We start from the raw sequence: 72089 nt of genomic DNA on the forward strand, positions 1-72089 counted from the left end.
TTGTCACTACTCGGTACTCGCACGAGTATCGCTGTACTCGGGCTGCTCGGCGGGGACCGAGTAATCTCGCGATACTCGTGCTGTACTCGTGGTCTTCATTTCTGCATGTTGGCGCTCTTTTGAGAGCCAGCCCTCATGCAGGGATTGGCTGGCAGACCACTGCAATGCCACAGCCCTGTTAGTTGTGGAATTGCAGTGATTGGTCGGCCTGCACAGCGTGACCGAGCCTTTATATCGGCCGGCGCGCTGTGCTCTGCTCACAACTATCCAGACAGTGAGTGCAGGGAGAGTGTCGCTGATTCAGGGAAAGCTTTGCGGCCCTTTATAGTTAGTTCCGGAGCAGGGCTGCAAACAGTGTGACCAGAAGTCCTTCTCAGGACTATTCTAGTTGTATACAGGCAGGCAGGGTATAGCCAGGTCGGAGTACAGTAGCAGAGTCCTTCTCAGGACTATTGTTGCTATATACAGGCAGGGTATAGCCAGGTCGGAATACAGGCTAGTGACCAGAAGAGTCCTTGTCAGGACTATTGTACCAGTATACAGGCAGGCAGGCAGGCAGGGTAGTGGTGACCGTATACCAGCCTTCATCATATCTGGGGCTGGTGTACACAGTGTAAAACAGTCCAGATAGTGTCAGACTTCTCAGTAATTGTCGCTCCTAAAAAAACCAGTTAGGTTCTTATTGCGTCCGTGCTTGCATTTAAAAACAGCACGTGTGTGGCAGTCGGTGGCAGCGTACAGGTGCGCGTTTTGCACAAACTATTATATAACGCACAAGTCTAGTGTATAATACACGTCAGTCAGCAGTGTCTGATAGTGTCAGACTTCTCAGTAATTGTCGCTCCTAAAAACCAGTTAGGTTCTTATTGCGTCCGTGCTTGCATTTAAAAACAGCACGTGTGTGGCAGTCAGTGGCAGCGTACAGGTGCGCGTTTTGCACAAACTATTATATAACGCACAAGTCTAGTGTATAATACACGTCAGTCAGCAGTGTCTGATAGTGTCAGACTTCTCAGTAATTGTCGCTCCTAAAAACCAGTTAGGTTCTTATTGCGTCCGTGCTTGCATTTAAAAACAGCACGTGTGTGGCAGTCGGTGGCAGGGTACAGGTGCGCGTTTTGCACAAACTATTATATAACGCACAAGTCTAGTGTATAATACACGTCAGTCAGCAGTGTCTGATAGAGTCAGACTTCTCAGTAATTGTCGCTCCTAAAAACCAGTTAGGTTCTTATTGCGTCCGTGCTTGCATTTAAAAACAGCACGTGTGTGGCAGTCGGTGGCAGCGTACAGGTGCGCGTTTTGCACAAACTATTATATAACGCACAAGTCTAGTGTATAATACACGTGAGTCAGCAGTGTCTGATAGTGTCAGACTTCTTAGTAATTGTCGCTCCTAAAAACCAGTTAGGTTCTTATTGCGTCCGTGCTTGCATTTAAAAACAGCACGTGTGTGGCAGTCGGTGGCAGCGTACAGGTGCGCGTTTTGCACAAACTATTATATAACGCACAAGTCTAGTGTATAATACACGTCAGTCAGCAGTGTCTGATAGTGTCAGACTTCTCAGTAATTGTCGCTCCGAAAAACCAGTTAGGTTCTTATTGCGTCCGTGCTTGCATTTAAAAACAGCATGTGTGTGGCAGTCGGTGGCAGCGTCAGGCTCCATATTGTCCCTGGATAGAGACGTGCATGATGGCCTGTAAACATGAAGTGCCCATTGTAAGGAAGTGGGTCTATTGTAGTATAGCCCTTAGGCAGGGCAGCCAAAAATTGGGAGGCTCCACGTTGTCCCTGGATAGAGACGTGCATGAGGGCCTGTAAACCTGAAGTGCCCATTGGAAGGAAGTGGGTCTATTGTAGTATAGCCCTTAGGCAGGGCAGCCAAAAATTGGGAGGCTCCACGTTGTCCCTGGGTAGAGACGTGCATGAGGGCCTGTAAACCTGAAGTGCCCATTGGAAGGAAGTGGGTCTATTGTAGTATAGCCCTTAGGCAGGGCAGCCAAAAATTGGGAGGCTCCACGTTGTCCCTGGGTAGAGACGTGCATGAGGGCCTCAAAACATTGTTCCCATTGCAAAGGAGCGGGTCTCCTGTCGTTGTAATGTCCATTCTGCAAAGAATGGGCGAAAAAATTTACCACTGGGGGTATACCTGAAACAAAGGCCTAAGTATTGCAATTTGTAACGGTCATCATCATGGTGGCGCATGAGGAGAAGGAGGAGCAGTCCAGCGATTATCCAAAGTCCAGAAGTGTGTACCCATGGGTGAGTGGAGGTACATGGCAAACTTTAAATTCCGCTCTCATTTGCTGGTGGTTTGGTGAAGTCTGGCCCAATCCAACCCTTGTTCATCTTGATCAGAGTCAGCCTGTCAGCATTTTCAGTTGACAGGCGGGTGCGTTTATCTGTAATGATTCCACCTGCGGCACTAAAAACACGCTCTGACAAAACGCTAGCAGCAGGGCAGGCCAGGACTTCCAAGGCGTAGAGAGCCAATTCATGCCACGTGTCCAGCTTGGATACCCAATAATTGTAAGGCACAGAGGAATGTCGGAGTACAGTTGTTCGATCTGCAAGGTACTCCTTCAGCATCTGGGCAAACTTAGGATTTCTTGTGGCACTACCCCGCACCTCAGGGGCTGTGGTACGTGAGGGGCTGAGAAAACTGTCCCACATCTTAAAGACTGTTCCCCTACCTCTGGCGGATTGGACTTGTGCCTCTCTCGGCTGTACGCCTCGGTTGTCCACTGATTCATGACCTATGCCGCTAGCGTTTTGTGAGGGGAATGCTTTGCCTACTTCCGTGACTATGGCCTTCTGGAACTGCTGCATTTTGCCTGACCTCTCCGCCTCGGGAATAAGAGACATAAAGTTCTCCTTTTAGCGTGGGTCTAACAGTGTTACCAACCAGTAATGATTGTCGGCCAAGATGTTCTTAACGCGAGGGTCACGAGACAGGCAGCTTACCATAAAGTCAGCCATGTGTGCCAGACTCTTAACAGCCATCACTTCAGTATCCTGACCAACACGATGACTGAACATGCTGTCCTCCTCCTCCTCCTCCTCATCATCTACCCTGTCCTCTGGCTAGCCACGCTGAACCGAGGATATGACTGCATGTCATATCCTCAATTTGGCCAGAGAGTTGCTCCATGTCTTCATCCTCCTCCTCGTCATAGTCCTCCACTGCACGTTGTGATGAGACGAGGTTGGGCTGTGTGTTATCATCACCCACACCCACTACTGTTTCTTGCTCAAACTCATCGCGCTCCGCCTGCAATGCATCATGGTTGTTTTTTGAGCAGAGACCATTTTAGAAGGCAGAGAAGCGGTATGGTGACGCTAATAATGTCGTCATCGCCGCTCACCATCTTGGTGGAGTCCTCAAAGTTTTGGCGGATGGTGCATAGGTCGGACATCCATCTCCACTCCTCAGGTGTTATGTGTGGAGTTTGACCCATTTCCCGACGGCTTAGGTGATGCAGGTACTCAACAACTGCCCTCTTCTGCTCACATATCCTGACCAACTTGTGCAGAGTTGAATTCCAACGCGTGGGGACATCACACACCAGTCTGTGTGCCGGAAGATGCAAACGGCGTCTTAAGCCGGCAAGGCCGGCTGAAGCAGTAGGTGACTTTCGAAAATGTGCAGACAGGCGGCGAACTTTTACCAGCAGATCAGACAGCTCTGAGTATGACTTTAGAAACCGCTGAACCACGAGGTTGAGCACATGGGCCACGCATGGAACATGTGTCAGCTGGCCTCGCCTCAAAGCCGCCACCAGGTTCCGGCCATTGTCACACACGACTTTTCCTGGCTTTAGGTTCAGAGTTGTGAGCCAGTGATCTGCCTGCTGTTTCAGAGCTGTCCACACCTCTTCTGCATTGTGGGGTTTGTCACCTATGCAGATTAGCTTCAGCACTGCCTGTTGCCGCTTCGCCGAGGCAGTGCTGCAGTGCTTCTGTGTCGCCCTGGACAAGCCAGGGGCCACAGAGCACAACACTTAAACACCCCACACTCCCTGCAGGCATAACATAGTCAAAACACAAAATCCTTGTTGCCTTCCCCAGGGGCTGTTGTCCACACCAGGGTGTGGAGCCAGGCGATTGGTCTCCACCCACCGAGGAGGAGGGAAAACACAGGCAGTGAGAGTTAAGCTAAGGAAGTGGAAGGAGGAAAGTAGTAGAGAGGAGAAAAGTGACAGCAAAGAGCCTGAAGTTGGTCCGGGTGTGTGGCCCGGACAGGACAGCAAGGTTGGCAGGATGTGGTGACCGTCTGCAGTGGAGGCCGATTGGAGTCTGCCGTAAGGACCGTGGACGGGTGGTGACCCGGCCGTACCGGACCGGTATACAAAGAGAAGCCAGCACCATTGGCAGAGGACTTTCGGATCCCGGCAAGGCTTGGTGTCGCCGTGAATTTGCCAAATCCGTTAGTGAAGGGAACCTCAGGGTTTCCAAACAGCCAAGTCCAGATAGAAGGCAACCGTACAACCGTGAAGGGGAGACACAGCCACCGCCAAGGGCAACCGTCTCCCAGGGCCAGCGCCTGTGGGCAAAAGGGGCTCCTCCGGCCCATATCCAGGTCGGGGAGCGGGTTACCGTTGGGAAACCATCACTACCAACACTTAACTTAGGTGCAGGGAGAGACAGTCATCACTAACCTGCAGGGAGGAACAACCGCAGCCGTCCGAGTGACCCGTCCATCCAGCCACTTGTTTAACCGTGAACTGTGTCATCATCATTGGGCTGAGTGAGTACCTCCGTGCCGTGCGGCACAGCGCTGCCCCTGCGACCCTGCACCTCATCAGGCCCCGCAACCCGCCTGTCATCCATGTCTACCCCATCACCAGGCCCCGGGACAACCAACCCCCCTACCCACGGAGGGGAGAAATAACAACAAAGCTGCTCCCTGTCACAGGCTCCCGGGATCCCCGTCCAGAGCAGCGGTGGTGTCCACACAATCACCACAACCGTGGGTGGCGTCACGGACAATATCCCCAAAACCCAAACCACCCCTTTTCACTCACGGGCGAGTAGCGCCGCTCGAGTCCCCGGGATCCGGCCATCGCTCGAGCCAACGAGCAGCAGCAGCCGTAGAGCAGCGTCAGCCGGACCCGAGCAGTGGGAGAGCGCACCGTCCCCTCCTCCGCCCGCGACACTTCCAGCTTGGGACTGGTGTGGAGGGTAAAGTGGATCAGGATGCGCAGGAGGAGGAGGAGGCTGAGGAGCATGACATTCCGGAGCTGTAGAGTGTGTGTGAAACCCTGACTGAGGTAGGGCCTGCAAAACTTGGTGTGTGAAGGACGTGTTCCGTCCCTCGCTCAGACTGGGTCCCAGCTTGCACAATATTAACCCAGTGTGACGTCAACGAGATGTAGCGGCCTTGCCCACATGCACTTGTCCACGTGTCTGTGGTTAGGTGGACTTTGGCTGAAACAGCGTTGTTCAGGGCACGTGTGATGTTTTGTGACACGTGGTTATGCAATGCGGGGACGGCACACCGGGAGAAATAGTGGCGGCTGTGGACCGAGTAACGTGGGACAGCTGCCACCATCAGGTCGCGGAATGCTTCTGTCTCAACCAGCCTAAAAGGCAACATTTCCAGCGCAAGCAGTCGCGAAATGTTAGCATTTAGAACTGTGGCATGTGGGGTGTTGGCAGTGTATTTGCGCCTGCGTTCAAAGGTTTGCTGAATGGATAACTGAACGTTGCGCTGGGACAAGGACGTGCTTGATGATGGTGTTCTTTCTGCGTAGGCAACTGCAGGTGCAGGAGTGGAGGAGGCTTGTTCGCAGGCAGCATGGACAGGGGATTGGCTCGCATGCACAACCAGCGAAGACGTAGCAGTGACATCAGCAAGCACTGCTCCTCGACTCTGTTGTACTTCCCACAAAGTCGGGTGCTTGGCTGACATGTGCCTGATCATGCTGGTGGTGGTCAGGCTGCTAGTTTTGGTACCCCTGCTGATGCTGGCATGGCAGGTGTTGCAAATGGCCTTTTTAGAATCATCTGGAGCCAACTTAAAAAACTGCCAGTGTCAGAGTTCCGGGTTTTCCAGTTTTCTTTTGAAAGAGCTTGCCCTTTGTTAACATGGAGTTTTCTGTTCTGTTGCCCTACTTCCTGTCCATCTGTTTAAAAGCCGCCCCTAAAGCTTAGTCCAGTGCCTGAGTATACTGCTTCCTGTGTGCTCCTGCCCTGCTGCTTTTGGTTCCTGATTGTTATTCGGATCCTCTTGGAAAACAACCGACACCGACTCTGGACTTCATCTGGTATCATCTAGCTGTGCCCGGACTCCGTTTGCCGTCTTTGGTCGGCACTTCTGCCCGGTTCCTTCCGTTTAATACCACTCTGGACTCACATCACGTACGGACATTTTTGGACTTACCTATTGCCCTTTTGTGTCCCGGCTGCTGCGCATTTAGGGCTTCTGGGGTGATTGCCAGACAGTCCCTGTATAGGGGTTCGCTCTTGGTGGTCTCCCTGGGGGAGTCCGGTGCGCGGTCCCGGGAATTTCCTTTCGCTCCGTCCCTGGAAGGTATTTCCTGTATTTATGTTCTACTGTGTTTTTGTTCCGTTTATGTACATATTTGCTGGTTGCATATTATAAACGTCTTGCACCAAGAACTCGTCTCTGGTTGTCATTGCCCTAACGCAATCGAAATCCTCAATACATACAATAGTATTACAGCCAGACTCGGGAAGACCTAACATTTGTACAGGCACCTTGTGTCGTGTTGTTCCGGGGAACAGTTGCCTGACGTCTGCCTGGGGCCACCACTCTGCTTCTTACTGCCTGTTGTGATGCTACGCCTCCCTCCCCCTGTGCACTGCTGTCCTCGCTCTGCATATCCTCCTGCCAGGTTGGGTCAGTTACTGGATCATCCACCACGTCGTCTTCCTCTTCCGCACCCTGCTCCTCCTCCTGACTTCCTGACAATTGTGTCTCATCATCGTCCACCCCTTGTTGAGACACGTTGCCAACTTCGTGAGAACATGGCTGCTCAAATATTTGGGCATCTGTACATACAATCTCGTCATGGCCCACTTCAACAGGAGCTGGCGAGAGGCCAGAATTTGTGAATGGAAACGTGAACGAACAGCTCTTCCGAGTGTCCAAGTGTGGGATCAGTAATGTCCGTGGACGTGTACTCGGCCTGGTGGTAGGAAGGAGGATCAGGTTCTGAAATGTGCGGTGCAGTATCACGGCTACTGACACTTGACCGTGTGGAAGACAGAGTGTTTGTGGTGGTGCCAATCTGACTGGAAGCATTATCCGCTATCCAACTAACAACCTGTTGACACTGGTCTTGGTTCAAGAGCGGTGTACTGCTGCGGTCCCCAAGAATTTGGGACAGGACGTGCGAGCGACTAGATGTGGCCCTTTGTTGTGGCGAAATTAGAGCTTGCACACAACCTCGGTCTCTGCCTGCACCACCATCACGTCCACTTCCTTGTTCGTTGACAACGCCCTTGCGCATTTTGCAATGCTGTGCTGATGTGTATTCACTAGACTTGTGCGTTATATCCAAGTTTTTGCAAAACTCACACAAATGCAGCGGAAAGCTGCCACCAACAGGCACACACGTGCGGTTTTTAAATGCAAGCACGGAGGCACTAAGAACCTAACAGGTCTCTATCCAGGGACAACGTGGAGCCTCCCAATTTTTGGCTGCCCTGCCTAAGGGCTATACTACAATAGACCCACTTCCTTACAATGGGCACTTCAGGTTTACAGGCCATCATGCACGTCTCTATCCAGGGACAATGTGGAGCCTCCCAATTTTTGGCTGCCCTGCCTAAGGGCTATACTATAATACACCCACTTCCTTACAATGGGCACTTCAGGTTTACAGGCCCTCATGCACGTCTCTATCCAGGGACAACGTGGAGCCTCCCAATTTTTGGCTGCCCTGCCTAAGGGCTATACTATAATACACCCACTTCCTTACAATGGGCACTTCAGGTTTACAGGCCCTCATGCACGTCTCTATCCAGGGACAACGTGGAGCCTCCCAATTTTTGGCTGCCCTGCCTAAGGGCTATACTACAATAGACCCACTTCCTTACAATGGGCACTTCAGGTTTACAGGCCATCATGCACGTCTCTATCCAGGGACAACGTGGAGCCTCCCAATTTTTGGCTGCCCTGCCTAAGGGCTATACTATAATACACCCACTTCCTTACAATGGGCACTTCAGGTTTACAGGCCCTCATGCACGTCTCTATCCAGGGACAACGTGGAGCCTCCCAATTTTTGGCTGCCCTGCCTAAGGGCTATACTACAATAGACCCACTTCCTTACAATGGGCACTTCAGGTTTACAGGCCCTCATGCACGTCTCTATCCAGGGACAACGTGGAGCCTCCCAATTTTTGGCTGCCCTGCCTAAGGGCTATACTACAATAGACCCACTTCCTTACAATGGGCACTTCAGGTTTACAGGCCATCATGCACGTCTCTATCCAGGGACAATGTGGAGCCTCCCAATTTTTGGCTGCCCTGCCTAAGGGCTATACTATAATACACCCACTTCCTTACAATGGGCACTTCAGGTTTACAGGCCCTCATGCACGTCTCTATCCAGGGACAACGTGGAGCCTCCCAATTTTTGGCTGCCCTGCCTAAGGGCTATACTACAATAGACCCACTTCCTTACAATGGGCACTTCAGGTTTACAGGCCCTCATGCACGTCTCTATCCAGGGACAACGTGGAGCCTCCCAATTTTTGGCTGCCCTGCCTAAGGGCTATACTACAATAGACCCACTTCCTTACAATGGGCACTTCAGGTTTACAGGCCCTCATGCACGTCTCTATCCAGGGAAAACGTGGAGCCTCCCAATTTTTGGCTGCCCTGCCTAAGGGCTATACTACAATAGACCCACTTCCTTACAATGGGCACTTCAGGTTTACAGGCCCTCATGCACGTCTCTATCCAGGGACAACGAGGAGCCTCCCAATTTTTGGCTGCCCTGCCTAAGGGCTATACTACAATAGACCCACTTCCTTACAATGGGCACTTCAGGTTTACAGGCCCTCATGCACGTCTCTATCCAGGGACAACGTGGAGCCTCCCAATTTTTGGCTGCCCTGCCTAAGGGCTATACTACAATAGACCCACTTCCTTACAATGGGCACTTCAGGTTTACAGGCCCTCATGCACGTCTCTATCCAGGGACAACGTGGAGCCTCCCAATTTTTGGCTGCCCTGCCTAAGGGCTATACTACAATAGACCCACTTCCTTACAATGGGCACTTCAGGTTTACAGGCCATCATGCACGTCTCTATCCAGGGACAATGTGGAGCCTCCCAATTTTTGGCTGCCCTGCCTAAGGGCTATACTATAATACACCCACTTCCTTACAATGGGCACTTCAGGTTTACAGGCCCTCATGCACGTCTCTATCCAGGGACAACGTGGAGCCTCCCAATTTTTGGCTGCCCTGCCTAAGGGCTATACTATAATACACCCACTTCCTTACAATGGGCACGTCAGGTTTACAGGCCCTCATGCACGTCTCTATCCAGGGACAACGTGGAGCCTCCCAATTTTTGGCTGCCCTGCCTAAGGGCTATACTACAATAGACCCACTTCCTTACAATGGGCACTTCAGGTTTACAGGCCCTCATGCACGTCTCTATCCAGGGACAACGTGGAGCCTCTCAATTTTTGGCTGCCCTGCCTAAGGGCTATACTACAATAGACCCACTTCCTTACAATGGGCACTTCAGGTTTACAGGCCATCATGCACGTCTCTATCCAGGGACAATGTGGAGCCTCCCAATTTTTGGCTGCCCTGCCTAAGGGCTATACTATAATACACCCACTTCCTGACAATGGACACTTAATGTTTTGAGGCCCTCATGCACGTCTGTATGCAGGGGCATTGGTGAACCTCACAATTTTGGACTGCCCTGGCAAAGGAAAATACTACAAAGACTCACTTCCTCAAAATGGGCACATTAGACTCAAGAGGCCTTCATGTACGTCTCTTCTCAGGGACATCGGAGTGCCACACAATGTTTTCACGTAAAATCTTTCATGTATTAATCTCAAAAAGTAACATACACCAGCTCTATCTCACTATTGGGTATGTGCCCTTAACATTTCCGCCATGAAAAATCATTTTGGGGTCATTTTGGAAGGTTTTCTGGTGAGTCCGTAAAAATGGCGTAAAACGCGGACAAAATTGTTCACAGCTGTGACTTTTCAGTGATAAATGCTTCAAGGGGTCTTCCCCATGCTGTTGCCATGTCATTTGAGCACTCTTCTGAGACTTTTGTGCCATTTTTAGGGTTTCTCCATGCTGCCGGGGGGTCATTTCACAAAAATACTCGGGTCTCCCATAGGATAACATTGGGCTCGTTGCTCGGCCTGAGTACACGAGTATCTTGGGAGGCTCGGCCCGAGCTTCGAGCACCCGAGCTTTTTAGTACTCGCTCATCACTAGAAATGACCATTAAGATTGGGAGAATAGAATTGCAGAATCAGGGTATTATCATTGTTGATGTTGACCGACGAGAACGTGAACCAACTATGCTGCTAGGCATGAATGTAATTGAAAATTGCTTTGCAGAGGTAATTACTGTCTTGCAGCAGATCGTCGAGACTGCCAAACCTGGGCAACAGAGACTCCTGCAGAAGGAAATTAAAGCCTTGATGCTGAAGCAGCAGGTAGAAATGTCAGGAGGTGAAATTGGCAGTGCAAGGGTAAGTGACCCAATACCTATTGTAATTCCTCCCAAAACAGAAATGCTGGTCTGGTGTAGAGCCGCAATAGGCATCAGAGGGCGAGACTATCAGGCCCTGGTAGAACCCGTGTACTCAGACAGTAGGCCCACTGTACTGACGGCCAGAGGAATAGTTGAGGTACACAGGGGGAGAGTGCCAATACACCTTCTAAATTGTGGGGAAGATGAGGTCACTCTACCAAAGTATGCTACCATGGCTAAGCTATATACGGTTGATAACAACGCCATCACCACCGTTGAGCCCTTGAAGCCGTCAAGTCAGGCGGAAGACAATGGCTCAGAGGGAAAGCTGGAGGATTGGTGCCAAAAGCTACATGTAGGCACCGATTCTACACCCTCCCATCAAAAGCATGGAGTATACAGGGTAGTGAAAGAATATGAACAAATATTCAGCAAACACCCATTAGACTTTGGGCAGATCAAAGGGGTAGAGCACACTATACCCACAGGTAACCATCCACCCATAAAGGAGAGGTATAGACCAGTACCACCGGCTCACTACCAATGCGCCAAAGACATGCTCAAAGAAATGAAAGAAGCAGGGGTAATAAGAGACAGTTGTAGCCCCTGGGCAGCCCCACTAGTGCTAGTTAAGAAAAAAGATGAGACCATGAGGATGTGTGTAGACTACAGACGGATCAACCGCATTACACACAAGGATGCATACCCATTACCTAGGATAGAAGAGTCATTGGCTGCATTAAAATCCGCTACTTACTTTTCCACCCTAGATCTGACTAGTGGGTATTGGCAAGTTCCTGTGGCAGAGGCTGATAAGGAGAAGACAGCATTCACCACGCCGATGGGCCTCTGTGAGTTCAATTGTATCCCGTTTTGGACTCTGCAACGCACCTGGAACCTTCCAGCGACTGATGGAGTGCTGCCTAGGACATAAGAACTTTGAAACTGTCCTCCTGTACCTGGATGATGTCATAGTCTACTCCAAGACCTATGAACAGCATCTACAAGTCCTGGCAGAAGTGTTTGAAGCCTTATCCGGATACGGCATGAAAATCAAGCCATCCAAGTGTCACCTTCTAAAGCCAAGGGTACAGTACCTGGGACATGTCGTGAGCTCAGAAGGGGTAGCACCAGATCCTGAAAAAGTTACCGTGATCAGAGATTGGCCGAGACCCACCAGCGTGAAAGAGGTGAGGCAATTCCTGGGACTGGTAGGCTACTATAGAAGATTTATAAAAGGGTTCACGAAGCTAGCAGCTCCCCTACAAGACATCCTGGTAGGACAGTCAAAGAAGTCTGCAGCCCGAAATCCTCCTTTCCAGTGGAGTGATGAGAGAGAAGAGTCCTTTAAGAAGTTGAAGTGGGCACTGACAGGAGAAGAGATCCTGGCATATCCAGATTACCATCAACCCTTCATTTTGTACACGGATGCCAGCAACGTAGGACTGGGAGCAGTATTGTCTCAAAGGCAGGAAGGCAAGGAGAAAGTTATTGCCTTTGCAAGCAGGAAGCTCCGGCCTACAGAAAGAAACCCAGAGAATTACAGCTCCTTCAAGTTAGAACTACTGGCAGTAGTTTGGGCTGTAACAGAGCGTTTCAAACACTACCTGGCAGCTGCAGAATTTACCATCTTTACTGACAACAATCTATTGACCCACCTGGACTCGGCAAAATTAGGTGCGCTGGAACAGCGATGGATAGCCCGACTGTCAAACTACAACTTTGTCATCAAGTACAGGGCAGGCCACAAGAATGGGAATGCAGATGCCTTATCCCAGATGCCACACTCGGGGAACGTGGAAGAGGAACCGGAGGGACTGGAAGAAATTGAGCTGCCGGCCTTTCACCGTCCTAAGGTGGGACAGTATCAACCGAGTGTCTACCAAAAACAACAGCAGGCAACTCTCAACCCATTAGCACACCACAGATGGGCTGACACACAAGACAGCGATCCAGCTGTGAAGCTAGTGAAAGAACTGCTTACACAACAAGGTGCATACCCTAATCAGAATGCCCCAGCTGAGACACAACATCTCTGGAAAGAGAGAGGTAAATTGTTCCTGTACCAAGGGAAGCTCTGTAGAAGACACACCAATCCAAAAACACATGAGTTGGTCTGGCAGATCATCGTGCCCAAGAGAGACGTCAAGATGGTTCTGGAAGCTTACCACGACGGTGCAGGTCATTTTGGTTGGAAAAAGTTGGAAGTGCTCTTAAGAGAAAGATTCTACTGGGTTGGCATGAGGAAATCAATTGAAGATTGGTGTAGAAAATGCGGACCGTGCAACCTCAGAAGAAAGGATCAACAGAACCAGAGAGCTCCACTCCAGTCCATAGTAACCAAGCAACCACTCGAGCTAGTCGCATTAGACCACGTCAAGTTGTCACCAAGCCGGTCCGGCTATGTCTATGCCTTAACCATCGTGGACCATTACTCACGCTTCTTAGTGGTGGTACCCGTGAAAGACCTTACAGCTAGAACAGCAGCTAAAGCATTCCAGACGTACTTTTGCAGACCCCATGGTTACCCAGAACAAGTCCTTGCAGATCAAGGTCCAGCTTTCGAATCACAGATCTTCCAAGAATTCTGCAACATGTATGGCTGTAAAAAGATCCGCACAACAGCATACCATCCCCAAACAAATGGCTTATGTGAGAAGATGAACCATATTGTGATTGACCTGTTGAAGACCTTACCAGAGTCAGAAAGAAATCAATGGCCAGAGAAATTGCCAAACTTGGTGGACTTGTACAATCATGTCCCGGTGAGTTCTACAAACTGCACCCCCGCTTACCTCATGCGTGCAAGGCCCGGTAAACTGCCAATTGATTTAGATATGGGAATTCTGAAGCCAGATGCGGAAGTTCAAGAATCCAATTGGGATACCCTACGTCAGCAGCAGTATCGCCAAGTACAAGAGTGCGTAGAGAAAAGTCTCCAACAAGCTAGGGGAAGACAGGAGAGATCCTTCAACCAGCATGCTCTAGCAACCCCATTGCAACCTGGTGACCAAGTTCTCAAGAGGAAACGGCGCACAAACAAATTGGATAATCAGTGGGAAACCACCCCATATACAGTCTTACCATCCAGTATGGATAATCCCAAAGTGTGTCTCATCAGTAAGGATGAAGGAAGGACATCAGCTGTCGTGTCAAGAGATCAACTCAAACCGTGTCCTGAAACCCTGAAGATACCAGAAGTCACCTTACCCATACAGGTACAACCTGTCAAGAAGGAAGAAGATGTATTCCATACAGTCTTAGGAGATTTCCCAAAAACATGGCCAAATTACTATGGAGCAGTAGTAGTCCCAATGATCGCCTTCCCTCAAGTGGCGGAACCAGCATCAGAACTCGTACCACAAGAAGTCTCAAGACAAGAAGAACTGGAAGTCGAAACCGTAGAGGAAGAACAGATTCCTGGTCCCAGTGAGCTTGCAAGTCCTACAGTCAGCCCCCCATCCTCACAAGTACCAGAAACACCAAATAGGTACACTTCCACTCACACCATTATGCTAAGTACACCCAGTACACCAGCAGTACGCAGGTCACAGCGTAGTACTCAGGGTCAGATGCCAGCAAGATATAAAGACTAATGTGGAATTGCATATAAAATGTACATATGTTATAATGTTTATATGAAAAACCGTAACAGTTTAGTGTACAGAAAAGGTGAAAGAAGAGTGGTGTAAGGTGGCAGCACGGAGAGTTACAACTTGATCACATGTTGGTGGCCCGAGGGCCGTGAGGCCTACTGCAGTTATGACCAGAGTAGAGACACCTTTAAGAAATGTTTGTTGATTGAAATGTTTATTTAATTGCAACATTAAGACCAAAAGCCCAGTACCTACAAAGACTATACTGTATGAACACTTACATATTCTTGAACATTTTGGACTCTTTTTGAACTTTAAGGTTTTTGTATTTTTTCCTTTTGAGACTCTGTATTTATATATACACTTGTTGTTCATAACTTGTTTGTTTCTTTCACAGTCCCGGAGTACTGTTCTTCACTAAGGGGGAATGTGGCACCCCAGGGTTGCCACAGTAACAACACAAAGGGTTAACTCCCACACAACACACCAAGACCTCCTGGCCAGAAGGGGGAGACCAAGCTGCTTCCCTGTATATTCTGGTGGGGGGGAGGAAATGGTCAGTAGTTTCAGTTTGGAAGTTCAGTGCAGAGCACTGAGGAGAAAGGATCTCTGCAGGTTGGAAGCTGGCTTTAGCTCACCTCAGGATCCACTTACCAATTCCAGGCCTAGCTGAGGCTCTGAGGGAAGGAGACAGAGTACACAGAGGAACATTCCTGGGAGACAGAGCATTGCAGAGCTCACCCCAGTGGAGCACACAGAACGGATGCTGGATCCGAGACTGCAGGTTACATACTGTACAGTTACCACCAGAGAAGTGAGGATTCCAGATCTTTCACCTGTACCACAGACACAAGCAACATAGGAGAGTTCAGGAACATACAAGGAAGGACTCGAGTTGCCTGTCAGGTCGGTACCTAGGAGCAGAGCAGAGCCGGCTGCATAGTTCACACAGCAGCAGGGCCACAGACACACAGTGCAGGCAAGGAAGCCAAAACGGCCCGGCTGGGTGGGAGAAACCCTGAACCCCTCACAGACTCCGTGGACAGTACTCTGCTGAATACCATCATCAGTAAAGGACAAAGAAACTGCAAAACCGTGAGTCTGCCTGTTTATTGTGCTCATGTCCTGCACCCCCCCCCATAGACTAACACACTGCCCCAGGGAAAAGGCTCTACCCGTGGGGAGCCGTCCCATCTCAAGCTGCCTTCCATCACCCCGGAGGTTCTGCAGCAGCGGTGGTCATCTCTGATCACATTCCACGGGTGGCATCACGAACATAACCCCCCTTTTTATTGTGGAACCAGGGAGCACAGACCGGGTCACGACACCGTGATCCCCTTTCCAGAAGCGACCCTTGGCCCGGTTCTGGGTATCCCCTTAACCCCTGGCAACACACAGTTATTTTTGAATAATTAATTGCTGTCATGATGCGGAGTAGTGGAGAGTCTGGCATGAGCCAAAATATGCAACAAGCATGGTTTTCACCATAACAAACAAGGGGTACACCGAGGACACCTTAACAGAGGGCCCGAGGACTAGTGAGAGGGAAAAATGGACACCTCCTCCACTTACCTGCCGCTCTACCCTATACTCTTAGCCAGTCCGTATACAGATTCTTTACCTGTCGATGAGCAGGAACCTGAAACCCTGAGATGACCCTACCATAGTCCCTGGCTAGGAAGTGGGCAGGTGAAGGACACTGCTGCACTAAAACAATACTCCGGGAAAGGGAGACAGACAGGGTGAAACACAACAACAGACTGCTGCAGTCAGCACCAAGACTGCAGCCACCACAACAACTTCAGCAGAGGGTTTCAAACAGCTCCTTAAAGCTCCAAGGTCAGAATCCCAATGCCAATGAGAATAACTGGCACCCTCTGCTAGAAGCAGAGAGCATATAAAGGGACTGGGTGTGGTTCCAAACCGTAAACACTAAACACCTTTGTAAGGTAACGGCATGTTTGCTGTCAAGGAATGCAGACATTAACCCTCTGACTCGAAAAATAGGATACATTTAATTCACAGAGTCTCACCAGAAAAAGTGAGACTCAGGCCCAGAACCTGTCACTCATCTCCTGTAGCAGAAAGACAACCATAAGAATTGCATAATCACACAAAAATATAAAAATGAGGCAGTAATACTTACTAAAGGTATATGTCGCCAGGAACCCTGAAGTCTGAGTGTCTACATCAGTTTTAAAATTTATGACCAGAGTATTAGTAGTAGAGGTAATGACAGGGATACTTCTTACGCCACAGAATTGACCATATTGTATGCTCCCATCCCAGACTATTACATAATCGTATATACACATATACGAATCCTCTAATTTGAAGTCATTAAAGGTCAGGGTTATCTGTGGAGATTAGAAGAAGACATTTAATGGGATAAAAACACAACAACCCCTCATAGGGTTATATTGAAGGAAAAAAAGATATGGCTCTTGAAAGAATGGGAGGAAAAAACAAATGTGCCAAATCATGAAAAATGCCCACTGAGGGAAGTGGTTACGACACACTAAATCAAATTACGAAAAAAAAAAATTTGCAATTTGGTGAATGTGGACTTTTGCAATATTCAAGTAGAATTCAATTTGGTTTGAATAAATTCACTAATCTCTAGTGTTTATCACTGATTGAGAGATGTACATTGTTTTTTTTTTCACTTCTTGCTTGTGTTTATTTAGTATATGCTCAAACTACAAACACGTCATTTCTGCTTTAATGGACTCTGGCTGCATGTGTAGGCACAGCACAAATTTCAAGATGGTGGGGGATGAGGTAGGGATTACCTGACATATACCAAATACTGTACTCAGCAGTGATTGCGTAGTGGAGTGAGAAATGCTCCAGTATCCCCTGACAAAGCAATATGCGAAATGTGCATCGGGATACTGTGCAGTGTGTGTCATGTGGCATGTATTACAATCAGTGGCTTCAGAATGTATTCTCTGCACAGCAGCTTTATTGATATGCAGGATTTTTATTGCTGGATAATTGGCATTAGTTATATTTTATATTACTAATTAGTGTGATTTCTGTGTACTTTTTTGCATTTTCTCACCCACTCAGTGACTGTAGAAAATACTATGATTTTATTATGCTATTGTTAGTATTATAATATAAATTGTACTTTATGAACATTATGTCTATTGTAGAATTAACATTTTGTATCATTGTAAAGAAAAAAAAGAAAACCTTACCCTCTGTCCGACAGGAGCTTTGATTGTATAGTTACATTTCAGATTTGAGTAATAATTACTAGGGTATCTGGGGGAAGTGATATTTCTTCCGGGTGTGTAGAACGTTCCTCCACAGCTAACTGTAGAAATCACATTTAATCAAATTAATAAAGTGCAAATTAAAAAATACAGTATATTTTGAAATTATCCATGGTTAGATGATGTATTCCTGAAGTGTACATTTAAAAATATTTGTTTTAAAGGAATTTTAAAGCAAACCTGTTACCAGATTTGCCTTTCTAAACTAAAGCTAGCACCTTAAGCATCTCCTTGGCTGCATTCTATGAAGGTGCCCATTACCCCCTGACCTCCTGTAGAACTCCAAAATACCTTTATAAAATCTCCCGCACTGTACATAAATTGTCCGGTTTTGTCCAATGGGCGTCCTAATCTGTGCCTCCTGTCCCTCCTTTCGCCCTCCTCCTTGGCTGATTGATGTGGTTGACACCTCGGATTCCATCCATATAGATGGGCAAAATCTTGCACCTGCGCAGACATTTTCCCGGCTTGGGCAGGTGCACTTTGCTCTGCCCTATTGCGGACAGGGCCGAAAACATAGGTACACCTGTGTGAACCGGTGAATTCTCTGCGCAGGCACGAGACTTGGCCCGGCAATGTGGATGACGTCACCCGTTTCAGCCACATTCCAAGGCAAAATCTCGCATCTGCGCAGAGAACTCGCTAGTTTGCGCAGGCGCATATATTTTTTCAGCTCTGCTCTCAACAGGCGAGAGCAATGTGTGTGTGTAAGGATCCAGAAATATGGAGATTATGCCTGCCTACGTGGTTGGCATTAGAGGCATCATCCATGTCAATCAGCACAGGAGAAATGTGAAAAGGATTAACAAGAGGCGTAGATTAGGATGCCATTCAGACCAGACCAGACAATTTACATACAGATTAGAAGATTTTAGAAAGTTATTTGTGGGGTAATGTGCTCTCCCCTGTTGAGACCAGAGCCGAAAAAATATGTGCGCCTGTGTGAACCAGCGAGTTCTCTGCACAGGCACGAAATTTTGCCTGGCAATGTGGATGATGCATGTAACCTGTTTCATCCACATCCCCGGGCAAAATCTCGTACCTGTGCAGAGAACCCACCGGTTCGTGCAGATGCACATATTTTTTTGGCTCGGCTCTCAACAGGGGAGAGCGAAGTGTTTACGCGAGCCGGGAATATGGAGAATATGCCTGCCTACGTGTTTGGCGCTAGAGGCTTCATCCATATCAATCAGCACAGGAGGAGTGCGGAAGGATTAACAGGAGGCATAGATTAGGATGCTCATCGGACCAGACCGGACAATTTACATACAGGATAGCAGATTTTAGAAAGTTATTTGTGGGGTAATGTGCTTAAGGTGCTAGAAGTTTAGAAGGCCAAAATCTGGTGACAGGTTCCCTTCAAAGAAAGAAAAGAATGATATGTTAGTAATTGTCAATTCATTACTAATGCAGTCATCTTTCCATATATACAATAGCAAGAATTTTGTTATATTACTATATACATATAGCCTATGGATTTATTTGTTTATTTATTTTTGAACAGTTAAACTCTAAAGATTTTAAAAATATATATTTTTTCTAATACTGGATATATCCTTAAATAAGTTATAGAATCTGTATTCTGAAGGTATGTAATGTCGTAAAATTGTCCCTTTTTATCTAGCATAGCATTGATGAAGCTATCAAGTTCTAGTAAAGATTTGGATCATTGAATTCTATTGATTGTATAGAAAATTATAATCCAATAATCTACATTTTAATACCAGAAATAGTATATCTTACTGTACCTGTGGCGTATGAAGCTTTGAAGCCCGTCCCAGTAATACTACCGTCACTGGAAAACTCAATCAGTAATTGGTTGCTGGATGAAATAATTGGAGGTACGACTCCAGATCCACAAGTTCTGTCTATCAACACGGGATGCCTCTTAGTAGGACCATCATAAATCTTAATGTAGTCAGATGCACAATTAGGAGATGACTGGACATCAAAGGCAACAAAAGTCAACGAAACCTAAAATAAAATATATTTGGTGATTTGAGTGAACCATTAACATTGTCTAAAAATGAAACCTCAGAGAGCTATCCAACACCATGGTAGAGTGGTAAGATGATCCAGATGTCTATTTAGATGAAATAATTGGAGGTACGACTCCAGATCCACAAGTTCTGTCTAACAACAATGGATGTCTCTTATTAGGACCATCATAAATCTTATTGTAGTCGGGTGCACAATTAGATGATTGGACTTCAAAGTCAACAAAATTCAACGAAATCTAAAATAATAAAACATAATTGGCAATTTAATTGAGCGAACCATCAATATTGTCTAATAATTAAACCTCACAAAGATATCCAACACCATTGTAGACTAGTAAGATTATCCAGATGAATATTTAGCTGTGAGAGAAATTAACAATAGAAATAATTGAAAAATAAAACAATTACTGTATATTGTAAGTTAGATGAGAAAGAAAATTATCGTGATGGTTACATTTGAAAATAAATTTATATATACTAACTGTCAAGATTCCTCTGTGCAGAGCATCTTGCCTTTGGAGATGCTCTGCTGCACTTTCCTTTGTTACTAGCTAGCAGTGTGTTTGACAGCGCAGGATCCCATGATGGTGCTGATTACTCAGGTGTTCCCTCTTCCTGGGAATTTCTCAGGCTTCTTTACTGAACATGCACACCCAGTTGTATTTTCTGGTTCTGCAGTTGTGCTTTTGGTTTGTATCTCTGTTCTGATCTTTATTGTCTGACCCCAGACTGTTATTTGACTCCTCTCTGCCCACTCCCTGTTCCAGTCATGACCTCCTGCCTGCTTGACCTCGGACCAATACCTGACTACGTGTCTGCTTTCTCCCTGAACTTATTACGTGATCTCCTGGGCTTCTGACCTTTCGGATATTGCCCTGGCTACACCTCTGTTTTCTCCTTGTGCTTATACGTGTCCTCCTGTTAACAGACCCCAGCTTTGCTGACTACGCTCCTGTCCACACTCCCCATAAGTAGTGGCTAGCATCACATTAACTCAGAATTAGGATGGATACAAGGACCATCAAAGGTAATCACAGTTGGGTAAACCAATCTACAAATGTAACAATGTTCCAATAGTTATTTTGAAATGTGGTAAACAATAAATCAGAATTGAGTGATACCACCATATATCATGAGGGATATCCTGTAAGGGTATGTGCAAACTTTGTCTTTTAGACACCATTGAATCTCGCTAGTTTTCTAGAGAATGTTGACCGTGGTATTTTTCCTGAAGTTTGTTTTATCATCCTTTATTCTTACTGTGATGGTGCAATATGGGAGTTGTGTATAATTTTGTGAAGGTTCGTATTTTAGGCATGGTGCTCTGTCCATTCTGTGTACATTGTCTTTTTAAGTTAGGTTAATCACCCCCTGCCGGGCTTTTGTCCCTAAGACTGTGGGAGGGGGGCCTGGCATCTACCACACTCTCTGCTTACCTGGGAGATAATTCATTCTGGCTGAGAAAGACAAGAGAGAAGGAGTAAAATTAATTCTTTGAGAAAGAAGCTGAGGCTCCTTAGAGAGTGTGTGGGAAACGCCAGATTTCCTTGAAAAGGACTGCTGGGGGATTGTGACTAACCTCCTGGGACATTTATACCATTACTGGACTACTTTACCCTCTGTGTGGTGGATTATTTGATGGACATTGTGGATTGCATGGAATAAAAATTCTTTGGAATGTTCAATCACTCTCACTCTGTTGATTGTGTGATATTGGAGAAGGACCCCATGACATTTACTTTTTTTCTGCCATTTTTTTATTTTTATTTATAAATAGTGAATGGTTTCCAACCCATGTCAAGTATAGTAAGTTCAGCTCTTTCAACCACTTTGACGCCTGATCCCATTACAAAAAAAGCTCAAAACACCTAAAAATATTCACAGCTAGTCGTTTTAACTCTGTAGTTCATATTTTCATTGATTTTAGCATTTTATGTTTTTTTCCAACGGGTTTTGGACAAGACCCAGCTGAAAAAGACGTCATGAACTTTGGTTCCTTGTCAATAATTCTGTTACTTCATTACTGTACCTGATATGATGGTATTCTAAACAGCCAAACACAGTTGTAATTAGTTGGGTACGCGGATGGGTAGTTAGCTGAGGTCAGACTTCCACTACTTTGAATTAGTAAATTAGAACAGACATCTAAAAGGGAAGAATGATTCAATCAATATTTGTATGAAAAATATATTTAATATCCCATTAATTTTCTAATGACTCGATCTGATTAATCTTGGATACAACTTTTTGAAAAATTTGGATGTTCAAGAACTTACTACACTGATAAAGTAGATTGATTTTAGAAACATCTAGAACACTCAGTCCATCTCTTTGTCCAATTGGGACATTGGGATCAGGTATGGGCACTATGGTGGGTTGTCCTGAAGTGTTACTGTATGCATATCTGTTAACAAAAAAATATTCCACATTTTATATTAATTTTGGTCTTGCTAGTAACCATATATAACTACTGATGTCCCTAACCAATAACTTACTTGTCGTAATGCATCACTGAGGAGTAGTCGTACTCGATACCAAGATTATTAGTGTTTTCTTTATTAAAGTTTCCAGTATCACCTATAAAACAAAAAATCTGTATTAGTCTGTATATGATGATAATAATAAGTACATCCAATGTACCACACAAAATTAATCTTTAAGGTGAGCCTTCAGTAGTTACACCGCACCATGATATCGTGTTAGCGCATCTGTGTTATAGAAATTCCAGTTGGAACTCCAAAATAATGGTTGTGGCACAATGAATGTTGGCTTTAAAAAAGTTACAACTGTATGAGAATGTATATAAGTACTCATGATAGTAGCATTACCTGGTGATATATACTGGTACATGATGGTGACGTAGCTGTCACGGTCGCTCCTCATATGCTCATGCACAAACCCCAGGACATGGTTTAGCTCATGTTGTATAATTCCTTTATACATGCAACCGGAGATGTCTACCCCAACTGCCTGACCGCCACCCGTTCGCCCAATAATTGAGTAACACCTGTATTTAAAGTGGAAACAAGACTTTATTATAATGCCACAATTAGTAATTAATACTATTGCATTTTAAAGCAATAAACCTGTTTTTTACAATAGCATAGTAGCACTAAAATTGTGTATTTGTATTGTTTTCACAACATGTTTTTCTCATAAATGAGAGGAAGTAAAACTAGGAGAGTCACTAGTAGAGGAGGATCTTTGTGTATTAATCTGTGCTGTATCTCAGGTTTACAGGATCCTCATTTGTTTTTTTCAACCATTCTTTGTACTTATATTATTTTTTGTAATGTAGGGAAGGCCAGTGAGCTACTACCGTGTTTTCTGTATTGTAAGACTCACTTTTTACCCCAAAACTGGTGGTAAAATGGGGGTGCGTCTAATAATCTGGATATGGCTTACTGGGGCAGCGGTGGTGGAGTAGAGTCATAGGAGGCAGGGTAGGTGATACTGAGGGCTTGGAGGAAAAGGTGTCACTGCAGTGGAGAGGCTCAGTTGGGCCACAAGACAGGGTGTCATGGCAGCGGGCACCATTGATCTTACTGCAGGCTCCAATGAATCACCGGCAGTTGACACAATGGACTTAAAAAAAATGGCCACTGAGGTGACGCATGCGCAGATTGACACAGTGGACTTCAAGAAAATGGCCGCGAGTCCTCTCTGCACATGTGTTGCACCCGTAACCATTTTCTTGAAGTTCTTCTTGTCAATGGCAGGCGATTCAATGGAGCCTGCAGCCCACCAGCAGATCAACGACACCCGCCGAGCCAGCAATATCGCTGACTCTCCATCCACTGACCCTCCTGAGTGGCAACATCCCCCCTCTGATCCCGGAGCATCGCCGACCCTGCCTTCTGTGACCTTCCTGAGCCGCTCCACCTCCGCCTCTCCTCCTAGTGAGCTAATATAAGCAGAATTAGGATTATATGACGAACCCTCATTTTAACATTAAAAAGGATTTTTTCCTATTTTCCACCTCTCAATTTGGGGTGCGTTTTATAATCCAGTGCATCTTATAAAATTAAAAATACTGTATTTCCTTTTTATCTCTTTCTTGACCTACTCTTCTGGGGAGGGTTTACAACCCCCACTCCTATTTTGTATCAATTTCAATGTCTTGTGCCCATACCATTAACACAACAGTATTTGATAAAATAAGATATATTCTGCACTTGAAGAAAGTTGTCCACATAATCAAAAAGTTTAGTCTGAGAAAAGTTATGGAAAATCTCAGTTTTCATTAAACCCAATTATGATTTTTTGAACTTTCGTTTTTTCCTCCTTTTATTCCTCCATAACATTTTCGTTTTTCTGTCCACATAACCTTATGAGTGCTTGAATATATGTGACAAGTTATACTTTTGAATAACTATATGGAGATAAGGTATGCACCAGTGACTATGTAAGGGGAATACATGAAATAGCAGAAACTGCTGTGTGAATACTGACTTGAAAAATCCAATAGCTATATGTAAGAGTGAAAATGTGAAAAATGGAATCTGCATTACTGCCATGAACATATGAATCAAGAGAAATTTAGCTACTGAATTGATCAATGCAATAGAGCCCCAACACTACGCCCAAGTATTTCTCTACGTTGGGGTCCCTAGCTTGTGTGTGTCCTCTCATGCAGTTTAAAAATCTTACCGTGTATGGGAAGCTGAGACCCAGGCTATTTATGCGTATGATATGGAGTGGCAATAGGTGTGGTTGGGGAGGGTTCACAAACGAAAAACTACTAACAAATAAGGACTAACGTTTGGAACTCCATTCTATGTCTGAACTGGGTGCAAAAACCTAAAAAAAATCACTATATGGAGATAAGGTATGCACACCAGTGACTATGCAAGGGGAATACAACTGCATGAGAGGACACACACAAGCTAGGGACCCCAACGTAGAGAAATACTTTGGCGTAGTGTTGGGGCTCTATTGCATTGATCAATCCAGTAGCTAAATTTCTCTTGATTCATATGTTCATGGCAGTAATGCAGGTTCCATTTTTCACATTTCACTCTTACATATAGCTATTGAATTTTTCATGTCAGTATTCACACAGCAGTTTCTGCTATTACATGTATTCCCCGTGCATAGTCACTGGTGTGCATACCTTATCTCCATATAGTGATGATTTTTTAGGTTTTTGCACCCAGTTCAGACATAGAATGGAGTTCCAAACGTTATTCCTTATACTTTTGAATAACACCATGTTTTTTACAATGTGATGTAGTGGAAACAAGACATTTTTTTTTAAGTGTGGTGAAATTGCAAAATCGCAACGCCGCAATTATTTTTTTAAATTCTTTTATTTGTAGTGTTCCTTTTAATAATCCAAGTCACTATAATTCTACCAAGTATGGAAAGTGTTTCTTTTAATTGTTGAAACAAAAATCAAAAGTTTGTATTAAAAAAAAAATTGCTTGTGACGCTAATTTCCGATAATCGTAATATTCTAATTTTCGCGATATGGAGCTATGTAAGAGCTGATGTTTATATTGATATCAGATTGGGGTAGACAGGGTACTTTCATTGACTGTTATTATATTTTATTGTATTGTGGCAATTCTTATTACACCTTTTGCCGATCAGAATTTATTTTATATTTTGATATTTTATTTTATTTTGATAGTTCGGACTTTTATGAAAGCAGAGATATCAAATATGTATTTTTTAATTTCTTAATTTTTAATGGAGTATTTGGGTGTTTTGATTTGCACATTTTTTTTATTCCATATGTTTTACATTATTTTTTCTACTTTTCACTGCATTTGTTAGGACTCTTATGGGACTGGATTCCGCGATCATCCGCTTGCTTGTGCTACGTACCAAAATACCACAGTAGAATTGTGGGTTTTTAGAGAAGTGCCATGATGACAGGCATGGAAGTCATCGGCAGACGCCTGGTTGCAATAACACCTCATTGGCTTCCTACGTTTGAGTTGCGGGAGCACCATTGAGAGTTTAGAATGGATCACCCTCCTGTTGATGTGTTGTAAATACTGCTGTCACTAATTGACAGCAGCATGTAACAGGTTAACAGCTGCAGGCAGAGTTTTTCTCCACCACTAGCTGTCAGTGGTAGATGTTGGTTGATTACTAGAGGCATCATCTGCAGTTAGTTGGATACCATGTGACATAACAGCACATCACATGTCATTAAAGTGCTAAACTTAAGATCATGAATTATGGAGAAATGGAAAGTCCAAAATTTTAATAAGAATTGTGTAAAGATACTTAAAATTCATATTGTGGTATACAATCTTGGTCAGTAGACAAAACACATATCTAAAGAATGCAAATACAGACAATTATTATGTTTGGCAATGGCAAAGTTCAACTCTTTTATCAAAATTTTTTAAAATATGCCTACAATAGGGGATTCATGTTTAAATTAGTGCTGTAGACCAATCTTTGTACACATACCGTAGTTTTTAGCTTATAAGACGCACTTTTCCTCGTAAAAATTTGGGAAGAAAATGAGGAGTGCATCTTATAATCCGAATGTAGTTTACCGGGGAGTAGTGGAGAGGGGTTGCAGGAGGCAGGCATGATGCTACGGCTGTGCACTGCTCTACACTGTGCACTGCTCTGTGCTGCGGAGCTGTGCACTGTTCTGTGCTGTGGGGCTGTGCGCTTCTCTGTTCTGCGGTTGATGAGGTAGGGGCCATCCTGAAGATGTCGGTAGTGCAGGTTTCAAATAATGGCACCCTGAGTCGGCGCTTGCGCACATGAAGCTCTTGGCTCAAGATCTCATCTGCACACATGCCGCCTATGGACCATTGATATCCCAGCAGCGAACGTAAGGAAAATGGCGCCTGGAGGGGATGCGTGCGCAGATGAGATCTTGGCTTGTCATTGAGACAAGAGCTCAATCTGTGAACATACCAACTCCAGGCACCATGTCTTTGAAGCCCAACAGTTACTGGATGTTTTCTCTGCTTAACAGCGCCACTCAGCATCCGGGACACCCGCCGCACTGCCCGCAGCATCGCCCTGCTCCAACACCGCCCCTGCCTCCTGTGACCTCTGCTCCACCACCGTTAAGACACTACCAGATTATAAGACGGACCCCATTTTTTTACCTTTTTTTTTAAATTTGGGGTGCGTATTATAATCCGGTGCATCTTATCAAATGAAAGATATGTTAATTCCCTCACACAACAATAGTAAAAGAATGAATTCCCATTGCTTTACCTAAATTTTACAGTATCTACAAAAATATATTGCTGTGCATGAACTTGCATAGCCTTTTACTCAACACAACTTGGTGAAATCTGGAAGTAGAACCTACCCTCCTCCAGACACAATGTTGGCATAACTGTTTTCTACTGTCTGAGGCACAAACCTCACACATGTAAGTGATTCAAACTCATCCATGGAATTCTGAAACAGCTTGCGATGATCATCATCTGGAGTTACAAGAATATTTTTTATAATAAATCCATTGTCTGACATGGTTACTTTTGGTATAAAATAAGTAAGAAAAACTCACTATAAGCAGCTGATAAAACGTAGGGCACAATGACTGTCCCGTCAGCAGATTTGGGCCACAAGCAGGATGTACAGATCACAGCGTTACGTCCACTTTTCACCAAAATGTCACCGTTTTGTATGGGCAAACTGTTAGCTAAATGGAGAAGATGTTTATGTTTAAGTCTATCTATATCTATCTATGATATAAAAACTGAAGTGACAAAAAGGTACAGATGGTGTCTTACCTGGCAGTACCAGAAAAAGAATATAGGAGATCCACTAACAGAATGTGGTTGTATGAAACACAACCAGAAAACAGCACGTAACCAATGATGACTGCTGCAGAATCCAAGATGAGCGGTGATAGTAGTGAAGATAGAAAGGGTTAATCCACACTGCCCGAGGACGGATAATCACTAAAGATTAGTAGACGTAAAACATGTGGTTTTGTTTATTGTTCTATACGTTTCAGAGTCCTCATAACTCCTTCTTCAGGAACAAAAACAATAATGCACATCAACCATACAATGGAGTTGATTCCTTATATAGGAGGCTAAAATGAAAAAAAAAAAGGTGCGTAGGTAACGGGTGGTCACCTGACACATCACAAAATAAGAAGATAAGTTGTGGGCTATGAGTTTCATCATTTGAGTCCATTTGGGTTTGGTGACTAATGATAGAACTCATAGCCCACAATTTATTATATATTTTTTTTCTCAGAGGTTCGATCTCACATTTCCTTTACACGCTTTCTTTATTCTAAATGAAATAAAAAGTAATTATTTTTGCAAATTTTCTTTTATACTATAAAGACCAAATATAATCCATACATTTCTTTTAAATTATAAAGTCTGTTTAATGACATTAAAAGTTTTATGTGATGTGTCAGGTGACTACCCGTTATCTACACACCTTTTTTTGAATGTTAGCGTCCTATTTAAGGAATCTGCTCCATTGAATGGATGATGTACATTATTGATTTTTTGTTCCTGAAGAAGGAGTGATGATGACTCCGAAATGTGTAGAACAATAAAAAGCACATGTTTTATCTTTAGTAATCTTCAGTGATTATCCTTCCTCTTGTAGCGCAGATTAATCTTTTCTATCTTCACTACTATCACCACTATCCATCCATCCATCTATCCATCTATCCATCTATCTATCATGGCCGCAAGTGTTGGCACACTTGAAATTGCTACAGTGGGTCTTTCAGAAAATCATTCCAATTTCACATTTTGTCATGCACATGTTAATTTCCTTTGTGTGTATTGGATGAACACAAAACAAAAAACAGACAAAAAAGGCAAATTGGAAATAATTTCACACAAAGCCCCCAAATTGACTGAACAAAATTGTTGACACCTTTCCAAAATTTTCCATTTGATTAAAATTAAACACTATGGAGGACACCCAGGAGGACCCCACTGCTGACAGACAGGAAAAAGCTAGACTGCAGTTTGCCAAAATATACATGAGTAACCAAAATCCTTCTGGGAAAGTGTCTTGAGGACAGATGACGCCAGATAGAGCTTTTTGGTAAAGCACATGTTACGGGGGGATCAGGATAAGGTGGTAAATATCCAAATCGCCAGTTGGGGCCCACCGTTCTTCAGATGACCAAGGAGCTGCTGGCAACCCAAAGGTAGGCAGAGAATACAGAGCTGGGTGGCTTTGAGATAACCCAGGAGACCTGGGAATTGGTTACATGTGTAGGGACACATCAGACCGGATGACAACCCAGCTAGCGTTTCGGTGTACCTGGCGCTACATCGACCACGTGTGCAGGGAACACGTCAGGCTGGGTGGTGACCAGGTAGCGTTGACCGGAACACCGTCGCGAAAGCGCCCTGTCGGCCACATGTGTAGGACATGTCAGACCGAGCGGTCAACCAATTAGCGTTTCTGGTCACCTCTCGACTGGCCACGTGTGTGAAGGATACGTCAGGCCAGGTGGTCACACCAGTAGCATTGACTGGGAAGCTGAAGAGGATAACAGGTGCCGCAGCTGCAGCCCAGTTGTTTGTTTCTAAGCAGCCGCAGCCCAGTTGACTCCACTGGGCTGCAATAGCAGGACAAGACTGTAGGAGGTGGAAGCCCGGTGCCTGACCCTAGCGTGCTGAGCCACGGGTGTCTTGGTGTGACAAGCATCGGACACCTAACCCTACCTTCCGCTTCCAATCTACACAGGCTGTTGCTGCAATGGGCTTTATACATGGAGGTGGGCTCTAGCCAAGCAAATTTGAAGACTGCACACCTCCATGTTGTCTCCAGCCACTTTTATAACCTGGGTCCGCCCCAAACCCAGGGTGGACCACAATGGCACCTCCAGGATCCAATAGCGGAGTTCCCTGTCATCAGCGACATCACCAGCGGCCTATCTAGAACTGCCACATCACTGATGACCTCATGGCTGCCACGCCCCAAACACCTCTCCAGTCATCATCTGATGACCAATGATGAGGTGCTGTGTCATAGGGGCGGGCCTCCGTGAGCCAGTCTGTAGTGGCCACATCATCAGGACCCCTGATGTATGTCGGCCTATCAGAGCCTGCCACCTCATAGACATGACCGGTGAGGTCCTTACCGTACCTAGCCTCTGATGCACTAAGTGCCTGAGCATGTTCAGTAGCCTGAACAACAGCCTCAGAAATCAGACTATCTGCCCGAGCATGCTCAGTAGGCACAACAAAGGGCTTAGACATGACACGATGTCCAAGTACCTGTACAAAGAGGCTTTTCACACTAAGTGTAGGAGCATGATCAGTAGCCTGAACTGAGGACTCAGCCTCAGGAATGACACATTCAGGCTGGGCATGCTGACTAGAGGAAACACTGGACTTAGGCTCTGGCTGGGATAAATGAGCACGCACATGTACACTAGCTGCATCTCCGCACTTAGACGGGGATGAGGAAGCAGCCAGCTGGACGACCCGAGGCACGGCAAAAAATGGCAGCCGGCACAACTGGAACCGCAGCAGGCTGCTTGTGACTATGGCGCCGCCGATTCGTAACAGTAGCCCCCTCTAGCGGCCCCCTAACTCGAATGGTTTGTAGTCGCCACAGGTACCACTGTGCAATGGGCAGGAGGTGGAGACAAGTAGTGGGAGCTAAAATACTTGCCCCACCGCAATATCTCGCCAGACGATCACCAGATATGTGGGGAATGCCGTTTCAGCCAAGGCAGACCCAGCAGAATATCATCTGCAACCTTAGGGAGAACCAGAAACAAAATGGTCTCCCTATGCCCAGATGACATGGCAAGGGTATTGGGCACTGTCCAGTGGTGAATTACCTTGGGCAAAAAGGACCCATCCACCACACGGACTCTCACTGGCCTTGGCATTTGCACCAGTGGGATGGCATGCCGCTGGGCAAAAGAGGAGGAGATAAAGCTATCCCCAGCCTCTGTGTCTACATGTGCCCGTGTGGACCAGGTTGACCCCTTCAAGGATATGAACACAGGAAATGTTACCCTAAAGGATGACACCTGGCGCAGTCTGCCACCAGCTATGGTCACTGATTGCGGTTGCTTAACCTGACGCTTTGGGCAACGGTTGGCATAATGACCATATTCCCAACAAGCGAAACAGGAAGTACCCTTGGGACTCGATGACCTAGCAGTACCAACCTGAGAGATGTCCATAGGGACAGGGACGTCCTCTAAGGGAGAAGCAGTGGGAGAGACCACTATAGTGGCTGAATGACCCTCTGACATGCGCTTCAGCTGACCTTCGGCGGTCCGAAGGTCAATGCGGGTAGCCAGAGTCATAAGGCCCTCAAGGGTAGTTGGTACCTCATGCGATGCTAACGCGTCCTTCACATGCGAAGCCAACCCCTTCCAAAAAAGTGGAATGAGGGTCCTCTCTGGCCACCCCAGTTCTGCAGCACGTGTCCTGAACCTCACAGCATACTGACTCAAAGAGGTACACCCTTGCTCCAAAGTCAGTAGCTGTAGGGCCGAGTCGTGAGTCACCTGAACCTCCAGGAACACTTGCGCATGGACTCCAAGAACTCATCGGAGTCCTGAACTACGGGGTCATTCCTCTCCCAGAATGGTGTGGCCCACTTCAGTGCTCTATCAGAGAGCAAGGAATAGATAAACCCCATTTTCCACCTACTCTGTAGGGAACCGTGCAGCCAGCAGCTGCAGATGGACTGAGCACTGGTTCATGAATCCCCTACATGCCTTGCTATCCCCCAAAAACTTGTTGGGCAGTGAAAGGCGAGGGAGGGTTGGAGTGGGCTTGGTGGTAGACACCATTGCGGCAGCCCGAGTCACCACATCATCCATATCAGCAGCAAGAGCAGACTTCTCCAGAGACCTCACTCTGGCCTCAAGCTGCTGTATGAGATGACGTAACTGCTGTATCTCCGCCATGCCAGCCAGACCCTGGTGCAGTCTTACTGTTACGGGGGGACTAGAAGATCAGGATAAGGTAGTAAATATCCCAATCGCCAGTCGGGGCCCATCGTGCTCCAGATGACAAAGGAGCTGCTTGCAACCTAAAGGTTAGGCGGAGAATACAGAGCTACAACTATTGGTGCAATTTTTGGAAAATAGAAGAAACAAAAGATGACTGTCAATCTTACTTGGTCTGGGTCTCCATGCAAGATCTCACCTTGTTTGGTAAGAATGATTTTGAGAAAGGTCAGGAATCAGCCCAGAACTACATGGGAGGACCTGGGCAATGACCTGAAGAGTGCTTGGACCACAGTCTGAATGATTACCATTAGTAACATAAATGCCGTCATGGATTAAATCCTGCAGAGCACACAAGGTCCCCCTGCTCATGCCAGCACATGTCTAGGTACTTTTGAAATACGCCAATGACCATCTGGATAATTCAGAGGAGGCATGGGAGAAAGTCATGTGGTCAGATGAGAACAAAATAGAAAATTTTGGTATCAACTCCACTTGCTTTGTTTGGAGGAAGAAGGATGTGTATAACACCAAGAACACCATCCCAATTGTAAAGCACGGGGGTGGAAACATACTTTGGGGAGCTGCAAAGGAGACAGGATGACTGCACTGTATTGAAGGGAGGATAGATGGGGTCATTTATAGCGAGATTTTAGCCAACAACCTCCTTCGTTCAGTAAGAGCATTGAAGATGGGTTATGGCTGAGTTTTCCAGCATGACAATGACTCAAAACACACAGTCGGGACAACTAAGTAGTGGCTCCATAAGAATCATTTTAAGGTCCTGGAGTAGCCTAGTCGTTCTACAGACCAGAACCCAATAGAAAATTCAACCCAGAAGGTCACTCCAAATTAAAGTTAAGGTTTTCCTTCACCACATCTCTAACAGACGCAGTCTGTTCCTCTCCCTCAGGGACTCTCATCACTCTAACTGACTTCTTAACTATTAAAATCTAATGAACCACACCCCCTTGCTAAAGACCATGAAAAATAGCACTAAATAAAAAGGCCCAGAACTGAAACCATATGGCAGATGTTTTGCTTTTTTTTTTAAAAAAAAGTGGAATTCCCAGGGAAACATCAGGAGATAGGTGCAAAAACTGACAACTTTTGATCTGGTTAGTGATCCTCTTTAAGTTAGCGCTGAAATCATTACTTAATATCAATGCTTAAAATTAGATTTGTAGTGTCTATACTATGTGTATAGTTTGTTTTTACCTAAGCCTTTGTTGGCCTTCAGTATCTTGGTAAAGATGCCTTCAAATTCTTCTTCTTCCTTAACATCTGCAACTTAAAGTATATATACCATACATAATGAAATAGTTGAGTATTATAGAATTTTGGTCAAACATTTTTTTTAAATACATTTAATGCTTCTATTACAGTAGTTATAAATCTCTGTATAATAACATGAATATAATACATTTCTGCAGAATACTATAATTAAGAATAATGTTTATTAACAATGAGTGAATGCTCTAAATTTCAAATTAACCTGCTTCACAGAATTTGGCTAAAAAATTATTTTTTATGCAAATCTATTATCCACAAATTAAATTTACTGACAATCCTCTCTCTCTCTCGCTCTTTCTCTCTCTTTCTCTCCCAATTAAATTTATACTATTTTCTCTTTCTCGCACTCGCACTCTAATGCGTAGTTTGTTTCTATCCAAGTTTTCTTCATGGAACTTATGAGCAATGATGACCTCTCACTTTTCCTATTTACAACAGCATGGCTGCTGAATTTCCTGCTTTTGCTTTTATACGGGCTACAATTGTCTTTTCTGACTGGTTTGGCATATCCGGTATATTTAGAAAACCTTTAATGCACAATTAATCACAAGACTACAGTTTAGTAACTATTAAAGGAAAGCTACCACCAGATTTTTGTTACAAACCTCTCTATCTCACCCTCAAAACTCTACACATTTCTGCACAATGCATCGGGACACTGGTGTACTTTGGAACCCACGATGTCGGTGGTACAACAACCATACATCTCATCCATCATCTCTGTCTATAATCCTTCTGGGGCTCTATATTCTGCAACTGATCTAAGACTTAAGGCCACTTTACACACAGAGATAAATCTTTGGCAGATCTGTGTTTGCAGTAAAATTGTGGAAAATCAGTGCCAGGTTTGTGACCGTGTACAAATGGAACTATATGTCCATGATTTCATTGCAACCACAGATCTGCCAAAGATTTATCTCTGTGTGTAAAGTGGCCTTAACATATTCCATAATCTAGACCTGCTGCTTTTGTCTCCAAGACTTCTCTAGTGCTGTGCCAGTTTTCTGGAATACACTACCTTAGACAATCCTATTAATACCTAGTCTCTGCATTTTTAACTGTGCTTTAAAACACATCTCTTTAGACAGGCTGACCACCCCCCTTCACTAATTTAACTTTTCCATGTTTCAGCATTTCTAATTTTTCCTCAGAATCTGGTCCATCCTATTTGTCTGTGTCCACACCATCAATCCACCCAATTGCAGTTGCTAACTGTACTTAGATACTGGCTGATGATGGCTTATGCAGCATTACTTAATAACCCTAATTTTACCTAATGTTGCCTGCACCATTCCTGACAAGCACTTTTTACCTATTGTGTCCCCCGTATTTCCTTATAGATTGTCACTCTTACTGTAACTTTACAATGTCATTATTGTCTGCTGCAAAATATATTGAGGATTTAGAAATAAAACAATGATTATTGCCCCATCTGAAAGCAGCATGATGTTGGAACAGATATCCTAAATCCAGCAATGAGTCACTTACTGGTCTGTTTGCTGCAGTTTTGATAAAATCACAGTTTATCTGCTGCAGATCTCCCAATTGTCTGAATACTGAGCTTTGTATAACCCCACCCACAACACTGATTGACAGCTTTCTGTGTACACTGTTCATAGGCACAAAGCTGCCAATCAGCTGTTGGATTATACAGAGCTCATGAATATCGAGGATTACATAGCAAATTTACTAGTCATATGTTAATAATATTTTGTTAATCAAAACTGCAGCAAGCAAAACAAGAAGTGACATATTGCTTGAATCATTCTCTGGTTAGGTGTTGTGACCCAGACTTATTGGTGGTTGCTGTGCATTATCGCTGTTAGTGGTTGTGGAGTTATCCCTGGTTGTCTTTTTGTTGCTGTCTTCCTACTCTTGCTTTTCTCCTTAGTCTCTTACTGTTTATTCCTGTGATTTTGCAGTGTTTCTGAGTTTTGGTTTTCCCCTGTCTGACTTAATCTGTGTTTCCATCACACTCCTACCCTTCCTTCTCTGGGATGGGGGAGTAACAGATTTAGATCTGGTCAGGAAAATAGTAAGGTATGGGACTCCAGTGTCTCCCCCTTCAGGAGTATTCTGTAGGCTGGGGTCTCCTAGTGTGAAGGACAGTATAGGAGCTCCCTGTTTCTTGCTATCCTGCAGCTGTGACAGATGTTCTCCTCAACTAGTTGGTATTTGGACATATTTATTCCTGGAGGTTTTTCTGATTTTCCAGCATTAAGGCCTGTAGATGCTCTTTTTCAATTGCATTACAAGATTTTGGTCTAAAAAGTCACATCAATCAGATATGTCTTCGATAGACTATTTTTCAGTTTGCAAAATTTAGCAACCTTCAAAAATTAGAGAACTCTAGACTAGGGTTCATGTTTGAATATAGTTCTCTGACTAATGCTTAGTATAAACTTATGCATAGTGTAATGATTAACAATATTAATTTTTTTTCAGTATTGTTGAACACTATATGACTTGTATCCAGCATTTTTCATCAATTGTTCACTATTTAGGGTCTATTACTAATTTGTATAGCTAGTCATCTCTAAGCTATGTGGTTGAGTGACTAGCCCTTATGATGTTTTGCATACACAGTGCACTGAAACTTCTACACAGCTTTTTGTAGAACACCTCCAAATTCAGCAACAACATGGTGGAGATCATACTGAGTAAATGGGGAAGCCAGGTCACTGGAAAGACCTCAAGAAGATCGCCCAACGTACGTTTCAATTTCTTTGGTAAAAATTCTTCATCAGGGGAGATGGTTTTAAGGAATATGGATGTCCACCTTATGTCTTTAATAAACTTTTGTACTTTTTTTGCACTTTAAAAACTCTCTGCTTCTCTTTAATTATACTTTGTTTTTGAATTTGTGCTATATGTGGGGATTCGGCAGAATCTATACCCACAGTACCCATTGTATGGTGTTACGGAGCATTTTGTTCCCAATTTTTAACTTTAACTAGACTAATTTCTAGTGCTGGGCATGCACTAAGATGCTTGCGTGCTTGTTAGTCATAATGATGAGTGAACATTATGATGCACAACTGCTCTTTACTTGGGTTGAGCAGGTGAGATGCTCTGAAGGGCTCAACTCAAGTAGCGAGTATAATAGAAGTCAATAATTGGGCAGGCCGGCTCTCTGCCAACATACAGAGCATTTCAGAGAGAGGGAGGGCATTTTTTGGTGGTTTTTGGTGGAGGTAGTCGACACTATATCTGAAAACGTTGTTTTTACCCCCAGTGAGAGTAAAGGCTACTTTACACGCTTCGATATCGGTCCCGATATCGCCAGCGTGGGTACCCACCCCCATCTGTTGTGCGACAAGGGCAAATCGCTGCCCGTGCCGCACAACATCGCGCAGACACGTCACACGTACTTACCTGCCCGGCGACGTCGCTGTGACCGGCGAACTGCCTCCTTTCTAAGGGGGCGGTCCGTGCGGCGTCACAGCGACGTCACCGAGTGGCCGCCCAATAGAAGCGGAGGGGCGGAGATGAGTGGCCGGAACATCCCGCCCACCTTCTTCCTTCTTCATAGCGGCCGGGAGGCAGGTAAGGAGAGGTTCCTCGTTCCTGCGGTGTCACACATAGCGATGTGTGCTGCCGCAGGAGCGACGAACTACATCGTTACTGCTGCAGTAACATTAATCGAGAATGGACCCCCATGTCACCGATGAGCTATTTTGCACGTTTTTGCAACGATGCAAAATCGCTCATCGGTGTCACACGCAGCAACATCGCTAATGCTGCCGGATGTGCGTCACGAATTCCGTGACCCCAACGACTCCGCATTAGCGATGTCGCAGCGTGTAAAGCCCCCTTAATTCAGAGACTGTAGCTGGCTCTCACTAAAGTGCCAGCTCACATCATTCAGTGAAATGAGCCTGTGCTTTTTGTTCGATATTTCACGAACAACACATCTGAGCACTTGCAATACTCAGCCAAGCACAGAGCGCACCTGAGGACCCCGATGCTTGATTCAGTACAGAGCAATGGCAAGCACGATAGCTCATCATTACTAATTTCTAATGTGAATGATGATGTTCAGAAGGCGAGGAGAAGTGGCTCACAAGCAAAGAAAAAGCAATTTCAACATTTCTTATATTTGCTATTGATTTATGAAAATATTATTTAAATCTACAGCTAGTGTTAAATCAATAAATGCACATCTTGAATATAAAACCATATAATATAGACAGATTTTAAGAATAAAATAGGCATAGACACGGATGCAAAGTCTGAATGACATTGAGAGAGGGCTCACCGTATTCCTTTAAGCCAGGTACGGAAAACTATGGAAAAAAATATGTACAATTATTAGCATTACTGCTGGAGATGTTTTCTGTGTAGAATGGGTAAGATATATATATATATATATATATATATATATTTTTGTAATACTTTTTTTGCTCCCATTCTATATACAGATGTATGGAGGAGAAAGATTGTGTATGGTTTTGTATAGCATGGCTAGGGTTTTGAACGAGAGTTCAGTGAAGGAATTGACAGAGAGGAGAGTCTGGGGAATAGTGAGGTGACAAGTTGATTAGTTGGACTGCAGAGTTTAGGATAGATTGGAGAAGTACAAGAGTATTAGAAGGGAGGCCACAGAGCAGGAGGCTGCAGTAGTTGAGGATGGAGATGATGAGGGGATGCACTAGTGTTTTTGATGATTCTTGGTTAAGAAATGTACAGATCCATTAAATATTTTTGAGATGGAGTCAGCAGGAAGTGGAAAGAGCTTGAATATTGCCACGCTGTGACTATAGGAGTTCCTACCAGGCACCAAGGAACCCCCAATGAATGACGCCAATAACTGGATACACCAGGGACACAGTACAATGGTTAGCACTGGCTCTAAGTAGAATGGAGCGGGGACAACTTATCCACTCACCTAAAGCTGTTCCCTGCACTCCCTAATGTCACTATACAGGTTCTTTCACCCCACCACCGATCACGTGCCTAGGTCCTTGCTTGTCCTGCCTCACCCTGGCTAGTGAGAAGGACGGTGAGAGCACAAGTCTCACCACTGAAATAATAAAGCAGAAGGAAAGGGAGACAGACAGGGGAACTAAATAAAAGGATATAACAAAACAACACGGCTGCAGACAGAACAACAGAACTACCACAGCAAAAGCTCAGTCAGATCCTAGATTCTCCCCCACCCCTCTAATATGGACAGAACAGAATGAGGAAATTCTATGTCTGGCATTTGGTGATGGATCGAGTGACTATTTAAAGGTGAGGTAAATTAACCAGCAGCTGATAGCAGGGAAAATGACATTAACCCTTGCTACACCAACAGAAATATACATATATAAAATACATTTAATATAAAGAACCTCACAAGATAATGTGGAACCCAGAACTCACAAATACCACAAAGACGGAAGACACTTGTGACAGATATGTGTTTTCAAGGAGAGAACAGAGTCAAGGGTTAACCCAAATCAATGAGATTGGGGAGAGTGAGCAGCTATTGACTTTGCAGCATACATACGTTAGGGGAAGGTTGAGTGAGATGGGAGAAAGATGATGAATTCCGTTTTGTCCATGTTAAGATTTAGAAATTGAGCAAAGAAAAAGGATGAAATAATGGGCAAACATTGTGGGATTTTGGTTAGTAAGAAGTGATATTGGAACCAGAGAGGTAGATCAGTGTGTCGTTGGCATAGAGCTGATACTGAAAGCCAAAGGACTTGATGAGCTGTCCCAGGTGTAGATTAAGAAGAGCAGAAGTCCAAGAAATGAATCTTGCGGAACACCCATAAAACACACACAGAAAAAAAAAAGTTTTGCGTATTTACTATTGTTGAGAGTTTACAAGGATAAAAATTGCAGAATGAAAATATATGAAGTCATCAAGCACATATGTGCATGTGAGAAGAAGGCAACTTCTGTAAAACTCATTAAAAAACTATAAACAATGTAGTCTCAAAATATGAAGAATTATTTTATTCGGATGCTAAATGTGCCAGAAAATTGACATAGATAATACAATTAATGTTTTTTTTTCCTGTCCCAAAAACCATCAGTATTTAATGAATTATAGAAGGATGTAATGTCTTTTACTGTTGTCTATCATTAAGCAAAAAAATAAAGAAGGTAGTAGACCTGCAGAAATTTTAGAACACACTATTCTAATGAAGACAGAAAAAATGTATCATACCTGTAATGATGAAGATAGTGGTAAGCTTGTCACAGGTCCCACTACAAAAAGTAGTAGAAGCAGGTACATTTTCTCATTCATGTTGAGATACAGTAGGTCTACAATATTGGAAGGACGTGTCCCTTTCCAAGATGCATACTAACCTTCAAGTCAGGAGTGCATTATATACATTTATCTGTCTATCCAATTACAACGCAGAAATAAATACATCTGTAATGGGCAAAAGATTATTCTATATGCTTGTTAAACATGTATAATTATCTTAATATTTGACAACATTGATGACGATCATAGAGACGTTTTTTAATTTGTTCAGAAAGACTAGAAAGTTTCATGGTCTATTGTCTTGATTGTTAATTGTGTATGCGTGTCAAATCTGAATACAAGAAGACCAATTTGTACATGTTATTACTTGAACGTGTAACTTTTCTAAAGTCTTCATCACAGTAAGATTTACTAGCCCTAAAAAGGACGTCATCTGTGCACTTTAAACTGCAGACATGTAGCAAATATATAATATATAAAATGCCCACTTTACATTTAATAGCCAAAAATGTTTTAGTTGTTAAATGAACTGAGTTTTGGAGTTGTTTTTTTTTTATAGTTCATAAGAAAAAAGTCAACAAGAGATTACTCTAATTGTGGGTAAAAAATTTTTTGAAATAAAAATTGAAAACACAATATATGATTAGTTGATTACAGAAATTTGACTGATTGTGATGATTCCATTTTTTTTCTTGATTAATTCTCTCTGCATGATTTAAATTTGGAATTTGAAATTGAAAAAAACTTCTTATCCCTCAGTTTTAGTAAATTTGAGCACAAGTTTTTCATTCATTATAGCAAAATGTAATTTATCTTTTCTGTAAATTAAAACAAACCTTTACATTGTTTGTTTTACTTTTAATAGTCAAATATATTTTATTTGTTTAATTATCTGGGTTTTAGAGTTGAGGGTTACATTTTATTCACAAGACTCAAACTAAGCAAGAGATTCTCCTAAGTTTTGGTAAAAACTTTTTGGAAATAACATGAGACTGTAGGGATGAGACTGATTGTGCTGATTTTCTTTTAAACATGATTTAAAGTATGATTTTGAATTGAAAATATCCTTTTATCCTTCACATTTGGTTAATTTGCGCATAGGATGTTAAGTCATGTTAAGAACAATTACATTTTTTTATGAATATTATACATTTTACAGTGTAAAAGAACTGGATCCTTTCATTACCCATGGAAAGAACTTTACCTTAACCCCTTCATACCATGGACATTATACATTTTTGCACTTTTGGCTTTTTCACTTTTTCTATTTTCCATTGATATAGTGCTTTTTTTCCCCCAAAATAAATAGCTTTCTTTTTACATCAATAAGTTTACAGTATAATATACTGAAAGATATGGTATAGAAAAATGTTGAAGGAATGCAATTCCTGCATTATGTTTTGAGATATGTTTTTTTGTTTGCTATTAATATGGTCTGTATGCGTACAAGGATATCAAACGTGTACATATTTTATATTGTGGTAAAATGTGATGATGAAATCTCCATGAAATTGAAATTGTAGCTTTTTGGGGGAAGAAAGATTCCTTCCATGCCAGTGTTAACGCAAATGTGGTGTTTACGGATGAGGCCATGGCTTTTGAACATCATATGGTTCTCTTGTCAAGCAGTAGAAACAGTTTAATTGTTTCCAAACTGAAGAACCAGTGGTTTGGCTTATTTTATCCTTAAAAATGATTATTCCTCTTTGTGAAATTTCAACACGTATGGTCTTTGCTTATAAAGTAAATAGCAATAATGAACCAACAGAGTTCAGACAGTATAACCAATGAACAAGCATTGGGAAGCACCTACCCAGAACAGTAATGGATTATAATTATTATTTTAGGACATATGAATCTTTATTTTTCATCAGTCATAGATATGTGCAAATCCTTAAGCATCCATGACTAATTCATTTTTACACATATAATATTTCTATTTTTGTTCAGGACAATCTTGTCCACTTATATGTAAAAATCTGTCACACTAAATAGCTCATCCGAAATTACACTGGGGGCTGGATGAATTCAATGGGCTCAGAAATTTGGAGGTTTACTGCCTGACATAGTATGTCATCTATGACTGAACGTGGCTGCTGACGTGTTGCATCCCTTTTGCCTATACGTGGGTAAGATCAGCACAGCAAATGATAAAACATATTTTACATCAAGTCCCATGTTTTTTGGCCACTGCTACCTTGGCTAGTTTTATGATTAGCATGAGGGTAAATGGGTGCTCTCATCCACTGGCCTGGCTATCTTCAGGAAGACAGCATGGACAAGGGTTCATCTCCCTGAATGCTCGCATACCTTCTGCATGGCCAGAACACTACTCAGACAATTCAGGGTGAGGGAAGCACACATAGGTTAGACTTTATTGGTTCACCAACAGGCAAAAACATATTGTACATTCCCAGCAAGAAGACAAGATGGTACAAGCAACAGATTCTCAAAATTGTGCTGGACCGCCAAGGATTAGAATCTTCATGACTTCAGAGCTTCCAGGACCAACTAACCCAGCCAGTAGCATCTCTCTTTAGGTGGGCACTCATTGAGAGCAGATAGTAGCAAGTTTAGGAAGCTGACCGAGCCCATCAAGATATGTAGCCAGGTGACCGAATTGTCCCAACCTGAGTTCTCCAAGTGAATTTATGGGCTCAGCATTCAGTAGTGAAGCAGTTTTGTGATCCTGGAACCATTGATTCTATGCTGAATCTCTGTAGAATATGAATCTTGAAGCAGTTTTGTGATCCTCCAGCTGAAACAGTGGATCCTAGGCTGAAGTCCTGTAAAATATAAATCTGGTGAAAGGTGCAAAGCTTCATTTATATCCATTACTACTCTTTTCTGGGAATTGGGTTTTACAGGAGTAGTGGGAGAGGGCTAGTCTTTCATTGGTTACTAGTTCATCCGACTGCCTAATTTTACTCTGATTGATGTAGTCAAAGGCGTTGACATAATTCACTGCAAAGGATAGAAATTCAGAAAATAAAACTTACCAGAAAAAGCCACCAGCCAACAATGGTCAAATGGCAAATGCACTTGCAAGATGCAGCCGGCCCACTATGATAAAGGTAGGGCTAACACAGGTGCAGAATACCAATGAGACAACCACTTACAGCCTACCATTTTATGGAGGGGGTAGTTGCTGGTATTAAACAAGCACACTAGTAAGATTTACATACGGCGTCAGCTATTGAGGGCGCCCATACTATTAGATCAGGTGGGCTGCCTAGCACTATATAAGTACATTGAAACACAGGACAGACACCCCAAATATAAAATGATAATTATTGTGAGGTATTGGTCCACCTTTATCATAGAGGAGTGGCTGCATCCTGGGAGTGCATTTGTCATTTGATCCTCATTGGCTGGTGGCTTTTTCTGGTGAGTTTGTTTTTTTTAAAAGGGGTTGAAGCAATACACATTTAACAGACAATAGGGCTCTGATAATTCTGACAAGAGGAAAGGACTAGCTTTTCTTAATTTACCAAACAAAGAAATCATACATCTGGCCTAATTAAGAACAGTCCCCCACCCACACAAGTGGAAAGATGCTGAGTCGTCAGAAGATAATCCTGTTAATATACCTATTTTCCCTACCTTCATGAGCAAGCATGGCAAGGAGAAAGAGGAAAAGGAGTATGGTGATCACCATTTTACTGAATTTGTGTGAAGTAAATTGCAAAAATCTGCATTATGAGAAATACAATTTTTAACAAAGTTTGAGAAGAGTTAAATTCCACACAAATAAATTTGCCAATCTATATTGCCCAACCTAAATCTCTATTCTGCCAATGCATACTGTCTCCTATCTGCCACTTCCCAGTAAATATGTTGCATCTCCCATTATTCTCCATCCTGCCTCTGCCACTTTCCATTCTTACAACCAACTCCTATTTTTTCACCCATAACAAACTCCCTGAGCATGTATTATATCTGCCCTGCCCCTCAACACAGTGTTCAACAGTTTGCCCTTCTCCCTCCCACTGGTTACTTTCTGTTACCCAATTACACGGTTTTGAGATCTTCCTGACCGCATGTCATTGCAACCCTCAACACTCATTTGTCTAGACACACATTTAACCTGTGTGTCATGCGATGTTCATCTCTGCACACACCTTCGGGCATTGAGTTGTCAGACACTGTTCACACCATAGAGCCTGACAATCAACATGAGACTTCTGGATTGTTCAGCCACAGCTGGGCATTGGCTGGTCTAGTTCACTGGTCTTCCGCTCTGCAAGAGTTAAGTCCTGCAGACTTGTGAGGTGGACCTAAGGGCTCACGTTGCTAATTGCCTCTTGCAGCTGTCTCATCTCTATTTAAAGCACGGCTTCCTTCCAGTATGCAATGATGATAGCTTCAGCATAAACTCCGGTGATCCCGATTATCTTATTCATGGTCATCCATGTCATGCTTTTGAATGGTGTGAGCGTACCCCTGCTGTGCATTACTTCCTTCCCTTTTTTGTGGCTCCCCGCTACACATATTGTCTCTCCTGTGTGTTTTGAGTGCTGTGTGTACGAGTTTCTATTCTCTCTTATCCGTGTCTTTTTGTAGGGTTTTAAACTAGAAAAAATTGCCGACACTTCCTAATCTGACAGTCTGAACTGGTGCATACTGAACATGACATACAATATTCAAAAATAGCAGTTGCACTCAAGTAAAGGGAAGAAGAAAAATCATGAATCTAGATGGTGAATATTGGAATTCGAATACGCATTACTGCTAAGAAAATATAAAAAAAATCTTTGAAAAAAATGAGTTACTTAGCAAATAAAGGTGGCCAAATTTACTTGTGCCGAGATACCAATTTCAAGGTGTAATTCTCATCTGGTACAAAAAAAGACAGTTTGCACTCTGATAATGCTAAAGTATGGAAACCATGAATGTATGAACATGGACCTGCATTACTGCTAAGGAAAATCTAAAAACCTGCCATTTGTATATCTGCCCAGTTGCCACTTCACGGCATATCTCACAACTGGGTACCTACAATATGCTAAAGCCTCTCTCTGGTTTAAAAACTTTAGTTTACTTTTACTTTAGCATTATCAGAGTGTAAACTGTCTTTTTTTGTATTGTATGTCATGTTCAGGTATGCAACTGTTCACACCTCAGTTTAGTGAGTGCAGTCAGTTTTTTTGTCTATATTAAGAGGGTCATACCTTCTGACCGTGCACCCCTCCCCCACTTGCCACAGGTAATCTTATCCTATATAGCAGGTTCCTACTTGCCCATAACCCAGAGAGATGCTTCAGCATAGTGTTCCGAGTTCCGAGATATGCCGTAAAGTGGTAACTGGGCAGATATACAAATGGACATTTATATATGCTAAAAATCTCATTTTTCTTAGATTTTCCTTAGCAGTAATGCAGGTCCATGTTCACACATTCATGATTTCCATACTTTAGCATTATCAGAGTGCAAACTGTCTTTTTTTGTATTTTATGTCATGTTCAGTTATGCACCTGTTCACACATCAGTTTGGTGAGTGCAGTCAGTCTTTTTGTCTATAATTCTCATCTGGGTCCTACTCTAAATGCTATGCCTCTCTTGTCCAAACGGAACTATTATATGGGCTAGGATAGAGCCTGCAAAAAGAAAAATTAAAAACAACACCTGAAGTAACTGAGAGGAGTGCGCAGACAAAGGGCATGACTCCATAATACAAACTAGAAAAAATTGCCGACACTTCCTAATCTCAAATTCTGAACTGGTGGACACTGAACATGACATACAATATGCAAAAATAGCAGAGATTTTTGTGGGGTTTTGTCATTTTGTTTCCCGGCCCACCCCAAGGGAGAGGAGGAGTAAGATCAGGGCTCGGACAGGAGTTATGGTCACTCTGGGGGTTCGTTCCTTGCTACCATCAAGCCTATCCCCAAGATAAGAAACAGTGCAAGGTCTCAAGTCTTAGGGCCATCCTAGGAGCCCATGTTCTGTAATTATATACTCCATGACACTCTCACACTCCCCCACCTCAACACACACCCCTGAATAAGCAGGACAAAACGTGCATCGGGGTTGAGGGAAGCCAGCCACACACACCATACATTAACACTCAAGTACTGGATATTGATTTATAGTTTTTCATTTTACATTTTTACTAAGGCTAATTGATCTAGCTGACTTCTAGATGCTTGTCTGAGATACACGCAGTGTACTGGTAGTCAGTCAGATACTTTAGATATGTCATACTACTTTTGCCTTATTATTATAAACAAAAAATACATGACTAAATTATATATACACCGAGGGGAAAAACTCCATAGAATCCCTCAGGGATGGTGCCAACTTCAAAAGCAAGCATTGTAAACAAAGAGGAACAAGAAGAAACAGGCACAAGGTTGTATGCGAAAAATATTCTAAATTTTATTGAATAATAAATATACAATATATGAAAAAGTTGAATAGTAATATCAGAAAAATATTTCAAAAGAATAATATTGAGGTCATATTGGTAAGGATGGATTAAACATAAAATTGGGACATAGTATAGCATGACAAAAACCCTTGCCACCACTCATGCAGTACATGAAAATATATATAATATGGACCAAAGTCGTAATTATGTGTTCTATATATGCTTATGTTTTTATAACATCAAAAAAGAGATCCATGAAATAATGAACTGTGTGAATGCCACAATATGTGTAAAAATACAAAATGTGTGAACAGGATACTGGCCAAAGTGAAAGTCCCCCTAGGGGACAATGTGATGAATGTAAAGGTTATTGAAAGGAAAAGGCACACAAGATAAAAAAAAAAAATATATATATATATGACCTATGTAAAAACCTGTATAATAGGGGCAAGGACTGTGGTGTTGTTAGATCTAATACAGGATTTATAAAACCACAATAGGTTAGATATATAACAGGGGACACCTCAGGTAAATAGTCGTTAAAAGACCGGTCAAAAAAAGCCACTGTAACAGGGGAAACCCAAATGGGAGGTCACAAGGCCAAGGACATATATATAGGAGGCCTGGTTATATGTAACCGGGATAAGCCAAAAATTAGATGAATAAACCATTGGTTAAAAGAACTGAAGTCCTCAGTGGTTGATACCTTTTAATGGCTAACTGAAAAGATGGTAATAATAGCAGGCTTTCGAGACTACTCAGGTCTCGAAGATATATTTTACCTATGATTAAACCAGTAATAAATCCAATAATATATATATGGCCGATTGTAAAGACCCGTGTAACAGGGGAAAACCGGAGGTGTTACTAAATCTTAAACACATTGTATAAAACCACAATGGGTTAAATTTATAACAGTGGACACCTCAAGTTTAATAGTGGTTGTAAAAGCAGTAAAAAAAACAGTGACAGGAGAAACCCAAATGGGAGATCACAAAGCCAAAGACATATATGTAAGGTCTGGTTATATATAAAGGGGTAACCCCGAAATAAATAATTAGGCCAGTGATAGATCAAGCGGCCTACAGAAAACAAAAATTAAAGCCCAGATGCATTAACCTGTGTAAAACAGGGAATACCAAAGGGAAGACATGAAAATGAAAAAATATATGAAATGGGTGTAAAATGGATAGGCAATGATTCATCAATAACCGTGCAGAGTCAATGTACCCAAAATAGGTTTAAAGATGTATTAAGTAAGGAGCAAGTTACGACAATTAAGAGGTTAAAACTCCGCACAGAAAATCAGAGCACTGTCTATGAATGAAGGTGCTGTGACAGCGTAGGATCAGCACATGGGGAGTGCAGGATCCATCGCTGTCACAAACAAGGGAATAAGGACAAAAAGTTGGCCAATTACCTGGAAAGGTGGCAATAGGTGGCGGCGGGTGGAGACCCCGACGTCCGTTTCGCAAGGCGCTTTTTCGAGGGTAGTCTGAGGGCCATCCTAGGAGCCCATGTTCTGTCATTATATACTCCGTGACGCTCTGATACTCCCCCACCTCAACACTCCCCCCTGAATAAGCAGTGCAAAATGCACATCGGGGTTGAGGGAAGCCAGCCACGCACACCAGACATAAACACTCAAGTACTGGATATTGATTTATAGCTTTTCATTTTACATCTTTACTAAGGCTAATTGATCTTGCTGACTTCTACATGCTTGTGTGAGATACACGCAGTGTACTGGTAGTCAGTCAAATACTTTAGATATGTCATACTACTGTTGCCTTATTATGCACGGTCACTTTAATTCAGGCATTCCCAAATTTAAGAGCACTTTATCTCCTGATAAGACCAAGTGTGTTTTATACTAAGGGCATATTGCAATACACTTGGGAAAATTTATATAATTTGAAGAATCGTACAACTACTTATAAGCTGTATTTATTATTTATTAATTATGCATACATCAGTTTATATTGCAGTACCATCTAAGTCATCTTATCACTCTTTGCCTCAGGTATAAGCCATTTACAGCTTTTGTATACTTCGGAGTAATGAAGGAGCCATTGAGACTGGCGTATTAGTAACAATATTGTATGTCATAAGGAAATAGTGGCTAAAATGTTTCCTTTTTTTTGTTACCTTTGCTTTTTATTGTAAAAAGAAAAAATAATAATATTTATTTAATGTTATTCAATAAAATTATGTCTTAATTTCATTTATTCTTTGAAGTCTTCTTACCCAGATTGTTTTGAGTCTTTGTTGATTCAATTGACAAAGTAGTCTGCAGTCACTCTACATCACTACAGACTTCTGAATCATGATGACTTGCTGTTTGCACGCTGTCACGATTCCTTGGTAATGCTTGTGCAAGCGGGTGGTCACATGATTGCATGCATGTAATTTGCATACTTGTAGTCTCAGACGAACTAGAAGTGTCTGACTTATATCAATGCACTTCTAGTGAGAGAGGCCAAGGACACCTAGTTGGCATCCTCAGAACTCCACCACTCATCTTGAAATCCTGCCTCTCATGCTATGCCTGTTCTTACAGGTTTTATTTTTCATGGGAGAACCGTCATCGGCTAAGTCAAACCGGAAGTCCTGAACCTGTGTGAAAAACCAGGGAATTACGCAAAAGTGGTGGTATTCTGAAGATACAATAGGTGACAGTGAGGAGCTGAGGTGTCACGGGTGTGTCATGGCTCATGGGTGACAGTCATGTGGTTTCTGGCCATAGGAGGTCACAGCGTTTGGCTGCGCAAAATGCTCTCTGAAATTCAATTGTTCCTGCTGTATTCATTGGTTTAGGTAGCTCTCCTGCTGGATTCATCTCTCCCCTTTTGGACTCAGCAGGAACTCGCCTTCCACCCAGCTGGTGATCATCAGCATTAATAACCCTTCCTTCCTTAGACTGCTGCTAGTGATATTTTCAGTTCATTCAAGCCTTCATTGCTTGCAGGTGGCTTGTATTCCTCTGTGGTATTATTGCTGAAGATATTGTTGAACTTTTAACTGTGTCATCTGTAGATAAGTAGTTCACACATTTTCCCCCTGTGTGTCCTGCTTGTGTCTTCTATAGTGTTTAGTGGGGTTGATGAAGAGCTCATCCCATTCGTTCCCTATTTAGGGTCCAGCACTAGAGATACCTAGGGTCAGATAGCCGGCTCACCGCATAGGTGCGGAACTTATCTAGGGTGGTGAGGAACCCCAGGGTCCAGCAGTAGGTTTAGTCAGAGATCACCATCTTCCCTGTCCCTAAACACATGGTTTCCTTTCCTTTTGTAATGACCGTAGATCCGAAGAGAATCCAGTGGGTCACAAACCGAGACAGAGGCAGAAATAAACAAGGGTTCCTTTACTGGGTTGAGAATGAGTATGATTCAGTATAAATAATGACTGACTTAAGAACCCCTCAAAGCACCACAAAAGGGAAATTAACACACTCAGCTTCTAGCCAGAATCAATGCGCCGATCTCAGAGTTCCCGGGTTATGTATATTACCTCAATAAGAAATAACGTTTGGAACACCATTCTAAGTCTGAACTGGGTGCAAAAACCTAAAAAAACATCACTATGGGGAGATAAGGTATGCACACCAGTGACTATGTAAGGGGAATACATGAAATAGCAGAAACTGCTGTGTGAATACTGACTTGAAAAATCCAATAGCTATATGTAAGAGTGAAAATGTGAAAAATGGAATCTGCATTACTGCCATGAACATATGAATCAAGAGAAATTTAACTACTGAATTGATCAATGCAATAGAGCCCCAACACTACGCCAAAGTATTTCTCTACGTTGGGGTCCCTAGCTTGTGTGTGTCCTCTCATGCAGTTAAAAAACTTATTGCCAATCCATATCATACGCATAAATAGCCTGGGTCTCAGCTTCCCATACACGGTAAGTTTTTTAACTGCATGAGAGGACACACGCAAGCTAGGGACCCCAACGTAGAGAAATACTTGGGCGTAGTGTTGGGGCTCTATTGCATTGATCAATTCAGTAGCTAAATTTCTCTTGATTCATATGTTCATGGCAGTAATGCAGATTCCATTTTTCCCATTTTCACTCTTACATATAGCTATTGGATTTTTCAAGTCAGTATTCACACAGCAGTTTCTGCTATTTCATGTATTCCCCTTACATAGTCACTGGTGTGCATACCTTATCTCCCCATAGTGATGTGTTTTTAGGTTTTTGCACCCAGTTCAGACTTAGAATGGTGTTCCAAACGTTATTCCTTATTGTTAGTAGTTTTTCGTTTGTGAACCCTCCCCAACCACACCTATTGCCAATCCATATCATACGCATAAATAGCCTGGGTCTCAGCTTCCCATACACGGTAAGTTTTTTAACTGCATGAGACGACACACACAAGCTAGGGACCCCAACGTAGAGAAATACTTTGGCGTAGTGTTGGGGCTCTATTGCATTGATCAATTCAGTAGCTAAATTTCTCTTGATTCATATGTTCATGGCAGTAATGCAGATTCCATTTTTCACATTTTCACTCTTACATATAGCTATTGGATTTTTCAAGTCAGTATTCACACAGCAGTTTCTGCTATTTCATGTATTCCCCTTGCATAGTCACTGGTGTGCATACCTTATCTCCCCATAGTTATGTATATTACCTCAGGAATCGGGAATACATTTACCTACTCACACCAGGTTGAACAAAGAAAAACAATTAACTATAAAGGTGTGGCGCCCTGGACAAGCCAGGTCATCCCAGGTACTGCAACAACACACCCCACACCCTGGTTAGGCACACCAGACACAAACAAATCCTTGTTGCCTCCCTCCAGGGGCTGATATCCACACCAGGTGGGGTGGAGCCAGGCGGTTGGCCCCACCCACTGAGGAGTTCACAGTCCTGGAGGCGGGAAAAGGAAAGAGAACAGTTAGGGAGAGTGAAGGAGTAAGTGGCAAGTGAGGAGCAGTCTGACCGTGTCCGGGTACGTGGCCCGGGCACATACAGCAAGGTTGGCAGACGGTGGTGGCTGTCTGCAGGAGAGGCCGATCGACGCGGAACTGTAGGACCGGGGTCGGGCAGTGGCCCGCCGGTACCGAACCGGGGAGCGAAGAGAAGCCAGCACCATTCGGCAGGGCCTGCGGACCCAGACCAGTCTTGGAGTCGCCATTCAAATGGTCAAATCCGTTAGCAACGGGAACCTCCGGGGTTTCCCAGCAGCAAAGACCCGATTGAAGGCAACCGTCCAAACCGTGAAGGGAAATACAGTCACCGCTAAGGCTACAATTCCCAGGGGCAGAGCCTGCGGGCAAAAGGAGCTCCTCCGGCGCCTATCAAAGCTGGGGAGCGGGTTACCGGTGGGAAGCCATCGGGGCCGAAAACACACTACAGGTGCAGGGAAAGGCAGCCACCGCCAACCTACCGGGAGTGACAACTTCAGCCGGCTGCGGGACCCGTCCATCCAGCCGTTTGTTTTACCATAGACTCCGTGTACGTTATGGGCTGAGTGAGTAACACCGTGCCGTCTGGCACCGCGCTGCCCCCGCGACCCTGCACCTCACCAAACCCTGCCATCCACATATCAGTCATCTCACCGGGCCCCGGGACCACCCAAAACCCCCCTACCCACGGAGGGGAGAGAAACATCTCGGCTGCTCCCTGTCATCGCTCCCGGGATCCCCGTCCAGAGCAGCGGTGGTGTCCCAACCTCACCTCAAACCGTGGGTGGCGTCACGGACCGACTTCCCAAACCCCAAATCTATCCCCTTTCAGTCACGGGCGAGGAGCGCCGCTCGAGTCCCCGGATCCGGCCCACCGCTTTAGCCACCGAGCAGCAAGCAGCAAGCAGCAGGCTGCAGCAGCATCGGACCCGAGCACCAGCGAGAGTGCAGCAGCGACGGCTCCCTCCCCGCCCGCGACAACTTGGCGTCACGAACAGGATCTTACCGTTCTACCGCCCGGTAGAAGTGTGCCTTGTGTCCCGCCGGAGGTGTCCGGCCGAAAAATCTCAGAATCCGCCATCTTGGGCGTGAAAAGTTCCCCGCTCGAGCGTCTTCCCGAGCAGTGGAGGCGCGAAAGCCGAAGCTCCGCCCCTGAAGAGGAGGTGCTGAGAAGAAACCAAGGGGGGCGGATGGTGTCCGGCTGCATGTAGACCGCGGCTATAGAAGCAGGGACGCCAGGACCCTGCGGCCATCTTTGGTTCCTGGAAGAGGCCGCTGCAACGATGCATAGTCCGTTCGGCAACACCGTCGTCCCCGCGCCCGCGCCTGGTACCACGGCGTGGGTGGAAGTCCGGACCGTCCAGCTAAGCGGCCCTCTGCAGGTCCGTGTGCAGCTCCTCCTGGAGGAGTGGGAGGCCAACATGGCGGACGTGGTGGCGGCTATACGGAGACGCGAGGTGGAGGAAGATATGGAGGAGCGGGTAAGCAACCCACGCCCCTGTAGTCCGAAGGGATCGGCCTGCGCCCGCTCACCCTGATGCCTCCCCCGCTACCTGTGCTAGTTGCTACCGCCCTGCCACTAGGCCCGCTACCCGAACAACCGGTAGCAGTACCCTGCCCGTCCGCCCAAGCGGACCGACCTGCAGCTGAAGCCCGTAACCGTCCTGAACTGCTTCCCTGGAAGCTGCTGAAGACCGAGCCCGTCAGCGGAGATGTACCGGAGGCACATGGAGTGACCGTGCCTGGTCCCGTACCGAGTCCGGCAGCCCGTCCCGTGCAGGAGGAGGTGGAGGTCAAGCGGGAGAGGAACCCTGTACCCATCCCCCACCCCTCGGCTGAGGCTGCTCCGGGTCGTTGCTGCGATGCAGCGCCCCAGGCCATGACACCGCGGGATCTTCCACAGAGGGCGCCAGTGGTGGGCAGCGTGGTGAAAGTCTTGCGGGGCCCGACCCGCGCGCAGGGGCAAGCAGTAGCCCCTTACTGGGACAGGGAACCAACCCCGCTGGGACGAGAAATTGCGGAGAGGGAGAGGCGGAAGGCTGCACTGATAGCTCGCACCATCCAAGAAAAAGAAAGCCTCCGCAAAGCCACCTTCCGGGTACGGGCCCGGTCCACGAGGGGCAGGTGAGAAAGTTTGATGTCCGTCGGGGATACGGGTTTATCTTCGCGCCGGGCCTGGAGGCCGAAGTCTTCGTAGCCCGCCGGGACATTAATGCCCACTTACTGGAGGACCACCCGGGCTGTAATCTGCTCCGAGGGGATCTGGTCCAGTACACGCGACATGGCGGAGAGAGGGGCTGGTTTGCCCTGGACTCCAAACTGGGAAGAGGCTAGGAGCCCCAAGCACCAGCCCAGCCCCCTCCCCCGGTCTGTGGGGTGGACCTGCAGTAAGTCAGCGGTCCCTCCGCTGCAAGTTGTCCCCGTTGGGACCACCAGTGCCGTTGTTAAGTGAGTAAATTAAGTAATCAACCGAACTGTAACCTGATTAGCAACCGTGATTGAACCGGCCGTTGCCGGCAAGTTGTCCCTGAAGGGACCCTTTGCACCGTTGGCATAAGGAACTACTTACGGACACGCCCAAGAACTTACAGGGCAACCACAAACTTGTGGAATGTAAATAAATGTTGGCCTTTATTCCATGGCCGACTCTGGAGAGGCTGTTTTGGAGGATGGGCCTGGAGGAAAGGCATGGCCCAGGCCCGCCACTAACGTAACCGGTAGCGATCCTCCGGGGGTCAGGGGTCCCCCATGGATGTGGGTCCCCTGAAAGAGACCGTACCTGCTCGGGCAGCCTGGTGATGGACTGGGGCAAGGGGTGCTGCCCACTTCTTGGGGGCAGCATCAGGGCCAGGTTGTTTGGGCGGGGGAAGAGCGGAAGCCATGTATTGTTAATAAAAATGTACCGTTAGTAACGTTAAAGAAAGTGCCTCCCGTTAAGGGAAGTTTCATAAAAGTATGCTTATGATTGATGTTTTATCTGTTTCTACCTCTTTTTACAGTTACAAAATAAAACCGGTGATGGACGGGCAGCCCGCGGACGGTCTGCATTTAACCAAGGGGGAATGTGGCACCCTGGACAAGCCAGGTCTTCACAGGTACTGCAACAACACACCCCACACCCCGGTTAGGCACACCAGTCACAAACAAATCCTTGTTGCCTCCCTCCAGGGGCTGATGTCCACACCAGGTGGGGTGGAGCCAGGCGGTTGGCCCCACCCACTGAGGAGTTCACAGTCCTGGAGGCGGGAAAAGGAAAGAGAACAGTTAGGGAGAGTGAAGGAGTAAGTGGCAAGTGAGGAGCAGTCTGACCGTGTCCGGGTACGTGGCCCGGGCACATACAGCAAGGTTGGCAGACGGTGGTGGCTGTCTGCAGGAGAGACCGATCGACGCGGAACCGTAGGACCGGGGTCGGGCGGTGGCCCGCCGGTACCGAACCGGGCAGCGAAGAGAAGCCAGCACCATTCGGCAGGGCCTACGGACCCCGACCAGGCTTGGAGTCGCCGTTCAAATGGTCAAATCCGTTAGCGACGGGAACCTCCGGGGTTTCCCAGCAGCAAAGACCCGATTGAAGGCAACCATCCAAACCGTGAAGGGAAATACAGTCACGGCCAAGGCTACAATTCCCAGGGCCAGAGCCTGCAGGCAAAAGGAGCTCCTCCGGCGCTTATCAAAGCTGGGGAGCGGGTTACCGGTGGGAAGCCATCGGGGCCGAAAACACACTACAGGTGCAGGGAAAGGCAGCCACCGCCAACCTACCGGGAGTGACCACTGCACCCGGCTGTGGGACCCGTCCATCCAGCCTTTTGTTTTACGAGAGACTCCGTGAACGTTATTGGCTGAGTGTGTACCATCGTGCCGTCTGGCACTGTGCTGCACCCGCGACCCTGCACCTCACCAAACCCTGCCATCCACATATTAGTCACCTCACCGGGCCCTGGGACCACCCAAAACCCCCCTACCCACAGAGGGGAGAGAAACATCTCGGCTGCTCCCTGTCATCGCTCCCGGGATCCCCGTCCAGAGCAGCGGTGGTGTCCCAACCTCACCACAAACCGTGGGTGGCGTCACGGACCGACTTCCCAAACCCCAAAACTATCCCCTTTCACTCACGGGCGAGGAGCGCCGCTCGAGTCCCCGGATCCGGCCCACCGCTCGAGCCACCGAGCAGCAAGCAGCAGGCTGCAGCAGCGTTGGACCCAAGCGCCAGCGAGAGCACAGCAGCTCCCTCCCCGCCCACGACAAAGGCAAGAGGTGTAAATCTAATGGGGGCACTCTGAGGGAACCTCTGAGATGGCACACTGAGTATAACTTATCACCACTAATAACAAAGTTTTAAATTTGCTTTTACACTGAACAAAGGGATACCCGGGTATCTTAAAACTATGATACCATTAACTTCAAGGGAAGTTTCACACAGGCCTGTGGTCCGAGTCCGCTGTATATAATTCCAAAGAAGGTAAAAAAAAAGGAAACACAAAAATCTTCTTCTTGCTCTAAGGATGTCTTCACCACGGTCCTGCCATGCAGGGACCCCGGACTTAGTCGATATCAGCCAATTACTCCACACAGAACATGGTCTCAGGCCCACAGCGCTGTAGTAATCCTCAGACAGAATGCAGGCTTCCTTGGTCCAGAGAACAGCCCTCCCATCAGGAAATTGGAGCTCTTTTCTCTTACACAACACGGTCCAATTTCTTCAGCACACCTCCTGGTTCTTTTGTGAGGAAAAGATAATGAAAAAGAAAAAAAAATAGTCTCTCTGATCTCTTTCTCTTTTCAGACTGTTTTTTAGCCCGCAGTCACACAACTCTCTCTCTCAGGCAGCCCGGCCTCAGCACACTTTTCTCTGAGGTAACTTTTGCATCTACAGGGTCTCTGACCCAAAACCCTGCTGATAAGTGCAGGCAGGCAGAACTTACAGAGTCCTAGGGCACTGCTGACACAATCACATTTCAGACTGTCACACTCTACCCCACTAGAGGTTGGCGTCCCCGACACACCTCCCCACTCAAATTCGTCCTGTGCATAGCGCTGAGTGGGTATTCCTGCTGTAGGGCGAGTGGTTCTCCTGAGGCCCACCCCATCAGATTCAGGCCTCAAGGAGGCAGGAGACTCTTCAGCAGTGCCATCAGAGGGAGCACATGATGCTGTTCCCTCCCGAGGTAGAGCACCCTGTGACCCATCATCCACGTCAGGTGGCTGACCTAATTCCCCACCTTCAGACATGTTTCAGACTCGACACTCTCTCCGTATGGGGGCAAATCTATCACAGGGGCCAGGTTGACAGGTACAGGGGAAGGCATATCATCAAACTGAAAGACATCAGGAATTCCCCCCCTTTGGGGAGCAGTCTGGGGTTCTGTAGAAACGGGATTCGTGTCTTCAAACCAACACCGCTGTAGCATGTTACGGTGAAGATTACGAGTAGGTCCCCCAGTCCCCACCGGCTTGACCTCGTAGACTGGAATCTCAGGGCTCAACCGTTTTACTATCCGGTAGGGAGTTGCTTCCCAACGGTCATCCAGTTTCCCCGTCGGTCATTTGACCCTTACTAACACTCTATCTCCTGGGGCGAAGGGTTCTGTCTGCACCGGTCGCTTGTCCTTATGAGACACCTGACTGAGTCGACTACCCACCACCTGATGCACCACTTTTAGTCGTCGCCGATGCTCTCGAACCCATTCAGATGCGGTCTGAGGAGAATTAGAGGAGTGATCAGGCATGTTCAAATCTTCAATATCCCTCCCGGGCCTCCCGAACATCAACATGTATGGCGAGTAGCCAGTGGTGCTGTGCACCCTGTTATTGTAGGCCCACATTAGTTCAGGAAGGTAATCGGGCCAGCGAGCCTGCTGCCCATCTTCCAAGGTTCTCAACATCTGTATCAGTGTACAATTAAATCGCTCACAAGCCCCATTTCCTTGGGGATGATAAGGCGTCGTTCTCGAATGTGCTATACCATACAGTTGATGCAGGCCCTCCATCAAGGTCCCCTGGAAGCATGCCCCCTGATCTGGGTGTATCCTTCGATGACACCCAAATACCTGCAGAAAATGTCGACATACGGCCTTAGCCACCGTCTCCGCCGTCTGGTCTCTTGTTGGCACTGCCACCGCATATTTAGTAAAATGATCTGTCATTACCAAGCAATAGGAGCCCCCAGATGTTGAGTAACCTATCAAGACGAAATCAATCATGAGCAATTCTAAGGGGGCAGAGGTCTTAATAGTTTGCGTAGGAGCCCGCTGCTCAGGACTCTTGTTGAGCCCACAGACCCGACACTGCCGACATGCCTCTGTCACCATTCCCCCCAGATCAGGGCAATAGAGGACTCGCTGTAGCCACTGGAGTGTCTTTTCACTTCCAAAATGGTCTCCTTTTTCATGCGCCTCGCGAGCGACCACCGGGCCCATCTTTACAGGGATTACCAGCTGATACCGGTGTTGCAGCTCAGATGGCAGATACACCTTACGATACAAGAGGCCCTTTTCCACACACAACCTATCCCATTGTCTCAATAATTTAATTCCTTCTGCAGACAGCTGGGCCTTGTCCTTTGCACATGGCCAAATCCCATTTTGTACTCAAGCGCGCACTAGTGTAATGTCTGGGCACTCGCTCTGGTCTTTTGCCCAATCTGAAGGCGTTTTGTCCAGGACACGAGGCATTCCAGATGCCACCCCACCTGAGTGTACCACACTAAGGAAGATAGGTACTTATCTCAAGTCGGGGGTTTCGGTGTCCTCCAATTTGTCATCAACACTTTCCCCTGTGGACCCAAGGGGTACCCTTGACAGCGCATCCGCGTTTCTGTTTTCTCGCCCAGAGCGAAACTTAATCTGATAATTAAACTTAGCAAGGCGAGCTACCCACCGCTGCTCCAACGCTCCTAGTTTTGCATTCTTCAAGTGAGCCAGAGGGTTATTATCAGTCATAACTAACACCTCAGCTCCCGTTAAATACTCGGCAAAGCGTTTGGTCATTGCCCACACCAGGGCCAGTAGTTCTAGGCGAAATGGACTATAGTTAGCCGGGTTCCGCTCAGTGTTTCTTAAAGATCTGCTGCCATAGGCGATAACTCGTTCTCGGCCATCCTGCATTTGTGCCAGTACCGCCCCCAACCCATGAAGACTACCATCTGTGTACAACAGGAAAGGGGCATCAAACCGGGCATATGCCAACAAAGGGGCTCTAGTTAGGGCGGCTTTCACCTCTTCAAATGCCTTTTGCTGCTGGGACCCCCATGGATAGGTTGGTCGCGAGGGCCCAATGCTGTCCCTCTTAAAAGTGCATTCAGGGGACCCACAACTTGTGAAAACCTGGGCACAAAGTGTCAATAATACCCCGCCAATCCCAAGAAAGCCCGAACCTTCCGCAAGGTACTGGGAGGGAGCCACTCCTGAACCGCCATGACCTTGTTAGCTGTGGGTAACACCCCGTCGGGGGTCACTACATGGCCTAAATACTCTATACGGATTTTGAACAGTTGACATTTCTTTGGTTTTATTTTCAAGCCATGACGGCTGAGCTGTCAGAGCACTTGGCGTAATTTCTCGAGATGGTCTTCGAATGATGTTCCAATCACCACAATGTCATCCAAATATATCAGGACCGACTCAAAATTCAGATCGCCTAAGCAATGTTCCATCAGGCGCTGGAAGGTTCCCGGGGCATTAGTGAGTCCGAAAGGCATGCGATTGAATTCGTAGAGCCCCATTGGCAGAACAAATGCTGTCTTAGCCCGGTCTTTCTCAGCCATCGGTACCTGCCAATAGCCGCTCGCTAAGTCCAATGTTGAGAAGTATTTGGCCCTTCCTAATGCCGACAGAGACTCTTCAATTCGAGGCAACGGATATACATCTCGTACCGTGTGAGCGTTTAATTTTCGATAATCCACACAAAATCGAAGGGTCCCATCTTTCTTTCGGACCAGGACCACGGGGGCTGCCCAGGGGCTTTGATTCTCTCATATTACTTGATTATCAAGCATACTGGCCACCATACCCTTCACTTCTTGATAGAGCGTCGGGGGAATCTGACAATATCGTTCTCTAATGGGTGGGGTGTCCCCCGTAGGAATCTCATGCTTAATTGTATGAGAGCAACCGAAGTCTTCTCAATGCCGCGAAAAAGTTTCCTGATGTTCCCACAGGACTCGCTCCAACTGCTCTAGTTGCGCAGAAGTCAGGTGCTCCCGATCCATCCACATCTGATTCATGATCACACGTCCATTCCATTCTTCAGTAGGAGGTTCGGGTCCCTTTACTTCGACCACAAATGTCCAGGATGACTGTCGATCTGGGCGCAATTCAATCGCTGTCTTGTCAGGCACCAGTCTATCCGGCACGAACAGTTCAGTCAGGATGGTCCCAGCAGGGAGGGTGACGGCCTCATCAAGCACGTTGATGCATCTGACTGGCACCCTTCCATTCTTCACAATAGCCAGAGACTGGGCCACGTGAGCCTTAGTAAATGAGGACTTCTCTAAAGCTGGCTCCAGTAATACTTCAAGTCCATTCAGTCTTTGTTCCACCCCCACTGGCAGCATTAAGAGTTCCTCCTGTCGAGGTGCCAGCGAGATCATGGCCCGTGATGGCACTCAGACCACGCCCACCCGGCCCTCTGGGTCTGCACTTTTCAGCAAATTACAGCTCAGCACTAGACGATGTAACACCCTCTGAGTAGGTCGGTGGCTTGTAGCACGAGCCCAGTACCGGGGTCCCTCACTAGCGTACATCTGATGATTGAGGTTTCGTAGAATGTTCATTCCAAGCGTCACCTCCATCCCTCTTCTAGGGGGGTGGTCCATCAGCACTATCCCTTTCTGACCCAGCTCTTGGCCAAACAGTTTCAAGTGCATCCACACAATCCCTTTCACCATCAGCTGGCCATTGTTAGTGGCGATAAGTCTGATCACTCGGCCATCTTCGGGAACGACTAGTTGACTGAAGTATCTCTCATACACTTCTAGAGGCATAATGGTACACTCGGATCCTGTATCCACCAGGCATCTCATCTTCCGACCTTCAATTTCTGCTTCTAGAACGGGGCTGCTTGCGAATAAATCTTGCTCATTCCGTCGAGGGCTTTGTGGGAGTTGGTCCACTGGTGGTCGCCCTATCACAGCAGTGGCTGGGAGTTTAACTCTGGCGGAGGAGTTTTGAGGCATGCGGACCTCCGGCAGTATCGAGAGATGTGCCCCCGTTGCCCGCACCGCCAGCAGGTGAGTTCTCTCTGCGGACGTGGGCCCGAGTCATTCAAACAAGGTGACCTGACCGTCTGTGAAGTCACCATCCTCGAGGAGGCGGCAGATGGTCCCTCTGGGGGGGTGGGGGCCGACCCAGCTTTGATTTTTGACACCTCTAGCTTTAACTCTCTCAATTCAGTACACAGAGCTTGTACAATCTCTACCAGCCCCCCTCCTCCTGCCATGGACACTCGGCCTCCCTCTGTCTGTGTGCTGTCCACGGACCACTCGACCACCAGGGCAGACTCCTCCTCCCTTTCCACCGCGTCCCGGTAGGTCTGCCAGAAGGATATTTCCGGTGTAGCCCAGGCCATCTCCAACATTTTGTCTCGAAGGAGCCTATTGGCTAACCCTGTGATGAATTGATCACGGAGCAAGCAGTCTACTTCCGGAAATGCCCCCATGGCCCCTGAGTCTAGTCGCTGCACCTCGTTCAACATCTGTTCCAGGGTATTAGAGTACTGCATTAGAGTCTCACTTTCTTTTTGAGGGCGATTAAAGAACATGGATCGAAGCTGGGTTACACGGGCCCGTCCTCCCAAGCTTCCCTCTAACAGTTCCAAAATTTTCACTAGCGTATTTCTTTCAGCCTCAGGGCGTACCCACTACCATTTGCCTAGCATCACCTTCTAACGCATTTAATGCCAGCTCTGCTCGTAATGCAGGAGCCAGGTTACACATCCGCATGATACTCCGGACCCTCTCAGCCCAATCCTGTAATGCCATGTTATGCCCGTCGTATCTCGGCATGTGCTGGAGTAAAGCTCCTACCGGCACATACCCTCCCTCATTCGCCGCGGCTGCCAGGGGAGCCGCACCCAGCATGGAGGTTGCTGATGCGGCAGGGTCATTTCTTTCCCCGCCTCCGTCCATGACAGACACTGGATCCTGCCGTAATGCAGGAGCCAGGTTACACATCCGCATGATACTCCGGACCCTCTCAGCCCAATCCTGTAATGCCATGTTATGCCCGTCGTATCTCGGCATGTGCTGGAGTAAAGCTCCTACCGGCACATACCCTCCCTCATTCGCCGCGGCTGCCAGGGGAGCCGCACCCAGCATGGAGGTTGCTGATGCGGCAGGGTCATTTCTTTCCCCGCCTCCGTCCATGACAGACACTGGATCCTGCCGTAATGCAGGAGCCAGGTTACACATCCGCATGATACTCCGGACCCTCTCAGCCCAATCCTGTAATGCCATGTTATGCCCGTCGTATCTCGGCATGTGCTGGAGTAAAGCTCCTACCGGCACATACCCTCCCTCATTCGCCGCGGCTGCCAGGGGAGCCGCACCCAGCATGGAGGTTGCTGATGCGGCAGGGTCATTTCTTTCCCCGCCTCCGTCCATGACAGACACTGGATCCTGCCGACTATGCCAAGTATATTACCTCAGGAATCGGGAATAAATTTACATACTCACACCAGGTTGAACAAAGAAAAACAATTAACTATAAAGGTAAAAGGTGTAAATCCAATGGGGGCATCTGAGGGAACCTCTGAGATGGCGCACTGAGTATAACTTATCACCACTAATAACAAAGTTTTAAATTTGCTTTTACACTGAACAAAGGGATACCCGGGTATCTTAAAACTATGGTACCGTTAACTTCAAGGGAAGTTTCACACAGGCCTGTGGTCCGAGTCCGCTGTATATAATTCCAAAGAAGGAAAAAAAAGAAAACTCAAAAATCTTCTTGCTCTAAGGATGTCTTCACCCCGGTCCTGCCACGCAGGGACCCCGGAGGTAGTCGATATCAGCCAATTACTCCACACAGAACACGGTCTCAGGCCCACAGCGCTGTAGTAATCCTCAGACAGAAAAGAGGCTTCCTTAGTCCAGAGAACAGCCCTCCTCTCAGGAAATAGGAGCTCTTTTCTCTCACACAACACGGTCCAATTTCTTCAGCACAGCTTCTGGTTCTTTTGTGAGGAAAAGATAATGAAAAAGAAAAAAAAATAGTCTCTCTGATCTCTTTCTCTTTTCAGACTGTTTTTTATCCCTCAGTCAGAGGCAGCCCGGCCTCAGCACACTTTTCTCTGAGGTAACTTTTGCCTTTTGCATCTACAGGGTCTCTGACCCAAAACCCTGCTGATAAGTGCAGGCAGGCAGAACTCACAGGGCCCTAGTGCACTGCCGACACAATGACATTTCAGACTCTCACACTTTCACCGTTCACTTGGTACTACCCGTACCTAGCATGACATGAGGATCCTGAGAGATGAGCAATGAGGTCAGTAAAAGGATTTTTTATTAGCATTCTAATGACCTTTTATGGTTCAGGAAAATGGCAATCGACAGCCGCCATTTTGTCCACGAGGAAGTAAATTGTATATATTCTGTATGTTAATGAATGTAGATTTTTGTAAAAGTCAAGTAGAATTCAGTGGCACTCAATTTATCTCATCTCTGTGGCATGGAAGTGCATCTGTTTACCTGTACAAAATAGGAAATGGAAAAAAACATCTGCTTGTTGCTATTTTGCTTGGAGATGTGAAGATGTCTAATGAGGATGTGGGGGAAGTGGATAAGTGCCACCTTGGTTGAAGATGAAAGAACAGGCTTAAACTCATAGTAAAAGTTTCAGAGATAACATCATCCTGTTGTGGCTGTGACTAAAGCTGGGTTTACACACTGCAACATCGCAAAGGACATCGCTGTAACGTCACCGGTTTGGTGACGTAACAGCGACCTCCCTAAGTCTCTGCTAAGTCGCTGGTGAGCTGTCAAACAGGCAAACCTGGCCAACAACTCAACAGCGATCCGGACCTGCAGAGCGACCGAGCTGGTTGTTGGGGACGTTGATAAGCAGCCTTTTGAAAGGGAAGTTGCTAACAAAGTCGCTGCAAAGTCTTCACACACTGAAACTTCATGCTGCACAGCGGGAAACAAAGGACCTAGGAATGGTCCTGAACGATTTGTAACGATTACAACTTCACAGCAGGGGCCGGGTCGCTGATAGGTTTCACACACTGCAACATCGCAAACAACATCGCTATTGCGTCACAAAACCGGTGACGTTACAGCGATGTCGTTTGAGATGTTGCAGTGTGTAAACCCAGCTTTAAGGTGTTATTAGACAGTAGGATTTTTGTGGGACAGATTGGGAATGGGACTGGATGGGGGGCCCCTGCGCTTACCCTCAAACTAAGGGGGTATCCTAAACTATCCCTCAACCCAAAGGTACACTTGAAGGTAGTGAGCCCACAGCCTCTTCCTGTCTCCTGTTATAGCCCTGATGGTAGGAGCTCCTCCACACCTGCCACTCAAGGGGTTCAGCCAGGACAGAAACCTCCAGACCCCACCAACAAATAAAGACAGACAGGGGGTAAAATAGCAGCACATGCACAATTATAACCAACACCAGGAGACAACGAAAAGTGAACAGGAACAACTATGGATAGAGGAAGGTTACAATAGAATAAGTAACTTTCACTCAACCAAACAACGGATGACAGTAGCAGCTCCAAGGACTCGTCTTTCCACCTTCTGACCTAGCTTCAGTGTGAATCTTGAAGTACTGGTGCTCTCTGTTGGAAGAGGAGGGATTATATCCAGGCCGGAGGTGGTAATCAATGGGAAAAGCTGATAACCACTGTGGAGACTGCTGCTGCAACACAAACTGACATTACCACCATATGTGCCAAAGAAAAAAGACGCTTTTAAACAACATTGTCTCAGAAGGCAAAGAGACAATGGCCCTGAGCCTCGCACATAGACTATCGTGACAATTTTTTAACGGTAGCTCTTTACGAGCGACTTATAACGTTGTTATCGTGCAGACAAGCTCATAATTACAAAAGCAAATGTTCGCTTGAAAGATCACTGTTGTGGTCAATGGAAAGTCACTAGTTTTTCACAAAAAAATGTACTACAGCTTTTAACAACGTATTACATGCTGAAACATTATTCCGACAAGCCGTCATTTGTAAGCAAGATGAAAGATCTAATTAGTCCCTGTGTACTGCATTTTAGTAGTCTCCGAGTAAACTGCCTAATCTAATAGTAAGGGCGTGGTAATAGGTTGCTGGCTGGACACCATGTGCATACATGTGTGAACAGCCCCCTATGCATGCCACTAGTGTGCAATTTACCTTGAACCTGTGAAGCATCCATTATATTGAGGGGGTTGTCTGCACTCTGTTGGTGCATTAGATGTGTTGGCCTGGGCTGACTGGACTGGTTGCCCTCTTTTCTCCTGTGAGTATATTAAATTTTTGGGGGAGTTTTTATCTCCTCTTTTTGTTGCTATTATTGATATCAATGGAAAGTTGCTAGACTTTCACAAAAACATGTACTATAGCTATTAACAACGTATTACATGCTGAAACATTATTCCGACAAGCCATCATTTTTAAGCAAGATGAAAGATCTAATTGAGCAAGAATCGAATGATATTATGATCTCCAGCAGCTATTATTAGTGTAGCACAGGCATCTCCGCAGATACACGAACTTACTTATCGCACCAGCTGGGTTGCGTCCTCCCCCACACTCCCCCGGCCATCCATATAAGTGTGACACCCTGGCCTATCAGGTCATCACAGGGTATTGTGCAATCTACCCTTCTGCAAAGTATCCACCTCCTCCTTGGTTACGGGTCCTTGACCTTTGGTGTTGCTAAGAACAGGCTAATCAAAATCCTAGGAACACTCTGCACCACATCCACCAGACACACCAGTTGCTGACCTGAAGGGAATATGGTCGTCCACTTGGGGGGTTGGTAAGGGGAGGTCGGGAGTGTTAGGTGTAGTTCAGTTGAGTGGTGACTCTCAAGAGGAGAGGTTACGAGCTGGGCTCCTTGGTTTACTAGGTGGCAGATGTTGGTCTGGGCCTGGTGGGAACTGGACCCCGGTCGCAGGGGGATCGTGACACTGGGCACGGACTGTCAAGGAGGACAGCCGGCGGCCTTGTGCCATCACCGGGCAGGGGAGACGGCACGACGGGGTACGTGGACCCTATCTCGAGAAGGAGCATCAAGCGTCTTGACAATTTACCCGACGAGGACGGAGTCTTCAATATCCATTCTCCAGCCACTCCAAAATCGGGGTACTAGCGCAACGAGGGGGATAGGACTTTCCCACTACATAGTCCAGAAAATCCAAAGCGTGAACCCTGAGAGCAAGCTCACCCAGTTAGCCATACTGGTGAGCGGGACCCAATAGTTCTATGCTTGAGGGACCATTTAGAAGTAAGGTGCCTCGGAAAAGGCCACAGGCTAACAAGCAACACCAACGGGCACGGGATCCAGGCATGCTCCCTCTCTGCTGCAGCAGTACTATGAACTTTGGTTTACCACAGTTGTCGGTGTCAGCATTATTGGACTGAGTGATTACTAAAGTGATCCCTAACCGTCCCAACAGCACCTCCCTGTCATCTACACCGAGTCCCGGGGCATCCCCCCTACCCGTGGAGGGGTTAAACATCTAGCTGCCCACACCATCGCCACCGGATACTACCCATTGCAGTGATGGTACTCCATCTTACCACGCACCACGGGTGGCATCACAAACTTTCCATACAATCCCCTGTAAATACCCCCTTTATTCCGAGTGGCTGCGCGACCCCGACTCCCGGGTCCGGACACCCATCAAGCCACAGCGTATCCAGATTCGAGACAGCAGCGGCAGGCTTCTGACGTGGGGTCAGCACATAAGCTGATGCCTCCTTCCCCTCCCAGGCCTTGTACATGCCGCACAAGGTTGCCGGGAGTGCACCTAAGACATGCGCGCACTCCGGCCCTCCTATTAAAGAACCAGCATGTCATTTCCAGGAATTGCATCTGAGCCTATGGCTGAAGGGTACAGTGTATTTAAGGCATCTTCCCGTTAGGGGTGGTGCCTGCGCAACATATTAAGTTAGTCAGTATGCCAGTCTGATAGCTAGTTGTCAGGTCTGTACCAACCTTCCCATACCTGTCTATCCCTGCCATGCCCACCATTCCTGCCTGTGCCTACTTGTCCAGCCTGCCACAGTCACCCTGCCTTTACCTGTCTAAATCTGAGTCCATCACCTGTCCTGGGGTCAGCTGCCACAATCCCGGTAACTGCCCTGGGAGTGGTACTGGTGTCCGCCTTGTAGTGGGCACTCAGTTAAACATGCAGGCAATCTCCGATGTTTCTATACTATTGAGAATAAATGGAATGCTTGCTTGGCAGTGGCTTTTCTCAGTTGGTTTTCTTTTCCCTGGATTATTGGTGGATCCTGTGGTCAGGCACCCAGCATTTAGGAGTTAATAATATCCTATCCTATGGCTAAGTGATATGTTAAAAGTATGATCCAACCACTTTAACTTTGTAACAAATGAGTCATTGCCTGATTAATTGCATGGCTCAAGTCTGTTACGCTCACCGAGGAGCGGCGAGCGTCCGGAGGTGGACCCACTGGACCGTGCACCGGACTCCCCCGAGAAGGCGACCAGCAGTGAACCCCTATACAGGGACTGTGCAGCGCCTCCCCAGAAGGCCTAAATGCACGGCGGCCAGGAACCGGTAGTAAGAGTCTCTGTAGGGCCAGGTGTAGCAAGGTTGTGACGTCCACAGCCGGCAGAACACGGAAACGGCACCGGAGATGTTCACAGCAGGTGACGTCCACAGCAGGTACGGTACAGATAATGTCCACAGCAGGTAGGGCACGGTGACGTCCACTGTCGGTATGAGCGGTGACGTCCACTGCGGGTATGTATAGATAGTGTCCACGGCAGGTATGGCACGGTGACGTCCACGGTAGGTATAAGTGGTGACGTCCACAGCCGGGATGGTATAAATGGCACTACGGTGAGACACAGTATTAGAATCAGGTAAAGAATGCATGGATCACAAACAATAGCACAAACGGATTTGGACACTGGCAATGCACTAATAGAGGCGTTGCTCGGGCGCCTGCTGCCGGGGGAGGTGAACTTAAATACCTATTAGGCAACAGGTGACCTCTGAGGTCACTTCCAGAAAATGGACCATGCCACTTTAAGAAAAGGGGCGTGGCCTCGCGCGCAGCCTAGAGTCACTTACAGCAATTCTGTGTGAGGAGGATACTGCAGCAGGCCTAGGAGTGGGAGCAGCGTCTGCAGAGCCATGGGGCCGGTAAGAGGAAGGCCTTCGCTGCCTGGGAGTGGGGGCAGGAGTGCACGTGGGAGCCATGCTGGGACTGGACATATGTGAGGGAGAGCTCCCCCCCCGGGGTCTGGTGGGACCAGGCGTTACAGTACCCCCCCTGAAGACCCCTCCCCCTCAGGAAGCTCCGGAGGAGACGTGGAGCATCCACGTCCCCCGCAGGTACCCACGTCCTCTCCTCAGGACTGAACCCCTTCCAGTCCACCAGATAGTAGGTTTTACCTCGGACCTCCTTAGCCGCAAGGATGGCTTTTACCTCATAGACGTCGTCATCACCAACAGGAGGAGGCGAGGCCCCAGGATCACTGTGGAAACGGCTCAGGACCACCGGCTTGAGGAGGGACACATGGAAGGAGTTCGGGATGCGAAGTGTCGACGGCAGCTTCAACTTGTAGGACACCTCATTGATCCGTCGGAGCACTTCAAAGGGACCAATGAAGCAGGGACCCAGCTTGTAAGACGGCAGTTTCAGGCGGACATACTTAGACGAGAGCCAGACTTTATCTCCGGGTTGGAAGAAAGGAACGTCCAGACGGTTCTTGTCAGCGTGTTTCTTCATGCGGACAGAGGACCATTCCAGAGCCGACTTGGTCTCAGCCCAGACGGCGGAGAAGGACCTCATGAGGTCATCAGCTGCAGGGTTGCCTGAAGAACATGTCACAGGACACGGCACTTTGGGTCGCTGTCCATACACCACCTGGAACGGAGACTTAGCAGAGGACTCACTTTCATGGTTGTTATAGGAGAACTCGGCCCATGGAAGCAGTTTGACCCAGTTGCTGTGGTGTTCGTCCACGAAGTGGCGGAGATAGTTAGTCAGGACTTGGTTAATGCGCTCCACTTGCCCATTGGACTGAGGGTGGTAAGCAGAAGTCCAATTCCACATCCATCATCTTGCAGACTGCTCTCCAAAACCGAGCGGTGAACTGGACCCCTCTGTCGGACACGATATGGAGAGGCAAGCCGTGAAGCCGGAAGATGTGTTGAATGAATAGTTCAGCAAGAACCGGAACGGACGGTAGCCCGGAGAGTGGTGTGAAGTGGGCCATCTTGGAGAACCGGTCCACCACCACCCAGATGACTGTGCAGCCAGACGACTTTGGCAGGTCCGTGATGAAATCCATGCCGATATGTTGCCATGGAGCGGATGGTATGGGTAAAGGAAGCAAAGGGCCCGCCGTAAGAGTCTTCGGGACCTTGTTCCGGGCACAGGAGGAACAGGATGAACAAAAGTCCTGGACGTCTCGAAGTAGCCCTGGCCACCAGTAATATCGGGATATCAATTGCAGAGATTTCTTTTGACCCACGTGACCTGCTATTCGGGAAGAGTGTCCCCACCGGAGTACACGTTCTCTATCGACCTCAGCAACAAACGTCTTACCGGGAGGAAGGTGGTGCATGTCAACTGGTGCCGCCATTAGCTTGGAAGGTTCAATGATGTGCCGAGGTTCATCTTCCTGATCCTCTAACAGGAATGATCGAGACAGCGCATCGGCCTTCAGGTTCTTCTCGGCTGGACGGAAATGCAGAACAAAATCAAAGCGGGCGAAGAATAATGACCATTGGGCCTGTCGGGGGTTTAGCCTGTGGGCTGTCTGGAGATATGCCAGATTCTTGTGGTCAGTATAGATGGTAACTGGATGCAATGACCCTTCCAGCAGGTATCGCCATTCTTCCGGGGCCAGCTTGACTGCCAGCAACTCACGGTCTCCGATTGAGTAGTTTCGTTCTGCTGTGGAGAAAGCCTTAGAAAAGAAGCCACAGGTTACTGTCTTACCCTATGACGTTTTCTGTGTAAGAACCGCACCGGCTCCGGATGACGAGGCATCTACCTCAAGAATAAACGGCTTGTTCGTGTCGGGTCTGTGTAAGGCTGGAGCAGAAGCGAAGGCTCGTTTAAGGGACAGGAACGATTCTTCAGCTTCCAGAGTCCATTTCTTTGGGTTTTCCCCTTTGCGAGTGAGAGAGGTTATGGGACGCACCAAAGAAGAGAAGTGTGGAATGAATTGCCGGTAATAGTTGGCGAATCCCAGGAATCGCTGGATAGCCTTCAACCCTTCCGGACGGGACCAATTCAGTATGGCTGATGCTTTATCGGGGTCCATCTTCAGGCCAGTATCAGAGACTATATGGCCAAGGAAGGGTAGCGAGGTCTGCTCAAACAGGCATTTCTCGAGTTTGGCGTAAAGGCGATTCTCTCTCAATCTCCGCAGGACAAGACGGACATGTCTTCGATGGGTATGCAAGTCTGGAGAGAAGATAAGGATGTCGTCCAAATACACGACTACACAGGTGTATAGAAGATCACGGAAGACGTCGTTCACGAACTCCTGGAAGACCGCTGGAGCGTTACTGAGTCCGAAGGGCATCACTCGATATTCATAGTGCCCATCCCGAGTGTTGAACGCGGTCTTCCATTCGTCTCCCGACCGAATGCGGACCAGATTGTACGCACCCCGGAGATCTAATTTGGAGAAGATCTTGGCACCTTGAAAGCGGTCAAACAGTTCCGGTATCAGGGGTAGCGGGTATCTGTTCTTCACCGTGATCTTATTCAATCCGCGGTAGTCAATGCAAGGCCGTAGACCCCCGTCCTTTTTTCCCACAAAGAAGAAACCCGCTCCGGCAGGAGAGGAGGATTTTTGGATGAAGCCTCGTGCTAGATTTTCCTTTATGTAATCAGACATGGCTTGGGTCTCTTCTCGGGACAGAGGGTAGATGCGCCCACGCGGAGGGGTTGCCCCGGGGAGCAGGTCGATGGGACAATCGTAGGGTCTGTGTGGCGGCAACGTCTCAGCCTCCTTCTTGTCAAAGACATCGGCATGGGCCCAATAAGCAGGGTGTAACCCGGGAAGGGTGACCGGTTCAACGGGTCGGTGCGGAGGATGCACTGGTTTCAGACAGTTGCTGTGGCAAGACGTACCCTATTGCAGGATGTCTCCAGAATCCCAGTCCAGTACTGGCTTGTGCGACCGAAGCCAGGGTATTCCCAGTAGTAGGGCATGTGTCATGCCAGGGAGTACGTGGAAGGCAATAGTCTCAGAGTGTAGCAACCCCACTTGCAAAGTGCAGTTCTCCGTGATGAACCGGATGGGTTCGGATAGCGGTTTTCCATCCACGGACGAAAGACTGATGGGGGTAGCAAGACATCGGACGGGAATCTGGTGTAGGTCCACCACGGCTTGTTGGATAAAGTTCCCGGCAGAGCCTGAATCCAGGAACGCATGCTCTGACAACCGAATGGAACCACAGGACAGGGATACAGGTACATGGAGAAAAGGAGAGGACTTGGCATGACCTAGGGTGGCCTCTCCGATGGACCCTAGGCTCTGTAGTTTCCAGGCTTTACTGGACAGTCCTGAATCAGATTTTTGGCACTTCCGCAGTAGAAGCACTCTCCTGCCATTCTCCGATTCTTCTGTCGCAGTCTGGACTCACTGACGCGATCGACCTCCATGGGCTCGTGCGGAGCAGTAGGCCGGGTGGAGGGAGGTGACATCGGCCTTTGGAAGGTGGGTGCAAGGCGCGGGGTTCTTCTCGCCCGGGTAATCTCTCTGGCACGCTCTTGGAAATGGAGATCAATACGGGTAGCCAGAGAGATCAGCAATTCCAGGGTGGTAGGTACATCCCGGCCGGCCAGTTCATCCTTGATTTTACCGGATAACCCTTCCCAGAAGGCAGCTACCAAGGAGTCATTGTTCCACTTGAGTTCGGAGGACAGAGTGCGGAATTCGATTGCATACTGTCCCACGGTGAGATTCCCCTGGTGGATTCTCATGAGCGAAGAGGCAGTAGACGAGAGACAGCCTGGCTCATCGAACACCTTACGGAAGGTAGTCAGAAAGACGGACAGTACTTGAACGGTCGGGTCATTCCTCTCCCAGAGCGGATTCATCCAAGCCAGAGCCTGACCAGTCAGATGAGACATGATAAATGCGATTTTCGAGCGATCAGTCGCTCGCTGCAGCGGCGACAGCTCAAAGTGCAGGGAGCACTGGTTTAAGAAACCGCGACACAAACGGGGATCCCCTCCATACATGGGTGGGGAGGCCAGGCGGGAAGGAGACATGCATGTCGATAATCCCGCAGGTTCGGGGGTTGTTGAGGAGGCCAGATTCTGCAGGGTGTATAGACGGGAATCCACGGACGCCATATTTTCGGCCATGCGTCTCTGGGCCTCATGCTGGTGGGACAGTTCCTTCTGTAGTTCACTCAACTGGGAGCCGTCGGAGGATACAGAGGTTTGCATGGATGCCAGATGGGATTCCAAAAGACTTCATGTAAGCCACTAATCTTGCTTGGGTCTCGCGTTGGCGAGAGAGCTCCTGTTGCAAGTCAGTCAGCGGGTTAACCTTGATCCCGGCGGAGTCCATGGCCCGAGCAAACTGTTACGCTCACTGAGGAGCGGCGAGCGTCCGGAGGTGGACCCACTGGACCGTGCACCGGACTCCCCCGAGAAGGCGACCAGCAGCGAACCTCTATACAGGGACTGTGCGGCGCCTCCCCAGAAGGCCTAAATGCACGGCGGCCAGGAACCGGTAGTAAGAGTCTCTGTAGGGCCAGGTGTAGCAAGGTTGTGACGTCCACAGCCGGCAGAACACGGAAACGGCACCGGAGATGTTCACAGCAGGTGACGTCCACAGCAGGTACGGTACAGATAATGTCCACAGCAGGTAGGGCACGGTGACGTCCACTGTCGGTATGAGCGGTGACGTCCACTGCGGGTATGTATAGATAGTGTCCACGGCAGGTATGGCACGGTGACGTCCATGGTAGGTATAAGTGGTGACGTCCACAGCCGGGATGGTATAGATGGCACTACGGTGAGACACAGTATTAGAATCAGGTAAAGAATGCACGGATCACAAACAATAGCACAAACGGATTTGGACACTGGCAATGCACTAATAGAGGCGTTGCTCGGGCGCCTGCTGCCGGGGGAGGTGAACTTAAATACCTATTAGGCAACAGGTGACCTCTGAGGTCACTTCCAGAAAATGGACCATGCCACTTTAAGAAAGGGGGCGTGGCCTCACGCGCAGCCTAGAGTCACTTACAGCAATTCTGTGTGAGGAGGATACTGCAGCAGGCCTAGGAGTGGGAGCAGCGTCTGCAGAGCCATGGGGCCGGTAAGAGGAAGGCCTTCGCTGCCTGGGAGTGGGGGCAGGAGTGCACGTGGGAGCCATGCTGGTACTGGGCAGATGTGAGGGAGAGCTCCCCCCCCGGGGTCTGGTGGGACCAGGCGTTACAAAGTCCTTCTTCTGTTAAATTCTAGTAAGATCCACCTCAGTCAGAAGCAGAAGAATTAACAAATAAGATGGGTGTTACGCGGGGCTGTCTGATAATAAAACCTAAAGGAATGTCAGACAGTCAGGGTCCACCGTGCAAAGACTCTGCTGCAGACTATGGCAGAGGATAAGGGGTATATAAGTGTTCCACTGTAAAAAAT

General features: G+C 46.5%; 1 protein-coding gene across 1 annotated transcript; it reads right to left on the reverse strand.

The window, feature by feature from the left end:
• Positions 1 to 16372: 16372 nt before the first annotated feature.
• LOC142257669 (embryonic protein UVS.2-like) lies at positions 16373 to 55511 on the reverse strand. Its single transcript, XM_075329807.1, has 13 exons — positions 55205 to 55511; positions 41825 to 41950; positions 32710 to 32775; positions 27085 to 27219; positions 26884 to 27001; positions 22418 to 22596; positions 22085 to 22166; positions 21866 to 21993; positions 21619 to 21734; positions 19338 to 19563; positions 17512 to 17630; positions 16455 to 16665; positions 16373 to 16383 (listed from the first exon to the last, which is right to left on the reverse strand). The coding sequence occupies exons 1-13, from the start codon at positions 55509 to 55511 to the stop codon at positions 16373 to 16375; spliced, it is 1824 nt and encodes a 607-aa protein (XP_075185922.1).
• Positions 55512 to 72089: the final 16578 nt, after the last annotated feature.

Source organism: Anomaloglossus baeobatrachus, chromosome 12 (assembly GCF_048569485.1).
Source record: "Anomaloglossus baeobatrachus isolate aAnoBae1 chromosome 12, aAnoBae1.hap1, whole genome shotgun sequence".
In the NCBI taxonomy this organism is placed as follows: Eukaryota; Metazoa; Chordata; class Amphibia; order Anura; family Aromobatidae; genus Anomaloglossus; species Anomaloglossus baeobatrachus.

Coding starts and splice junctions, on each gene's coding strand:
- LOC142257669 (XM_075329807.1), bottom strand. CDS start 55,511: ATGTCTGAAGGTGGGGAATTAGGTCAGCCACCTGACGTGGATGATGGG. Junction 27,002..27,084: donor CGTTTTATCAGCTGCTTATA/GTGAGTTTTTCT, acceptor TTGTAACTCCAG/ATGATGATCATCGCAAGCTG. Junction 17,631..19,337: donor CAAAGCTTCATACGCCACAG/GTACAGTAAGAT, acceptor TGATTTCTACAG/TTAGCTGTGGAGGAACGTTC.